This window comes from Microtus oregoni, unplaced genomic scaffold (assembly GCF_018167655.1).
Source record: "Microtus oregoni isolate MIOR12 unplaced genomic scaffold, Mior012 000026F_ref0000081, whole genome shotgun sequence".
Taxonomy (NCBI): domain Eukaryota; kingdom Metazoa; phylum Chordata; class Mammalia; order Rodentia; family Cricetidae; genus Microtus; species Microtus oregoni.
The window spans coordinates 5,555,218-5,627,306 of record NW_024543085.1 but is presented as its reverse complement, the minus strand read 5'-3'; the positions used below and the strand labels follow the sequence as shown (position 1 = coordinate 5,627,306).

General features: G+C 42.1%; 1 protein-coding gene across 2 annotated transcripts; it reads right to left on the bottom strand.

The window, feature by feature from the left end:
* Positions 1-25,401: 25,401 nt before the first annotated feature.
* On the bottom strand, positions 25,402-59,219 carry C1galt1 (core 1 synthase, glycoprotein-N-acetylgalactosamine 3-beta-galactosyltransferase 1). Of its 2 annotated transcripts, none has more exons than XM_041675509.1 (4): positions 59,025-59,219; positions 36,993-37,229; positions 33,417-34,084; positions 25,402-30,056 (listed from the first exon to the last, which is right to left on the bottom strand). In XM_041675509.1, exons 1-4 carry the CDS (start codon positions 59,029-59,031, stop codon positions 29,841-29,843), a joined length of 1,128 nt encoding a protein of 375 aa, XP_041531443.1. In that variant the 5' UTR covers positions 59,032-59,219; the 3' UTR covers positions 25,402-29,840. The 2 variants fall into 2 exon arrangements, with proteins under 2 accessions (XP_041531443.1, XP_041531444.1); XM_041675510.1 differs by lacking the exon at positions 59,025-59,219 and adding an exon at positions 58,636-58,995.
* Positions 59,220-72,089: the final 12,870 nt, after the last annotated feature.

Genomic DNA, 72,089 nt, shown 5'->3' with positions numbered 1-72,089 from the left:
GGGAGTGAAAAAGCAAAAGGCCATGTAGAAGTGGGGACAAGAGAGAGGCAGGCAGACAGACAGACAGACAGAGAGACAGGGGAGAAAGAAAAGGAAGAAGAGAGACAGAGGAGGAGCAAGAGGCAAAAGAGGAAAGGCAAAGCAAAAGGAGCGAGCTGTGCCTGATGCGCACTTTTAAAGGGTCACAGGTCACATAGCTGACTGTGGAAGGCCCCTGGGGACAGGAGATGATGAAGGGCAGACCACAGGAAACCCAGAGATTATGTGTTCATTCTCTGGGGGGGGGGGAGTTTAAATAGCCTGTGGGAGTGGTCTTTACCCTCCCTGGGGAGGGGTTACCATTTGGCGGGCTTTCTCAGAGATGGAGTTTGGACTGAGGCAACTCAAAGGGGAAGGGCTTATGCCATGGGCTGGGGTGAAGCTCCCAGCCAAACAATCCAGATGTTTTGTATAAAGGGGTGTTAGGGGGCTGAGGTGATGCTTCTGACCAAACATTCTAGACTTTTTGGATAAAGGGGTACACAAGTGCACACTATCAAATCGCTCTCACGCTACCTTAAAAATACTTTCACATCTGTGCAAAAACATCTGTCACAGTCATTCTGCTGATGTTTAAAACTTATGTTTCCACAAACCCAAAAATTTTTTGTAAATTCCAGGGATTTGAATTGAAGGATCCACCTTAAACAGATCAGATACACCCTATCAATTGCCTTGTCCTATTTTTTTTCCCCTAAACTTTGTCCTCTGCTCTGCCCATACCTTAAACAGGTGTAAAAGACACCAGACATTTCCAAACCATAAACATTAGACAGGAGCAAAGAGACCAGCTACCCTAGAATGTGACCAGAACCCAGCTTTCTCCGGTCCCCCCCACCCCGCCCTGCAAGACAACACCCACAAATAAGCAGGAAGCAGTCTTGAGAACCCACTGTCGCAATTCTTTTAACCTGTTGTGCCAAACCTCCTGCCTTTTTATTACAAAAAGAGATGGGAATGTAATGATCTATCCTGTCCCTTTAAGAGATAAGCCCTGCCCACTCCCTCCCCCATCCACCAAGGCAAGCAGATCTTCCTTCTGCTTCCAGCCTGAGTTCCTTCCTTATTGTCTCTCTCCCAAAGAGGTAGCTGCTGCTGTGGCTCTTCTCCTCTCTCCGACCCCCCCCTTTCTCTCTCCTTGTCCCCCTTCTCCTCCTTCTCCCCTTTCCTCTTCCCTTTCATAACCCACTAAATAAATATCCAACTTCACTCTACATGGCATGCCTATCTGTCTCTCACCCCAGTCCCCCACCATGTGGATCCCTGCCTGAGACCCGCTGGCCCTCGTGGCCTGTTGCTGTGCCCCTCAGGGAACTGCTGTATTTTATTTACACCATAACACTGTGTCTGGGTGTATCTGCATCTTTGGGGAAATTTGGAAAAGCTGAGATGCTGACTAAGTCCTGGGATAGTTAACTGTTTGACTTGCTGTCCAGGCTCTGTGAGATGCTCAGGTACTAGCAAAGTACAAGCCTAGTTGAAGCCGTCTATGAGGCTGGACTGGTTGGGGGTAGCCATTTTCAAGCTGTCTGGGATATAGATTTTGAGGGGAACTGGCAGGATGATGGGGGTGCAGAAGATAAAGTTAAGATGTTTAGGGGGAAATCCTGGTAATTGAGGAAGGAGAGTCCCCAAACCAGGGAAAGGTGGAGGAGATCCCACACTTAGGAACAGGCAGTAGGTGAGGAAACAGGCTGTGGATTGACTATATTTGGAGTCCATTTGACGACTTATTCAAGGTGTATCTGAGTCAACTTCCTGGAGCTTACAGATTTTTTTCTTGAGTTTACAAAAGGGATAAGTTTTTGGCACATTAGCAATCCTACTGTTTGTAATTTGTACTGAAGTCCACATTGTAGGAAAGGCAGTATACTCATGCCTTTGAGTCACAGGGGACCCAAAAATTATTCTGGTTAAAAGCATTAATACTCTCTCTTCTGTTCAGAAGACTAGATATACATAAATTAAACTTTTTTTTGCACAATGAAGTACTTTTAAGGTTATGCTTAGAAAACAACCAAAGGGGATTTTCGATCTTGAGCTTGTGACTATGATAACAGGAGTGATACTCTCTAACATCTAATAACATAAGGTTAGTAGCTTATCAGGATTAATATTGATTAATGCTCTGAACGTTTGGAGTCTTAAAACAACAGTAGAATAGCGAAGGAAAGAAATCTGAAGCATTTTTTCATTATTTTTATATACCGTAAATCACTGTTTCTTTGTGACCACTACTTGCATTTAAACACCTTAAGTCACTTCCTTTCCACAATTTAAGGCTTACTTAGTCCCTGTAGATGTTTTCAAATTTAAGTAAGCCTTATCACTGCAACTAATTATATTAGTACTTAGCCTGACTACAATTAAAGAATTTTATCATTTATAAGATGACTGACTGTTACCCTGTGTCCTTAACAGTCTACAATACATTAACAACTTTTGTAAGACTAGGATTTTATGGTCCATCCCTGTTTAAGGTGACTAACCATTAACTTGTGTTTAACTATCCATAACAGTTTATAAGTTAGTAGCTTTTATAAAAATAGGACTTCACATTTCATTTTCTATCCCTGTTAGGTTTATCCTTAAAAAAAATCACAAAGTTTTAATCAAAGTTCTTCTACTATCAAAATAAAACTTTTAAATCATAGACAATACATTCAGTAAAGAAACCAAAATACCAGTTCCAGGGGTGAAAGGGAAACAAGCTTATTCCAAACTAAGCCTATCTCTGGAGAAGGCAAGGAAAAGCAACCCAAATGCCCAACCATGGGGAAATAACCCTCTGGGGGAGGGGGGGAACCAGATATTCCATCATAGAATATATATCTTATTTATCAAAAACCTTATTTATCAAACATATATTGTCATTATTTAAATTCTATAGAATCTTGGTGTGGCACACTTGGCAGAGACATAAGTACTTAGGTACAGATCTCTAATGTCAGCTTTATTAATCCAAATAGATCTTTATGACTTTAAACTTTTTATTGCCATATAGAGTATTTTCTAAACCAGAGTTGAATCATATATATATATAGTATATTATAATAAATATAACCTTACATTTCTATCATCATACAGACGTCCATACCAATCTAAAATATTTGAGACTTCTTGTTTTCTTAGTCTAAAAGGAGATACAATCAACAGAGAACTCATTAGGACTAGGAAGTGTCATGTGATATGTACTTTTTAACCTCAGTAAAGATGATTGCTAGCCATGTGGCCCCCTACATCCTGATGAGGTCACTAGCCAAGATGGAAGAGAGCCATTTGGCTGATATTTAAAACATGTTTTCCTAAATTGTGGTTGAGTCTAAGTTAATTTCACATATATTCAGAGTTGAATCCAAGTTACATACATATATGTGCAGAGTTAAATCCAGGGTACAGTCATACATATATAGAGTTAAATCCAAGTCACATATGTATATACACACACATAACAGGAGTTAAATCACACACACACACACACACACACACACACACACACATATATATATAAATTAAATATTTATTATATTAATTAATATTATATATTAAATATATATACACCCATGTATAGAATTTTAATTATAAGTCTTTTGGTATAAGTTTAAAGCTAAATTTTGTTACAAATTATACAGATTTTAATCCAGATCCAATGAACAATTTACAAATCCTGAGATAAGAGTTTGCAGCATAATCTTAAAATCTTAAAAAAAATAAAATCTAAAAAAGTATTTTTTTTTCAAGACAGAATTTCCCTGTGTAATAGCCCTAGCTGTCCTGGAACTAGCTCTTGTAGACCAGGCCAGCCTCGAACTCACAGGGGTCCACCTGCCTCTGTCTCTGAGGGAATTAAAGTGTGCTCCACTACTGCTCAGAATAAAATAGTATTTTTTTGTGAAAGCAGAGTGCAAAGAAATCACAGCTATAAACGATTCTTAGGAGTAGGGAAGGAGAGCCTTACAGGTAAGGGACTTGGTGTGGCAGAGCAAGTTTAGGGGACTCTTTGCGGCAGTAGCAGTTGTGAGCGATTTATGAGAATTTGGGAAACAAGTTTGCTAATTTGGGCCTTTGATTGTACTGAGGCCAGGCAGTTGTAATGAAATCTGAGTCGGAGGTGGAAGAGAGAAGGGGTCGCACAGTGGAACACTGCGAGGGTGTTCCTATAAATCCCAGGGGAAGTTGAGAGGGAAACTGAGAGGATTATGGGCAGGAACTCAGAAGCAGTGTGGAGGGGCTGCAGTCTTACTGTAAAACTCAGAGCCGTGGCCTGGCGGTGGTGGCGCACGCCTTTAATCCCAGCACTCGGGAGGCAGAGACAGAGGCAGGCGGATCTCTGTGAGTTCGAGGCCAGCCTGGTCTACAAGAGCTAGTTCCAGGACAGGAACCAAAAAAAGCTATGGAGGGAGAAAGCAGGAGAGATGTCCACGTGGGTGCAGCGGGCTGCAGGAGCCAGACCAGACATACTTGTGTCCACGTGCAAAGTAACGCAGGAAGAACCAGACTGTAAAATTTGGAATTAGATTCACTCACAGACAAACGATCCATTCATACCTTCCCGAGGGTTAGAGCCGCAGATACTGCAGGGAAGAACCGTTGTGTGCTGAGCAAGAGGAAGCTGGCCTGGTGGCCTCTGACTCCCACGTTGCAGCGAACATAGAGAAAACTTTCACAGAGTTTAGACAACAAGAGCGGACAGAAGCAAGCAGGGCTTGGAGCAAAGAAAAAGAATAAAATGAAGAATTCTTTCTCCGTTCTCTGACCACCTGTCCAAGGTATACTGAGGCCAAAATTTGATTTGAAAGGAGTAGGCAGGATTCTCCAAAAGACATCCCAATGGGAGTGAGGAGGTGTCTGACACAGTTCCCAAGGATGAGGCAGAGAGATGTCCAGAACCTGAGGGCCTCAGGTATCCCTGGGACTTGGAGGAGGAGGACCAATAAAAGCAGGCGCAGGCTGTTCAGTGCATGGTCGCGCAAAAACAGAGGGCAAGGGTTAAGAGTCCATGTGAGACATTGTCGCCTGTCACCAGGACTTCAAGAAAAGCCAGAGAGTGAGGACTGTGTTCAAAAAATGAAGCCTCACATCCAGGGGCAGTGGTGGGTAGCCCCACCAGAGACCCAATTGCCAGTGTATGGATTGGAAGGCAAAGCTGTCGGTGAATGAGAAACAGAAAGCAGATGTGTTGTGAGTGGAGCAGGCAGGTAGGATTCCAGTGTGGCCAGACCAAACCCCAGGAGAGTCTATCAGAGCCACAGTATCAATGTAAAGATAAGAAAAGAAAAGAGAAGAGAAGAGAGAAAGAAAGAGGTGGATACCTTTCCGTGGGTCCTGCCAAGGTAGACCACTAAGTAAACACTCCATGAGAAAAAAAAAGAGCGCAAGAAGTTTGTTGGGGGAGGGGTGGAGGGGGGAGTGAAAGAGCAAAAGGCCATGTAGGAGTGGGGACATGAGAGAGGCAGGCAGACAGACAGACAGACAGACAGAGAGACAGGGGAGAAAGAAGAGGAAGAAGAGAGACAGAGGAGGAGCAAGAGGCAAGAGAGGGGAGAAAATGCAAAAGGAGAAAGCTGTGCCTGGCGGGTACTTTAAGGGTGCCCATGTCACTGTGGAAGGTCCCTGCGGACAGGAGATGATGTCACTGCCTTGGTGACAGAGGCAGACTGCTGGCCTGGAGGAAACTAGCAAAAGCTCTCTAGTTTTAAAGGCTTGTGTAGTTACTCTGAGCTCACATGACTAAGCCGGGAAGCTAAGGTTGCCTGTGCTTTATCGCCTAGCAGGACCACAGAAGTGCTGTGTGTTATGCTCAAAGGTTCTTCAGAGTACGATAAAGACATCTCTGGGGGTGATTTTAGATACCCTGCCTGTTATAACTCCACATGTTCTCTCCTGTTGAGTATCAGTTCCCTAGCGGCTTTCACGGATGCTATCGCCCTTCGGTGACACGTACTACCTGCCATGTCTTTTATTGCAGCTCCATGTCAGGACAATTTATATACCCTATTAAGGAAACACCAGGGTAAGGATGATGTCAAAGCATATATATCTTCCAGCTGCCCAGAACAGCTTTTCCCGAGTGCTCCGGCCGGCACTGTTTTTCCTGCTTTAATCACCACCCTGGAAAACAACCTGCTGACCACCTGAGTTTGATTCTAGGACCCTGGTGGGGGAAGGGAAGAACAGAGTCCTGCAAGCTGTCCTCAGATTTCCACCAGCATGTTATTCCATACGTATCACCACACCCCAATAAACGAATAAATGGTTTTTAAAAACTTGAGAAGACAAAAAAGCCATGAAACTATAGGTTTGATGCAGAACTGACAGGTGAACATTCATAGCATGTGGTGTGTGTGTGTGTGTGTGTGTGTGTGTGTGCTGGGACTTGAACCTAGAGCCTCACATGTGCTAGGGAGGCACTCTGCCCCTGGGATACATCTCCAGCCATCATAACCACTTTCTTACCGTGATTCCACAGTAGTACGTGGCCCAGTCTCTGCTCAAACTTGAGACACTCATCATTTGTCACCTGCCAGAGGTGTTGGCAGCTGGTGGCTCTTGCTGAGTACTCTTAAGGGAATCAGCCTTAGCCGAAGAGAGGCATTTTGCCCATGGTCTTGGTCCACTCTCTAATGACTGCTAAATGTTAGGACAAGAACAGACAGCCATGCCTCAAGCAGAACAAAAATTAACAACTGTTCATGCTGCATCCTATCTTTGAGTACCAGCTCAGGCCTTGGCTTCTTCACAACCCAATCCCTCTGCCCAATCCTGCTCTATTGACCTCTCTAGAGGCAGTGAACCCCTAGAGTACCAACCCCAACCTGTGTGGGTATTTCTCTCTGGCTGGCGACAGATCCTGACAGTCTCACCAACAGATCCAACCTTGAGGATAGATTGGGTGAAATCTATCACAGTCGTTGTGCCTTTGTCTTAAAGACACATGTGTGCTTTTGAGTAAATTTTGAGAGTGAATGGGGGAAATGACCCAGCAGTTTAAGATGTAGGGAAGATATTTGGATAGGGAAGATTGGAAAATCCCCATCATGGACTCCAGTTTCATTCCCAGAAGATAACTAAAAAGAAGTGATGGGAAGTTAAAAACTTACCAGAGGTCACACAGACATCAGACCCATTTTCTTCAGTGGTACATCAGCCATACCATGTTTGGGGTACAGGTGAGAGGAGGGTGTGCCGTCAATCATATGTAGGGATACCATCTATGGCATTTATAGAATAAGAAGGGAACCATTTCAAAACTCAACTTAATAACAATGTTCCACCATCTTTGAAACAATAATTCAAGGGAGCCTTTCTCTAAAATGCATCAACACACTCTGTATGGTCAGTGGGGGGTGGACAGGACTGTAACCTGGAAAGATAGTCTTGATGTTAGTCCTGGGATGTGTTGGGTCTCTGTGTTCTTACTCATGAAGATTGGCTCCTGATGTCATGTAATGCACTGCCCATAAAATTCCAACTGGTAATTTTGTTTTTGTTTTAAATTCATTTCCGAGCTCTAAACTTAAGACCAGGGGGTTGGATAGTGCACAGGAATGTTATAGCCCACTTTGACATTGAGGCTGAAAGCACATCAGGCAGGCATGTGGCTTTAATATACAAATTGAAACTGATACATTTACACCGTTTATGCTTGTGTTTCACACGTAGTATCCCATGCTCTGATGATTTATTTACATGAAGTTGTCCTGGTACATTAACTGTTTCAAGGCCTTCTCTGCTATACAGCGTTAAAAGAGTCAAGCTGAGTCCCGCTGTCTAGTCCAGATGTCAAGATTGGCTTTGCTGACTGGGGTCTATCTGGGAGAAAACTGGGTTCAAGTCTTTGTCCTTCTTATCAAGGGAGAAGCTGCAGTTTCTCTGCTCTGTGGCTTTTAGTGAATTGAGGTCAGTTAAGTATGCGGCTATAGCTCTGCAGGACACAGCTAGGGTGAGGAATGAAGGGCATTATCCTTCCGCAGCACTTGCGCTCTGAATTTAATTCTGGAGTCCACTGAAGTATAACTGCTGAGGGATTATGTGTAGGCTTAGCCTCCCTCCTAGACCATAAGGTTCAGCTCACCCCTGCTTGTCTAAACTGTGAGGGAGACGTTCCTGGATTGAATACTGACCAAGGTAAGTGAGTGCTCTCCACTTTGCAGGGGTGAGGGTAGGGCCTTGCTTCACTTCATCTGCTTCTCCAAGGGCCATTCTGTGCTGAGTTCCCTGTGATTTCACTACAGAATCGGTAAACAGAGGGCAGTGCAAATCTTGGGCCGTCAATCATTTCACACCGTGGCCACAGGTCATTGGGAAGTACACATTATGTCCTCTCAAAGGTAGGCCACTGGTTTATTTTTCCCAGTCAAAGGGCTCCTGAGAAGTACGATGTTCCTGCCAAAGGTAGCACTCAACCCACAGTAAGAGAAAAATGCAAAAGCGTAGCCAAAGAAATAACAGACCACAGATTGTAGCAATAAAAGATCCAGATAATGGCATCATTTACATGTATTCTATGATTGTGCTTAACATTTTTAAGGAAATAAAAATTAACATGAAGAACACTGGCAGAGACCAAAACATATTTTTAAGGTACCCAAATGGTATTTCTATGCCTCAAAATTATTATTATTATTATTTTGGTTTTTCGAGACATGGTTTCTCTGTAGCTTTGGAGCCTATCCTAGGACTAACTCTTGTAGCCCAGGCTGGCCTCAAACTCACAGAGATCCACCTGCCTCTGCCTCCTGAGTGCTGGGATTAAAGACATGCGCCACCACCACCTGGTTATGCTTCAAAATTTAAAAAACAAAACCAATAACTCAAAATGGGTTTAACCATAGATAAACATTGCCAGGAAAACTCCGTGACAAGTGACTGCACGGCTTTCCCCGGGGAAATGAGGGTTTTCCATCTTTGAATTGCTCTTTACCTGGCTCTAAGTGCTCGGGCTGGCGTGGTATATTTGAATTGTCTCCTTGACTTGGAGGAATCATTTCGGGGCAAGAAACTCCTGGAACTGGGACTTTTTCTCTTTCTCTATTCAACACCAGGAAGAACAAAATTCCAAAAGAAGGGGACAGTCATTTATATGAGCATAAGAATTACAACTGAAGGGCTGGAGAGATGGCTCAGTGGTTAAGAGCATTGCCTGCTCTTCCAAAGGTCCTGAGTTCAATTCCCGGCAACCACATGGTGGCTCACAACCATCTGTAATGAGGTCTGGTGCCCTCTTCTGGCCTGCAGACATACACACAGACAGAATATTGTATACATAATAAATAAATAAATATTTAAAAAAAAAGAATTACAACTGAAGAAGAGAGAGAAGCCGAGCAAAGGGTTGACAAGAAGGACGTTAAAGAAGCAACCCTGCGTATGTGAGTTGAGCGGCATTCGAATCCCTTCTTGCCCCAAGGGGTTTCTCCTGTCTGCTTCTCTGTATCGTCACCTCTCAAGTCAGTTAGTCTATCTAGTTCTTCCTGGGAGCCCCTCCTCTTGTTACTAAATGATACTGTTTATTTTCCAAGGGAATAATAACGAATATCAGTATAATCAGAATAATTCCACAAAAGACTCCACTGATGGTCTTTTCCACTTCTCTATTGGTCACACTTTCTCCAGTTTCAAGTGTGTTCAGAGCCAGCTCAAATGCTCACACAGTCAAATGTTCTCTATGGGCAAGGAAACTGGGTATCGCATACAATTCAAAGATGCTACTCTTTGCTTACCTTGATTCAAAGCTAGAATACTAAAACAGGGTAATCATCAGAAAATAAATGCAAGAAGAGAATGTCGAGTCAAGTTGCTGGCCTGGTCACATGTGGGAGAAAGTGGTAGAAAATGGGGGGCATCTATGTGGTACTTCCTGGTGATAGAACTCTGTCCTTCATCCACGCTGTTGACCTAAGTGAAGAGTGAGGTCTTAGGATGGTATCCACCCTGTTCCATTGGGTTCACATTACTGAGAGGTAGCTCTGAAATGTCAGAAGTCTCTAAGAGTTAACAACAGTCTGGAAGTTTCCAGGCACCAGGCAGTGGAAGAGGAGTGTGCAGAGCTCACAATGGCTCTGGAACCACCCAAGAAAGACAAGTCTTGTAGGAAGATGCTTTTAAAGTTGGTTTCATGGAATTGGGAAAAATATATGGTGGGATGGAGAGGTGAATGCAGAAAAGGGGACCTAGACAGAATGCCCTGATCAGAGCTGCCACCAAAACCATGAGGAAGTCACGGCCTGGGCTGCTACTGGCTTCTACTGACAAGGAAGCTTTTTTTTTTTTTTTTTTTTTTTTTTTTGCAGTGATACTAATGACTGCAGACTCATGGCTGAAAGGGAGACAGTAAAGGCTTCTGTGACCCCTCTCCCCCCTCCCCCCCAAAAAAGAAACAGTCTGGACAGGAATTACTGAAGAGAGTCATTAAAATTGTGATCAAGATGAAGTGTAGCTCTTCACAGTTGATGGCTTCTGTCAGTGGCCTTTGGGAGGGGGTGGGGAGGAGGTAAAGACTCGGTTTTCTTCAAGGGTCTGGCCACTGTGAGTTTGCCCATGCTCCAGTGAGTATATGGGCTATATGGGCAACACAAATTAGACGGTATATTGTTCTTTTTGAGGGGAGAGGGTGAGGCACAAGGGTGGGGGTGGGGTGGACCTTGGAGGAATGGGAAGTGAGTACAATCCCAGTACATTGTATAAAATTCCAAATAATTAATAAAAATATTCTGTTGGGGAAAAGAGAGTTAACTAAACACAGGGTCAGCTCGTAAAGTGACTGGAATTCATCACAACGGCCCTTGTGTCCTTTCCACAAAAAAACAGTGTTGACCTAGCTTGGCTTTTAAGGTATTAGGGGATCTGATGTATATATATTCTGTACCCCAGCCTCCTGGGTGTGATTTAGACCTATATTAAAGCTGGCAAGATAAAACAAATATTTGCTGACCTGTGGTACTTGGGTAGTTTGGGTGAATCTTGGGTCAAATTCCTGTTGAAAGTCTAAAGAGAAAGTAGCAATAATGCCTGTGACATCAACATGCCAGACCTGGGGTGGAGTTAACTTTAGTGCTTTAAAAAGAAAATGATTAGCATCCTGCCACACACTGCAGAGGCTGGGGGAAAGCTGTGCCACTTCAAAGGAAGCTCCTACTTTTTAAAAAACTACATTAAAAAATGATGACCTCTCGAGTGTTGCCAACAGCGCCGCCGGGCGAAGTCCCTGCTAACGGTTTCTGCAGGTTCCTCTGCCCTTCCCTTACCTCCTTTCATTCCAGCAGAAACAGGGGCGCTGAGTAATTCAGCATCAAGAATTTTAAATGCAAAGAAAGAAGAGGGCAAACTGACAGGTGATTCTCAAACAGTTCCAAGCAGGGCCCTGGAGGAATTAGAGAACACATTTAGAAAACACTCTGAGCGCCTGGGATCCGTAGACCATGGAATGAATGAGAATCCAAGTAAACCAATTTCTACTGCTTACCACAGAGCAGAATTTACATAATAAACTACTCATTTGCATGATTGTGAGCCAGTTGGCTGTGGGTGACGCCCTTTGTGACTGTACACTGAAATTTAAGAACCCCGCAGTTTTCCTGTTGTCCCACTCTGCGTCTTCACACACTTCCCAACACTAGGAAGACTGGATCTCCATGTTGTGGAACCGCACGCTCAGGTTAATTTTCTCGGCTTCATTCTGCATCATTCTCCCGAGTCACTCAGCATCTGGATGCCGTCTTTCTATGGGGCAGGGGTGTGGGAGGACTGTCCAAGCAAGCTGTCTGGGTCTAAGCATAAACCGCATGGACTCAAGGGCTAGTCTGGTAAAATGGTGATTTCCATGCAGAAACCACCAGTTACCAAGGAAACTGCTGCCACGTGTCTGCTTACACTCCTTTCCAGAGGGTAATTTCATTTCTCTTTGCAACTGATTTTCCCCTTCCACTTCTTAATTGGTGTGTGTGTGTGTGTGTGTGTGTGTGTGTGCACATGCACACGCACATGTGTGCGTGTGTCTGGACACACACACACACACACACACGTGGGATCATGTGCAAATAGACGCCAGAGAACCACCTCAGGTATCATCCTCAAGAACATTCTCCACCTCTTGTCTGTCTGTCCGTCTGTCTGTCTGTCTGTCATTGGCTTGCAGCACACTAATGAGAGGCTGGCTGACTGGCTACCTCCCTCCGCACTGAAATTACAAATATCCCCACCACACCCAGTGTTTTCAGTAAGTTCTAGGAGTCAGAGTCAAATCCTTATACTTGTAAGACAAACCCTTTGCTATACTTTATAAACACATGGTTGTTGGGGGACCCTTCCCACAAGGGGCAGTGGCGGGTCACCCTAGGCCTCGATGGGTCCCCTGGGGCCTCAACAGGTCCTCTTGGCAGGTGAGAAAGACAGATAAGCCATGCAGAGAGAGAGAGACAGAGTTTGGGTATAGAGTTTATTTAGTGGGTTATGGAGGGGAAAGGGAAGAGGTGAGAAGGGGAGAAAGATGAGGGGAGAAAGAAGGAAAGGAAGTAGTAGTTACCTCTTCAGAAGAGGGACAGGAAGAGAGAGAGCAGGCTGGAGAGGAGGCAGGGATCCACTTGCCTTGGCAGAAGGGGGGGAGCGGATTGGGAGCGGGTGGAGCTTGTCTCTTAAAGGGACAGGGTACCCAAGTGTCAGGAAAGGTCAGCAAAATAATAACACCTTTACTGACTGAACTATCTCCCAAAAGCTATCCATCTCCTAGAAGTTTAATATTTAAACACACACACACACACACGCACACACACACACACGCACACGCACACACACACGCACGCACACACACACGCACACACGCACGCACACACGCACACACACACACACACACACACACACACACACAATGTGAGATCAAGCCTGACTGATATAAACAGGGTGACACAGTAGAGGTTTGATCCCAAGATGTTTGAAACTCTCAGCTCAATGAAAGCAAAGAGGAATCAGGGCAAAGCTTAAGATGGCCTCATCTACCTTTGGCTGTTGCCTCATGCTTTAATACTATTGGTTCTTTGGGAGACTTTTTCTCATAGGGAACATAAATCCAAACTGCAGACCACAGTTTTCTGAAATAGCAAATGTTTTCACTGTCCCGAGGTGAGCTCACATCTTCAGCAGGAATGGGGGGTGAAGCTAGCTATCTTGAGGCTGGAATAAGAGGACATCTTTCCATGCTCTCAGCAGTCAGTTAACCCAAGATCTGAAGATGTGGTGCCTCAACTGTTTCTGTAGTGAGACAGTTAGGCCACTTCTGGTACCCTAGAAACAGCTGGCAAGGAAAGCCAACAGCCTGCCTGGTGCAGGATGCTTGATGACTCTCGTAAGGGAGTCTCTGGACTTTTTATTCACTCACTGGAATTGTTGGGAACATGTAACTATCCTGAGGTAGAAAGGGACTGAAACATAAATCTATTTAGCCTTAACAATAAAAACCCAGAATCAGATATTAGGGCGAAAGCTGAAAGAACAGAGAAGCAGAGGAGCCAACCACCAGAGACTTCTTACCTCTGTGCAATCTCAGACCAAATAGGTAAGATCCTGTCCCTGCGAATCTTCAGACGGAATGGGGGGAGGGATAGGGGGCAGGTCCTGGCTCTGCCAATCCTCAGACTGAAACAGGGAGATCATGTCGCTATAAATCCTCAGACCGAATGGGGGCAAGATCCTATCTCTATCCACCTTATATTTCTGTCTCGACCTCCCTAGTGCTGGGATTAAAGGTGTGAGCCTCCCATGTACTGGGATCAAATGCTTGAGATCCCAACCTCTGAGATCAAAGGTGTGAGCTACCTGTACCTGACTCTGTTTCTCTTTTAGACTGGTTCAATTTCATATTGCCAAGGGTGGCCTTGAACTCCTGATCTTCCTGCTTCCTCCTCCCAAATGCTGGGAATAAAGTTGTGTGCCACCACTGTCCGGCCTCTATGGCTAACTAGTGGCTAGCTCCACCCTTTGATCTCCAGTCAAACTTTATTTGTCAAAACACAAACAAAATATCACACAACATGGGACAAAGGTGGTTTTTCCCCAGAGGCACCCGCAGAAGATGGTATGCCATCTGTGCAGCTGTCCCTGGGAGGACAGCCTGAGAGATAGGGAGATGGCACCCTCTGTCGGGTCTAGAAGACACTATGCCGCAGCAGGCTTCCTGGTCTTCTGGTTCTTATGATCTCTCTGCCCACCCCACCGCCCTTTGCCATCTTCCTGAGCCTTGGGTGTAGGGGATGTATTGTAGATGTACTAGCTGGGGATGGGCAGCTTATACCCACTTGTTCTTTGCATTCTGACTAGCTGTGACTCTCTGTAGCAAAGAAGCCTCTCTGATGAGGGGTGCAGACTGCACTTACCTGTAGGTGTGTTTATAATACAGTCAGAAGTTACATTGATTTAGAAAAATACTAGCAATTTCTCCTCTAGGGTCCATGAGTTCTACAGCCTTGGGTAGTTATCTAGGTTTACAGTGCCAGACACAAATTTCCTCTGTGGAGTGACTCTAAATCCCATTAGACAAATGCCCATTACCCTCAATAAATGAGCACCATCGGGGATATCTTACATGGCAAGTCATTGTTGTGGATCATGGACTTAAACGCTGAGTGGGACTATTGATTGATTTTATTTATTTATTTATTTATTTTGTCTTGGCAGCTTGAATAGCACCCTCTGTTGCTATGGGAGTTAATCCTCAGGAAGGAGGTTTCCTCCAATCCCAATGTCTAGAGTAAGTGGTGACCTCATATACAGGGTCTTACCTTCTTTCCCCCTTCTGGTCTCTATTTTCTTAACATAATTGCAAGGGTTTTTGTCTGGTGGTGTGGTATGTGGAAGTTCAATGCACATTTTCTGGAGTAAAAAACCTGCTTGAGGGGTCATTGCATCTATAAGAAAAGTGTTTGTACTAGGTGGTTCCATAACTGTGGCAGAGAATAGAACAGGGACTGTATACCAGCCTCAAGACATTCCTTAGAGTGACAGGGTCTCTCATCATCTATTTCTATGCTCAAAAAATATAAGTCATATTATTTATCACACAAAATGGGAAATAAGACACAAAACCCTGTTCACACTGGGCACAACAAACCCTCTAAGTAATTTAAAAACCAGTCACATAGTTGTTTTTCTATGAGTGCCAGCAAGGGAAGCTCACAGTAGACCCAGTGCAGTGTGCCGAATGGCGATTGAGCAGAACTTCGGAAAGGACACGTGTCTGAGAATCGCAAGTCGGTTTTCCAGGCTGAGCAGAGGCGGCCAGGAAGGGCAGTCACCGCACAGCTTGTTCTGTGTAACTCCCAAGGGCTTGGGAGTCAGATGCCTCACACGGAACCCTCGAGGACTGCTTTCCAGTCCTTTTGCAATAAGCACTGTTTATTTTGGGCTGCTGTGAAAACATTACTGCAAACTCTAGAGCCTTAAAACGGCAGAAACTTATTTGTTCACAGTTCTGGAATTTGAATACATGAAACTAATGTGTTGGCATGGCCACATTCTCTCCGAAAGCTCTAGATAGAATTCCCGTCTCTTCTGGCATCTAGCGGCTCCTCGCATTCCTTGGCTTGTGGGATCTCATCTTCAGTCTTGACTCTCTGCCCAGATGACCTTCTCCTATCTCTTGAAGGACATCAGAATTAGTTCATCTTCAGATTCTTAGCTAATTATCTCAGTGAAAGTACTTCCAAATAAGAACACTATTGAACTACAACAGAGTTAAAGCCCAGGCTCCTTCAGCTTCAGTTTTGTTACTAACCAAATGGATCAATTAATTCCTTCACTATATAGTTTGATGATTACAGAGAAAAAAATTTAAGGACTCAGTCAAAACAGTGTTTGGAAACTATTCTGGTACCCACAATATGTTTACAGATGGAAGGGAAATACAGACTAAATATGTTTGGATTTTATCTCTTAGTTCTATGTACAGGTCAGGTTGTTCAGGAAAAATGAAAATGCCATTCAGTGTAAAGACACTGACCTATACACGCTGTTGCCATATATGGCATGAACTGTCATCTTGATAAGCTTAGTGTCTCCGGGACTGTTTCTGGATTTTCACAATAAGTAGTTTGTACCTCTTTAATCTATAGATAACAGCAGGGGGTTGATTGTTTTTGTTTTTAATACGAAGAAGGGCTCATCCATTGTCTTCTATCTCAGTGAAACACAAAGGAAGAACTAAGCCAGGACAGATGTGATTCAAGACAAGGAAATAATCCAGGGCTCCAAGGCTTAGAGGATTAACATCAGCTACCAAGCATTTCTGTCCTCAGGGCAGATGGAAGGAAGGCTGCCATGAGAAGGCTCTTGGTCCCTGGATGATCTGACCATCGCTGGCTTCATGGTGACCCTTCCCTCCCCTGCCCGCCGTCATCCTTCCTATCCTCATGACAAGACACACAAGGAACCTCTGCCAGCTGTCAGCGCTGAGAGCTCTCCTCTTCCTGGGTACCTGAGATGCTGCTCGAGGGTGTCTTGTGGCTGTTTCTCACCACTGGCAGCTACAGCACCAATGACTGAGGGACAGGAGATCCTTTCCTCCCTGAGACAATCTCTACTATCAAAGACATATGCCAGGTTTTTGAAAAAATTCAAAACTATAGCATTCCAGTCCTACTGCCATCCTATGCACGCAGAAGGGTGAACGTACACCTTTGTGCATGTCTTAGTGCTTTCGTTGGGCTACACTTTCCATCCTAAGTTCTCTCTTTTGCTCCATGACCTGTGTTACCTTCACATTTGCATTTTAATAGTTAACAGGCTGTATTTTTAGTTATTTGGGTAATTTTATGACCATATTTGGCATATTCTGTTCCTATTTCTTGAGGGATACATTTCACAAAATTTCTAACTTTTGAAAGCCCAGTGGAATTAAGACCTCCCTTGTAAGTTTTGTTTTTGATTTTTAGAAACCAAGATGTATAACCACATTCTGCTATCTTAATTTTGTATTGAAATAATGGGATAACCAGGACACACCCTTCTAGTCTTTGTCTATTCCTCTGGTTTTAAGACATGCCACCAGTTTTCATAGCCATGCTCCCTGACTTTTCTCACTTGCCTTTAAATTTGGGATCCAGGGGGCTGGAGAGATGGCTCAGGGGTTAAGAGCACTGCCTGCTCTTCCAAAGGTCCTGAGTTCAATTCCCAGCAACCACATGGTGGCTCACAACCATCTGTAATGGGGTCTGGTGCCCCCTTCTGGCGTGCAGGCATAAACACAGAATATTGTATACATAATAAATAAATAAATAAATATTAAAAAAAATAGATTTGGGATCCAGTTTACTTTGCCCAGGCACCATGAGAATGGGGTAGGTTTTGTTTTAGCACTGGGCATTGTTACAGAGAACCCTAAAATCAGTCTGCTATTTCTCCTTCTACCCCTTCCTGCCACAGAAGTGATGACTTTGTTATTACTTAGATCCCAGGCCACCCTCACTCTAGGTCAGTCTGCAGATTCTCAAGAACTCTATTTTAAATATATGCATAATATTAAAATAGTGTTAACTACACTTTTAGGCTGCTGGTCTATTGTTACATATGCAGAGTAGACTCTGAAACTAGTTTTAGATAGTAGAATTTAGAGTTCTGTTCCTTGAATTTTAATCCTTGAGCCTTAATGTTTTTGATAAGTAGCTGATCTCATCTCTTACTAAATGAATTTACTGCTTTCCCCCACCCCCGAAAAAAAAATTGTCAGGGAATATGTAAAGGGTAACAGTTTAATTTGGGTTATGGTGAATTTCCTGATTTGTACTTTTCTGTGTTTTGAGAACACTAACAAAAAAGAGAGAAGCATTTTAAACATTTTAAAAGAAAGGATTTCTTCATTCATTCTTCCATTGAAGGGCATCTAGGTTGTTTCCAGGTTCTGGCTATTACAAATAATACTGCTATGAACATAGTTGAACAAATGCTCTTGTCATATGATAGGGCATCTCTTGGGTATATTCCCAGGAGTGGTATTGCTGGGTCCAGGGGTAGGATGATCCCGAATTTCCTGAGAAACCAAAACACCGATTTCCAAAGTGGTTGCACAACATTGCATTCCCACCAGCAATGGATGAGGGTACCCCTTCCTCCACAGCCTCTCCAGCAAAGGCTATATTTGGAGTTTTTATTTTAGCCATTCTGACAGGTGTAAGATGATATCTCAAAGTTGTTTTGATTTGCATTTCCCTGATCGCTAAGGAGGTTGAGCATGACCTTAAGTGTCTTTTGGCCATTTGAACTTCTGTTGAGAATTCTCTGTTCAGTTCAGTGCCCCATTTTTTAATTGGGTTAATTAGCATTTTGAAGTCTAGTTTCCTGAGTTCTCTATATATTTTGGAGATCAGACCTTTGTCTGTTGCGGGGTTGGTGAAGATCTTCTCCCAGTCAGTAGGTTGCCTTTTTGTCTTAGTGACAGTGTCCTTTGCTTTACAGAAGCTTCTCAGTTTTAGTAGGTACCATTTATTCAATGTTGCCCTTAATGTCTGTGCTGTTGAGGTTACACATAGGAAGCGATCTCCTGTGCCCATCTGTTGTAGGGTACTTCCCACTTTCTCTTCTATCAGGTTCAATGTGTTCTGACTGATATTGAGGTCTTTAATCCATTTGGACTTGAGTTTTGTGCATGGTGATAGATATGGGTCTATTTTCATTCTTCTACAGGTTGACATCCAGTTATGCCAGCACTCGCTGTGGTAAAAAACAATGACTTCTCAAATTTTGCATGCAAATGGGTGGAAATAGAAAACACTATACTGAGTGAGGTAACCCAGACCCAAAAAGATGAACATGGGATGTACTCACTCTTAATTGGTTTCTAGCCATAAATAAGGGTCACGGAGTCTACAATTGGTGAACCTAAAGAAGCTAAATAAGAAGGTGAACCCAAGGAAAAACATATAGTTATCCTCTTGGCTATGGGAAGTAGACAAAATTGCCGGGGAGAAAATTGGGATCTTGGGGGTGGGGTGGGATGGGGGTAAGGGGAGATGGGGAGAAAAAAGGGAGAAGGGGAGGATGGGGGGAACTTGGGAAAAAGGATGATTGGGATAAAGGAAGGTTGGATAGGGGATCACGGAAGTACAATTCTTAGTTAAGGGAGCCACCTTAGGGTCGGCAAGAGACTTGAACCTAGAGTGGCTCCCAGGAGCCCTAGGCGATGTCCCCAGTTAGTTCCTTCCCCTTCCTGTTCTTTCTTAGATTACTTAGCATGTGGGTTTCTGCCAAGTTGTTGATAATATTTATACAAACATTCTCTTCTGCATTCTGTGGTCATCTTGAAAGGACTTATTTTATGCATGTCAGGATGTGAAATCTGGGTTAAAGAGATCACCCCAGAAGGACTTACAAACTATTCAGTAAGATCATTTGTGAGGGACAATATTGACAATATGGCTAAGCTCGACAGACCTGAGAGTGAGACCTGAGGTTCCAATCCTCTAATGTGTGAAGTAAGGCACATTTCTTCCCTGAGCACTAACACAGGCATTGGCTGCTCCTGTCGGTACACCAAGACCAGAAGATCTTCTCTGAGAACTCTAGCCCACCAGGACATATGCTGTACCAGGAGATGACTCTAGTTTTGGCAAGAGTGAAATTTTGATGGGATATTTTATTAGTAAAGTGTTTTTGATCATGTATCTTGACTTTCTAAGTACTAATGTACCAATATTATATCATAAATATAAATATGTACATATATAAAGTACAATAAAATAAAAATGGACAAAATTATTTCCATCCACCACTGGACTATTTGAAGAGCAGTACTATAGAATATGGCTGAGAAGGAAGAAATTACTTCTGACTGTGTTGGTCTAGGATGACTTTATGGAAGAGATCAGGTCCATTAAAGAAAATCCAGATAATATAGGTGGACCCTCATTGAATAGAACTTACCAGGAAAAAAATAAAACAAAACACTTAACTGACCAGTAGTTCTTTTTCTGCTGTTCCTTTATTAAACCTTACAGTATATAGTAGTGATTAATGACCTATTTCATTGATATGTTGAAATGTTGATCCTGCTACTTCTCATCCATACAGACTGGGATAAATTACTTCATCTACAAGCAGTTTATATCTGGTACTAGGATTATGATTAAAAAGTATCACCCAGTAGAATAATACAGTGTAAAGTAGCTAGCCAATACTCACTGCCCGGATGCATAATCCTAATGCGTATAACTACCTTTACAGTTTTTTATTTTATACCTCATAGAAAATGAGTTCTCTGAGACCAACAACAAAAGAAATCATTTGTCTGTTATACAGTTTGATGCTTTACTTGAAGTAGGCACTCAAATATTGGTTGAAATGTTTGATTAGGAGCTGAACTTGTGTGCAGAGTTAAATATTTAGGTATCAGTAAATTGTTGTAAGGAGGAGGGCCTTTATGCTTGTCCCGGCCACCTGGATAGCTTAGACCTGAAATAATCACACAGAAACGTATTAATTAAATCACTGCCTGATCTATTAGCTCTAGCTTCTTACTGGCTAACTCTTACATCTTAATTTAACCCATCTCCATTAATTGTGCATCACCATGAGGCCATGGCCTACCAGCAAAGTTTCAGCATGTCTATCTCTCGCGGCTCCATGGCATCTCCCTCTGACTCTGCCCTTCTTCCTCCCAGCATTCAGTTTAGTTTTTCTTGCCTACCTAAGTTCTGCCCTATCAACAGGCCAAAACAATTTCTTTATTCATTAACCAATAAAGCAACACATAGACAGAAGGCCCTCCCACACCAGTAAACAATGTAAGTGTCAATAAACAGTAAGGGAATTATATGGTAGGATCAGGCTGTGGAGGATCACAACATCTTCAAGTACTCTATGATTCAAGAGGTGGCAATGGATCTGGGCCTGGTGCCACAAGCTTGTAATTCCAGCAATTAGGATGAGCACAAATTTAAACTCTGCCTAGACTACAGTGTGAATATTTAAAAATACAGATTATATATTAATATCCATATAATATTCATAATATGCATACATTACACACACACATATTTGAGATGAGGTCTCCCTAAGTTATATCCTGGTCAACTTAGGGAGACCCAATCTCAAATTTTAAAGAGACGGTTTGGGGATAGAGTTCAATGGCAGAACTATAGGTGGCAGGTTGGAGGCTCAATTTCTACTGCAAAAACATGAGATAATACAGCAATGAAATTGTGTGAGAGAAGATTATTTTAATACTAAAGATGGATACCATACTTGTTTACAAAGGTGTTTCTCTCCCAACTGAGGTAGATTACAGTGCATGTGTAGTTTTTTTTTTCCTTTATACCAAGAGATGTTTCACTTTGGGAAATAAATATTCTCTCCTTTTTTAGTTATTATTTGCCAGTTTCCACAAATCTTTAAGATTAAACTTAACTTGCTTCATGATGTCAGAGGTCCAGGCATTTCAGAAAGATGACAAGGTGCTAATTAAAAGAAATGTATCTGAACCAATGAAACCAATACTTAGGTCCTTGAAACCACTGACTATAAGGTGAACTGGATTTTATATCTGCTTTTTTTGGGTCATTGCACACATTCCTTCCCAATGCCTCCTGTCTATACTCCTCAGTCTGCCTTAGACTAAATCAGGTACAAGGCCCTCAGTAAGAACCAGGAGACAACCGTGGTCTTCTTGCTACCCTCCCATCATGTCTGACGGAGCTAGCCATGCTTCCTTACAGCTGGGAAATAGCTGCTTCTCAAACTAACAGGACTTGAAGTTTTGGATGTCAGAGAGTGCTGGCAGTGCCGAGACATCTGTTACACAACACCAATCATTATGTTCCATTGTGATGTGAACGTCACCTCCAGCAAACGGAGAATATTCTGCCTCATTGTTTCAAACAAGTGGGCAAGCATGTCTGATGTGTTCCTTAGAGCGCCTTTAAGGAGCACCAGTCAACATCTGAAGTGCCCGTTTGGCCAAAGAAGATGGTATCAACCGTAGTTTTGAATTAAGTTTATCTTACTGGGTAGTAAGAACTTAAGTATACACATATACACATATTCACTAAGTGGGTTTTAGAAACATTTCTGTGGGGAAGAGAAAACCCTATAGATCATGTTATCATGTATTCTCAGTCTTATTTCAGTGACAGATAGCAAAGTTGCTTAATTACATTTCTCATTTAACTACCTAATCAGATATAATTTCAGAACTGATTTTCAAAATATTCCTGCTGATAAGAAATGGGAAGAAGTTATAATGTTAGTAATGAGAAGACAACTGGGGTGCCAGTGGGGATGTGTGTGGTGGGGTGAGGTTTGAAGAAGCAGAAATCAAAAGGTAAAGGGCAGGGAAATTCAACTAGACAAACAGGTTTCTAAAAGTAACTCTGTAAGCCAGAAGTCATCTCTGGTCAATTATTCTAAACACATACTTTCACCTCACTGAGAAAGCTGTTTAAATTCAGCGGGGAAGAAGCCAGAGTTTTAATATTTTAAAGAGAAACGGAATTATTAAAATAACCATAACCATACTTGCAGTGATCTGAATGAGGATGGCCTCCGTAGCTCCTATGTCCGAATACTTGGTTCCCAGTTGTGGAACTTCTAGTGAAGGATTAGGAAGGTGCGGCCTTGTTGGAGGAGGTGTGGAACTGGAGGTGGGTTCCGAGATTTCAAGACTCCTGTAGATTCCTAGAGCTCGTTCTCTCTGCCTCATTGTTGTGGAAGAAGATGTGAGTGTTCAGCTGTTCCTGTCACTATGTTTTTGCTCTGCCATCATGGACTCTTTAACCAGCTCTAGAAGTTTGACAAGAATGACACCCCATTGGCTCATGTCTCAATATTTGGGCCCCAGTTAGTGAGACTGTTTGGGAGGGACTAGGAGGTGTGGTCTTGTTGGCAGAGATGTGTCACGGGGTTGGGCTCTGAGGTTTCAAAAGATGTCTACATTCCCAGTGTGCTCTCTGCTTCCTTAAGATGCGAGGACCCAGGGGTTCCTGCAACCATGCCTTTGTTCCACCATCCAGGACTCTAACCCGCTGAGACTACAAGCCCAATTACATACTTTCTTTCTAGGTTGCCTTGGCCACAGCAATAGAGAAATTACTCACTTATTTTTCAGTAAGATATATTCAGTAGTTTTATATTTTTTCTAGTACTATAAGGTTCTACTTCTGGGAAATCTAACAGCAAATCTGTATGTATTCATATAAATACTTAAAATGACAAAATTAGTATCATAATTTTTATTTCATTTAAATAACATTTTTTAAAAAATGTATTTTACATACTGACTGCAGTTTCCCCTCCCTCTTTTCCTCCTGGCTCCCCACCCTGCTTCCCATCCATGCTCCTTTCCTTCCACTCCTCCTCTCTCTCCATTCAGACAGGGGCAGGCCTTCCACAAGCTTGAACAACAACGATGGCACATCCAGTTGAAGCAGAACAGAGCTCCTCCCACTGCATCAAGGCTGGGCAAGGTAATCCAGCCTGGGGAGGAGGTTTCCAAAAGCCAGCTAAGCACAGGAACAGGCCCTGATCTCACTGCTAGGAGCCTTACGAGGAGACCATGCAACACAACTGCCACACAACCCTTTCTCCAGGAGCTCAGCCCAGTACTCGGATATCTGCATCTGCTTCCATCAGTTACTGGATAGAGTATCTCTGGTGACGTCATCAAACTCATTACAGTAGAGGGCCAGTTCAGGCCCTCTCTCCCCTATTGCCAGGAGTTTTATCAGGGGTCATCCTTGTGGATTCCTGGGCGTTTCCTTGGTGCCAGATTTCTCCCTAACCCTGAAATGGCTCCCCCATTAATGTCTCTTTTGTTACTCTCCTCCTCCATTCCACCCAACACACCTCCTGTACCCCGGAAACTGCTCCCTCACATTCCCATCCCTCCATCCTCCCCTCCTGCCCCCAGTTTCCCTCGGAGATCTCTTCTATTTTCCCTTCCCAGGGAAATCCACGCATCCCTCTTTGGGCCCTCCTTGTTATCTAGTTTCTCTGGAGCTGTGGGTTGTAGGTTGGTTATTCTATACTTTACTCCTAATATCCACCTATGAGTGAGTATAAACCATGAGTTTGTCTTTCTGGGTCTGCTTTACCAAAGCAGAATTTTTTCTAGTTCCATTCACTTGCCTGCAAATTTCATGAGGTCATTGTTTTTAAGAGCTAAGTAATACTCCATTATGTAATATACCACATTTTCCTTATCCATGCTTTGGCTGAAGGGCATCTAGGTTGTTTGCAGAGTCTGGCTATTATGAATAATGCTGTTACGAACATAGTTGAGCAAGTGTTCTTGTGGTGTAATTGAACATCCTTTGGGTATATGCCCAACATTGGTATAGCTGGATCTTGAGGTAGATTGATTCCCAGTTTTCTGAGAAACTGCCATATTGATTTCCGAAGTGGCTGTACAAGTTTGCACTCCCAGTCGAGTGTTCCCTTTACTCCACACTCTCCAGCAGAACATTTTAGCATCTGAGTAAATCATCACAACCACAGTATGAGGTCCACAGCTGCTACCATATATGCCGGTATGGATGAGGAGCATATGGGGAGCAGGTTGTAATAGCCGAGTCACACTGGTTAGACTCAAGGGCCCCATGGACATCTAGACCACTTGCCTAGAAAGAATACTAAGTCAATCTTGATTTGTATCCTAAATATTGCAGACCAACTGAATACTAGTACACCCGAGTACCAGATTAATTCAGACTACAAACACCCAGTATTCTGGCCTACCCTCACACCTCAGTGAGCTTGCATGTGTCCAAAGCATGTTCAAACAAAGATGGTGGCCAATTTTTATATACCAAGAACAATGAATTTCATAGGCGACTGAGAACTTCACAAAGTGTCTGTCATTCATGTTGGAGTTACTTCCTCAGAGCTCTTTGAAAAACCATACAGAAACTGCTTTTTAAAATCTGTCTTTGTTCTCCTAATATCATTCCCCTCTACTGACTTATTTCCTAGCTCGAGAATGAGAACTGGAGAACAGGAACCTGTGTTCTGCTTGCCACTGTATTTCCAGCTGATGCCTGGTGTAAATATTTACTGAATAAATGAATTCCCCAGTTTCCATGAAAGATAAAAATAATTAACAAACAGGAAAGTGATCTTTGTCCTCTCCTGTCCTGCTGGCTCTCAGCTCTCCCCTTTCCCCCTCTCCACTTTCCTTCTCTCCAGGAATGGAGCGAGTAGACATTCTAATTTTAAAGGTCCGTTATTCTAAGTCACGTGTGGAACACTTTGATGCTTTACATAATATATATTCTAGAACAATTATGCAAGCTTATACACACAGAAAAGCTTTGATAGAAGAATCCCCCAAACTATCCATAAATAATATCACCCCTTATATCAGTTAAAAAAAAACCACACAGATGGAGCAAATTTGAACATGGTCATTTATTTTATGCAGTTGTGTGAATCCATTGTTTAAAAATTCTCAAAAGGCACTTTAAAAAACATTTAAAAATACATTTTTCTGACTAATGGTGATTACTTAAAATAAGCAAGTCACCAGACATTTTTAAACCCTTCATTGACACTATTACTTTAAATACTTTTTAAATTCCAAAACACAAACATTCAATGTATAATACAACACACTGCTCAGCAGTGAGGTTAGTTTCCCTCTAATATTACACTTCACGTCGATCACCCACTTATAGCGCCCTGCAAAGTTACTCACGCTTAACAAATGTAACCAAAAAACTCAGGAGGGAAGGGAGTTTAAACGAAGCACATTCAACTCTAATGCTGCTTTTAAGTCGCTTCTCTAAAGAGACTATGAAGTTCTCATTTCAATCACTGTTAAGATTTCAATACAGCTTGATTTATAACTGTAAGTCATCTTTAATCAACAGAGGTGTGGAAATATACCACACAGCTTGTCTATCACATTTCCCATGTATGTTTCTAGCAGGCCTAATGCAAATCAAGTGAAATGAAGTCAATGTATTTCTTTTTTTCTTTTAGAAGAAGTAAATATCTTTACTTCCTTTAATTAATGATGTAGAATTGTTTGAGGTTGTACACGGTCAATTAGGGCAAGTAGCCTGCGACCCAGCAGACTACTGTTGTATTTTTAGTCTCATGGGAAACCTTAATGTAGGAATAAAACCATCACAGATGATAGGCGTTCTGGTCACCCAAGTCAGCCACAAGGAGACAGCACTATAGGGAGCTAAAAGTGGAGGTTAAGCATAAAGGAAATATCAAATACAGAATAATGACCTCGTGAACCGAGAATGCAAGGGAACAGGTAGGAAGGAGCTAACAAACCAGTGAGGATGTCTTTCAAGTACAACAGGGTCTCCATCTGGCAATGCAGCCTGACAGGATAAGAGGGTAAAACAATGCAAACTCAAGAAACAACTATGAAAATAACCAATCAGCAAGCCCAATCACCACAACTCAAAACAGTATGAACTGGTCCGTCGTTTGTCATTCTTTGTAGTAGCAAACTGATCTCTGAAATCCAGATACGTTCAAACCGCCCAAGAGAGTTCAAAGTGGGATAAAAGCCTGCTTTGTGTCTATGGATTCCCACTAGAAAAACAAGCATATGACTAATAGAGAACATGAGACTTTATTAAATCTTATGCCTCGAAACCACACTGAAATCAATTATTCACATGGCAGCGATCTTAATCTAAATGATGGCAAATAAACCATTATCCCCTAAAATCTTGTTTAATGTGCTCTACCATATACTTGGGAGAAAAATTTTGCTTCATTAGATCATAGGATAGGCGAACGCGGTCTTTGAAAATGACAAAACTTAAGCTGATGGTATGAATTGGCAGAAAATTCTTGGCATATTATAAAGTAGCATTTTCAATTTCTACTGCAAATTTTTAGCAACTAGTGGACATTTTCCATATTAATTTACAGATGTATTAATGAATCCATATGTACATATTAGTGCTTACTGACCCCTTTCTGCTTAGTGCGAAATGACTAAACTTGGAGAATTGCAGCTTTTGAGGGTCCTGATAAGAGTCACTATAGGAAAATCAGGAATTTTGCCGAAACCAATGATGCACGGGCCCTTTAAACTCTCTAGCATTTTACCTTTAATATAGTATGGTCCTGGACTACACTGATTTAGACATGTTTTAGTCTTTGAAAAATGCCTCTGTCCTGGGCAGAAATCCTGAGTGTTCCAAAGACTATTTGCACCAAAATCATGTAGGTAAACAGGTAATGGTTCTCAACATGGGATTAGTAAGACTAACTTCAGGAGTTCTTTAAATGGAACTGCTACCCACTATCCTGGAGTTTCTGACTTAGGTGGTCTGGGCAGGGTGGGAGAGCCACAACAGGCCACCAGCAGTGCTAATTTAGTAACTCTCATTAGAAGGTATCTGGTTATGAATGTATACTCCAGGGCCTCATGCTCAAAATCAACACTTGAGATCTCCATCTCAAACTCCAGGTAAGGGTGTGAGAATCACAATTTATGAATCACTATACCAATTATGTTGTTTGACCACTTGGACTATTATTGGCTAAAAGTACCAGATGTTATATAGTATTCATATGTCTCTCTGTGTGTATACATATCTCATTATTACATACATACATGTGTGTATATGTATGCAGGTGCATATGTATATACATATATGTGCATGTACATAATGTACATGTATGTGTTTATATATATAAAACTAAGCCTAGAGCTGACATAAACCCCACACAGGTCTGGATCATAAATCCCGGCCTTCTTACTATCACTGTGAGTGGAAACAGATGAATTCCTTGAGCCTTAGTTCCCTCATCTACAACATGGCCTAACACCCATCTTGAAGTTAACACAGAATAGCGCAGTATCTGGCACACAGCAGGCACCAGATGGATACTATATGTTATGTAAATATTTCCTTCAAATCTGATTTGATCATCTCATTTACCTAAGTCAAATTATTTATACTCCAAGGTAACAGAGTAAAAGCTTATACTTAAAACCATGCCCTATTCTGGGCCAGATAAGGTTCTAACGACCTTATGCCTATTCATTTCTATAATTCTCATTAATATCCTGTGAGGTAGGTAGTATCATTCTCCCTAATTTTTAGATGAGGAAATCGAGGCACAGAAAGATTAAGTAAACTGTTCAAGGTTACACAAACAGGGATGGAGGAGGAACTTAGGCCAGGCTTCTTGACTCCGCAGCCCAGGCTTCACCGGCTTCACGGCAGCATTCACTTCCTATGAGCAACTGTTAGTAAAGAGGAGTAACACACATGGAACACAGGTAAAGAGCTGCTCAGAGAACAGAGGAGAGAGCCTCGGGTATCGGCAGACGGCACTACCATGACAACAACTCAAACCAAGTTAGTTTGTAAAGTTGGTTTGATTTTCATCATGTGGACAGTGATCCATAACTAGCCAACGATATAGCCACCCCTTCAAATAGATCATCTATAGAGGTTATGGTTTTGGCACAATAAATATAAAGTATATTTATTATTTAGCCAGATTACAGAGTCAGTGGTGTAATAATCATGCAAAATTAGCACAAGAAATGTAAATTATTCAAAATTAAAAATAATCTAGTGGAAAAATCTGTAAAATATTCTGTTCTACACTCAGTATTGCTAATGACATAAAGAGAAGTTCTCTACCCCTCAGAAGTGCTCTGGAGTTAGGACGGTCCACACTGCTTCTGACGCGCTTTCGAATGGGGCTCTGCTGTTAGGACCTCGGCACGGCAATCATCTCCAAGTGAGAATTCAGCATGACACAAGTTGTCATTTACAAATAAAATAGACGACAGTTTAGTTTGTCTGTGTTCTTTACTTGCTAGTGTTTTTAATTAATTCTGGCCAAAAGCCACATTCAAAATTTTTGCCAGTGTTAACAGGCACATCAGACATAAAATTAATTTTAAAAGTGCTTTAAGCAAGTTATGAAAGGCACAACAAATTCCATCTCCACAGGATGAAAATAAAAGGAACAATAATTTATAGTTGGAAAGACTCTGAAATAATCGATTTACAATGCCATTAATAATTCCCGAGAGTGGTACCAATACAAGAAAAGCTTGTCCAAACAGCATTAAATCTAATTAAGTTACCCACAATTAATAATGGGTGAATTTTGGAACGGAATATCATTAAATGCATGTTTTATAGAATGCTGTCAATGCTTTGAGTAAATAAGCATGACTAGTGAAAATGGTATTCAAGGGTCAGACACTTAGAAAGGAGACAACGGGGACTGGGTACAAGGTTGATGCTATACAGAACTAAGTATATACTGTAGTCAAGGCTCAGAATAATTGGAAAATGTGGTTTATTAGTGAACTTCAGGGGGCATTCTTATTCTATTTCTTCTTGAGGAAACACTGCCAATTATAAGTCATACAATCACAGCAAAGTTTTCAGGCGGCAATTGGGAGGCTGGTTTGTAACATACACGTGAGCAGAGTGTATATTGAGCGACAGTATTTCTTTCTAGTTTTAAGGCAGATCTGTTCAGCATTGTGTTCTCACGGTGCGGCGTAGTAGGTGATCACAAACGGAACCCCTCCAGCTCTAGTGACAACAACACACACTGTCAGGAACAGAGGACAGAGCCTTTCTAGCTCTTCTGTTACCATTTAAAACACAAATTCTTCATATATATTTATATTTATATATTACTGTATCAAAACACATTTTAACAGACTTCACAGCTCTTTAAATGCTTCAGATTATAGTCATCCATTGGAAAAAATTCTATATGGAATATTCACTTCCGATCAGTCCTCACTGGGATTTCAGGATTCTTTCAGAAAGGAAGAAGTCCTTCAGTGCAATGTAGACCATTTGACCTCAGTCCACTCACGGTCTTCTTTCAAGGTTGTTTAATTTTACTTTTGTATCTTCGTTTTTGTTTGCTTGATTAATTTCTTTTAGTGTATCCCCAGGTAAGGCAGGCTGATATCTGTATAAGTAGCCATATGGACGAAGATGATAAACGAGGTATTCTAATTCATACATAGTTGTCGAATCGACATAGTGAAAAGAAACTGCAATATCAGAACAGCAACCAGGACCCTAAAACACCAGAAGCAGACAGTGTTAGCAAGGGCACAGTAGCACACATTCACACATTCACACCAGTTACAATCTGAAACATCAAAGCTTGAGGGAGAAGGCAGGGGTGCCTAACCCATCAGATGGTATAAGATGCCAATAGTTCTCTCCCTTCCCAAGAATTTAAAACCAAATAAACCTGGAACTATCACAACACTTTCAACTAAAACTGTGTTTTCTTATTTTTCGTGCTTAACCATTTAAATTCTTGATTTCTTCAAATTAAAGGGGGAGCTGTATAAAGAATAAGGCTTTATTTGTCTGGCATTTTTAGTGACTGGCTCAAATACTGTTCTTAAGCATTATAAATAAAATACAGTAAGCAAAAATGAAAATCTACGTACTAAAGAAAAAACAAAGTAGCCCCTTGTGGGGGACTACAAGTTACTTGAAGACTGCATGACTTTCAGGGGAGTAAAATCATCAGCTATACCAATGTTACAACAGGCAGATGCAAAGCCGCTTTTAAGTTCTCAAAGGGCTAAGGGTATAACACAGTAGTAGAGCACGAGCCTCGTAGCTGTGAAGGCTTAGGTTCAGCACTGAAAACAAACTGTCTACATTTTCATATATGCTAGTTAAAAAGCCCAGTAAGAAGTTCCAAATATACTAAATATTTAAATGGAGAGATGGTTCAGTGTGAAGAGCACTTGTTGCTCTTGCAGAGGACCCAGGTTCAGTTCCCAGCACCTACACACATGGTAGTAGCTCACTTAACCCATAACTTCACTTCTGACCTTCTGGGGCACAGGGAACACACACACATGCAAAACAGTCACACATAAAATAAAATAAATCTAAAGCAAACACAAGCTACACCAATCTGAGGAAAACTATGAATTTAACCAAGGACTCTAAAAACGTCTTGGCATTTTCATTAAATTAATGAGTTATCTGCAAAGAAAGGGACATCACAGTTGCCAAAACACTTTCAGAAGCAAAGAGAGGGAGAGTAATGCACACTGAATGGTTTAAAAACTTCTTAAAGTAAAAGGTTCAAACCAATACGGCCAAATCCCAAAAATGGCAACAGCACTACAGTCAGATCCCGACCCTCCCATAGGTGATGCTATGGTAGACGGTGAAGCTGCACTGGACGAGGCTAAGAAATGATCCTATGATTCGGAGAAATCGGGAGCTCTTCATCTCAACTGTGTGCTGTTTCAGACAGACTAAAGTTAGTGTAAAAAAAGAAATACCTGAAATAAAGAGTAAACTACATTTTGTCATTTCTGAACTACATAATTCTGACCCACCGATCAAACATCTTAAGCTGCTACCTAAACAACTCTGTAGGCAGGTGCACAGGTGTAGCAGCGGCACAGCTCTGAAACCACAGCACTCCGGATCTGAGGACCGCTGCAAGTTCAAGGCCGGCCTCCTGTCTCACAAGACAGAATAAAGACCAAAGCAAAACAACCCAAAACTCCAACACAGCAATAAAATTTGTATTCTTAGTGATTATTACAGAGAAAAATATGTGTATTAACAAACTCTTTAAAAACAGTAATTCACACTGCAAAGGGAAAAATTATTAAAACATTTGGTTCCATTCTGTGTGTTTTAGAACCTTCTGATAAGTTTTATAAGATTTATACAATTTCAATAGTTGCATTTGTCTTAGAATCTTCAACCTAATAGAATACATTTTTCTAAAGATAACATTTTGCCACTTAAAAGCCACTACGATTCAAGTAGAAGATACTTTATTTTGTTCCTATAAAGAACACTGTTAAATAGGCCCTCTTTTTACTCTTAGAAAGAAGGAAGGATATTCTACTGTTACAATATGACAAGCATTGTGTGCTTTTGCTGCTGCTATACATGTATGGACTATCTGACACTCTTTATGAAACACTGTATGTATCTGGGTATATCTGTTACATTATTCTAATAGTGAATTTGAATATATTTTTAAATGGGAAGAGGTTCAGAACTTAAGATAAAACATCAAGTTTCCTTATAGCAAAAAGAAAATGTACACCATTTGGAAATACTGTCTTGGAGTGGTACCCTGAAGTGTACTATTAATATGCTAGGGCCAGAAAAAGGAAGCATAAAGAATCACTGACTTGCTTCAGGCATTACTAATCAATAAGTCTGAAAAGCAAGGTTTTATAATCCTAGACTCATTAAGTAATTCACTGTACTGGTGCTTATAATGGGCATATAGGGTTTCTCCTATCAGCAGCAAAATTAATTATAGAACATTAATATATTAAATTGTCACAAAGAACTCAGATGAAGAGAGATATATCAATGTTAATACATATCATGTGTAAAAGTGGAAATTTGTAAGAAGATGTAAGTGCTATAATTTGATTTTAAATCTACAAAACAATGCTGACTTATTGATGCATGTACCAACATGTAGGGAAATATGAACGCCCACATGATAAAAACTAACATTTCATTCCTGGCAGTGTGTAGCTCAGGGAAAGAGATAAGAGAACTAGACTGGAAGGGTGCACTGGCCTGCACTGTCTATAAGACTGTTGTGATGAAATATCTGAGACAAGTGTGGCAACAAGATTTCTACTGGGCAAAGTTGGATGTGTACATTGAGACAGTTCTCAAAGAGGACAATGTAACTCAGGCACAGCTGTGAGAAACGCACACTAAGATACAAACTAGAGCCATACTTACCATTAAAAACTGTCATAGGCTATAATACACGGTAATTACAGGTAAATGACAGACAGATCACACCATTTTACAAATGAAAAAACTGAGGCCCAAAGATTAGCCAAATCTTGTACATCACGATCATTCAACTATGAAGTGAAGAACAGGATCTTCACCCTGGTAACTATAAGGCTCCTTATTTAGATTTTTACACGGCTTGCTGGCCTTACCCGTTTGGTTCCAGGTTACCTCCGTACGGTTGCCCAGCCCATTTCAGGTCACACTGTGTCCTTGATTAACTTTAGTGCTGTGGTTCTCCAGTTCTTCATGTTGTAGTGACCCCCAACCATAAAATTATTTTCATTGCTACTTTATAACTGTAATTTTCCTGCTGTTATGAATATAATATAAATATTTTTGGAGATAGAGGCTTGCCAAAGGAGTCACAATCCACAGGTTGAGAACCACCTGCCATCATCTAAAGTCACATCTTTCTAAGTGTGCCTATTCTGTAGCTCTTTGGGTAGAACGTAGGAAAACTGGAACTTGATGTACTGACTTCTCTAAGCTAGTGGCTGACATACAAAGGTATCAATAGATGTCTACTAAATGACTGGCTGGGACCTCTACTCTCATCTGCTTTGCTATACTGCCAGTGTATACATTAAAACAAGTAATACGAATTTCTAGACTTACCTCTACAGGAGGATAATAGTTGTAGTTCCAGTACCAAAATGTTTTCGGTAGATAACCTTTGATCAAGTGGTGTTCTGGTACAAACGGGTGGAAAGTTTCTTTTCCAGTGGTGTCTCTGGAATCTCCAGCTTCTACGTTTATAATTTCCATGCACCTTCCCAGGGCTAAGTCTTCAATGGAGGAACTATGTGTACATTTCTCTGTTTTAAATGCATCTACAAATCTTCTCAAGGCTTCTTTGCTTAGTACATATCCTGCTCCTCCACTCATGTATCCCTGCTTCACATAGGGCTTAAACCTTCTCCCAAAGTAAATGGGTTGTTCAGGGTTATACTTTGACAGAAGCCATCTCAGATTGTCCAGTATGACATATGTGTCATCATCTGCTTTCATAAACCAATCAGCATCTTCTAAATAATGGTCATACACATACTGAAAAGCTTTAATTGTTTTCCAGTAGAGCTGCTCTCTGCCTTCTTTGGTTTTCAATCCCACAGTAGGGAAGTCTTGATTTTCCTCTGAACTCATAAATAATACTTTATTACAACGCTGGGCCCATGTAGCTTTGACATGTTTGGCCTTTTTCTCTAGATTTTGAGGGCTTGTCATAACCCAACAAAGAATTTTAACTTTCTGATAGAGGTTCTCAGCAATGTCCGTGTTCTCATCTATCAAACAAACATTTTTAAGAGTTACATTTATACAGACATAAAATCCTAATAAATCATACCCAAGAAACTTTTCATAAATTATTTCCAAGGCTCTATTTACCCATCTGTTATTAATGACCTTGAGAAAATACAACCTAAAATACACCCTCTGGGAAGCTGGTTGGAAGTGCAGTAGTGTAGCATGCTCTACCGCAAACCCAGCAATCTATATTCAAAAAACCATCTCACATACTCTTGCTACTTAACACTACAAAGAAAGTAACAGAGCATTCTTGGGAATTTCTCATTGCTGTGAATGGGTTTCTAAAAGACAGAAGAATAAAGAACAAAACAAACAAAGCTATGCTGCTGAAGTCACTTCATTTGAAGGTCATGAGTCAATTGTTACGAATTTCAATAAGTACCCTAAGGTGTTCTTGAAAGCATGGGAGTTAATGTAGGGTTGAGATTGCTCAGATAATACTAAGTGCGCTTCATTCCAAAATGCAAACCCAGCAGTTGGAAACAGAACAGAGCAATGGGCAGAGGTCTGAGTTCTGAAATTATCTAAAACAGTGTCTCTGTAAGCTATCGTTTGCAAAGACATAGGTGGCTCACATCACAATATACAGCTGAATACCATAACCATCAAATGAGGTTTGATAAAAATGCCTACTGCCCACAGTAGTGTGCTTAGGAACTTAAACTGACCCATAACCTAGGTGTAAACCATTCTCAAGCTGTCAGCCCACAATATGAGCATCACTGGTCTAGAGGAAGGGTTCAATTAGAAGATCTAGACTAGGGCTTCTTAAAAACATATTTTTCTTCTTTGAAAGTTGTATACATTTATACAGTATATATTGGTCACCCACCACTATATCTTTCCAACTCCCCAGTGTTCCACCCCTTCTTCCGCCAACTTCATGTCCTCTTTTTATTTTTATTATTATTAATAACTCAAGTTTAATTAGTACCATGCATATGTACATAAGTGTGTGGCCATAGAGTGAGGCTTTTAAAATGAGATGTGGTAAAGTAGCAATATTTATTTCCAATTGTTAGAGGCCTATAAACATGGTAAAATTAATCATTAGAAAACTCTTAGCTTTGGAACATGTACAATGCAAGCCCTCCACCTCTATTTTTAGATCTAGACAAAATGAGTTTGCGAATCCCTGCTTTACTCCTGACTTCAACACTTGTTTAGTTACAGACAGGTGCATCTATAAGCCAAACTTGATAAGAACGCATCAGTCAATCCTAAGAAGTCTCACCTGTAGAAGATTAACAATGAGGTAGTGTTAGCTAACTGACTAGAAGAGAACAGAAGGAAAGGCGAGGTGGCCATGAAAGAATGCTCGTGCCATGGAATACAGGAACTCAGTCCAGGAGCAGGTGACTGCAGTCTGCAGTTAGAAAGCTTCCACTGCCCATGGAACTAAGAAATCAATCTCTTAGTCACACAGACACACCAAAATGGACAGCAAAAATGGTGCATACAGGACGAGATTTATCCCTGCAACTGGGAGCTGGCAGACCCTTTCACCTCTTCATTTATTAGTTTCTTTGTACACAACAGCTATATCCCAGAACAGAAGTGGAAATATGAATGAGAAACATTTCTTGCCGGAACAGAATTCACAGCTTAGCAGGGAACTTCACAAGCAAACCAGTAATTGTTGCATAGTAGGAAATGCAGTGGTAGAAAGATTTTTTTTTTAATAAGATACATTTAAGTGTATGGGTGTTTTTGCCTGTATGCATGTCTCTAACCACATGGCATGAAGTGCCCAAGGAGGCCAGAAGAGGGTATCTGATCCTTCTGGAAATGGAGGGCCCCTATTGTAAGCCTCAGTTTGGGTGCTGGAAATCAAACCCAGGTCCTATGGAAAAACAACTAATACTCGTAACCACTGAGCCATCTCTCCATCCAGTTGACAGATGTATGTTTAAAGCGTCCTGAGTGCTGAGGGAAAAGAAAGTGTGGGGACTATGAAATGAGAGCAGGGATCTAAGGATGTGGGCAAAGCAGAAGGAGAAATGAAGTGGCTCCAGAACAGACATGCAGAACAAGGGTCTTCAGGAAAAGCTCACTAAAGGAAAGGACAAGAAGAGGCAGAGGGAAACTTAATCAAATATTGATGTGTGCAGGTAGCTGGAAGCCGGTCTTGGAGAAAACTTACTTGGACTAAGAGCAAGAGATTTTGGAAATGGCAATGTAGAACTGCTAGTTCAGTAATAACCAGAACCAAGTGAGATGAATAAGGACTGTCCCACAGTTTCACAGTTCCCAGCTCACAGCAACAGTGCTAGATAAAGGAGAAAACATGGAAATGCTGTTCTGGAAGTGGGGAGGACTAGGAATTCAATTTATACAGTTTTGAGAGGCTGAAGATAAACTCAGTAAAGAAACAGCAGAAATGAACGTTCCAAGAACTAGTGACATCAAACAGACAGAGCTAAAGGACAGAGACACAGAGAAGGGATATACAGAAGACCCGTCTGAGAAAAGTTTGGTTTCAGGGATAAGAACCAGGATAAATGAAGCCACTGTAACATCTACTCACTATCCTTACTTCTATACCTCTTCGACCCTCAAAAAGAAAAATGATTATTTAACCACTGACTAATGTGTAAAATATATACATCTTATGTGTTTCTCTAGGGTAACAAACCCCAAACAGTTTATATAAGAAAAATTCTCAAAACTTCTATCATGGTTTATGAACCATATCCATTTAAAATGATTAACTTCTTAAATAAATCTTGGGTTTTTCTCCCAAGACAAATGAATCAAAAATCACCTTAATATCTAACACATAGGGTTCATTTCAATCAATAGTTGTAGGCAGCAATACAATGAGATTTATGTAACTTCCCGGCACATTCAATAGTCAAATACTTCTTACAACACATACTTTACCTTTATGTTGGCTAGAGTCTGCATTGAAGTCCACTTGTCCCTTGAGGTGACTGTGTCCATTATCATCTAAATGTCCAGCATGAGGGTCATTATGAAGCATACTAGGCTGGGTGTCACCTTCCTCTCCCAACAAAATACTGAATAGTTGAGAACATAAAAAAAATCCTATTGCTGATCCACAGAGGAAGATTAAAAAATTCAGCCAAGATTTAGAGGCCATTTCCCGAGAGTGTATTTCTGTAAAAGAATAATAATAACAATTAATAAGAAATAATAATTTAAAAATTAGCATCCTGTTATAAAAGTGTAAAGCGATCTACATTATCAAGAAAAAAAAATCCTGAGGTTTAGTTTTCATGAGCAGTTGATACCTATGACTCTATCTGTGTGGCTTTCATGGTCCTGTGTGAACAATTCTAAGCTCTGTTGGCATAGAGCTGGGATCTCCTCTCACCAGATCCACCATGAGCCAAGCTTGTTTGCAGGATCACTTTCACGCTCGGCTGTCAAGTCTAGCGCCTTCACTTTTGTAGCCATCACCATTTAGTCTACTCTTCAATGTGGAGTAAGCAAACCCTGGGAAGAGCTAGAAATAAAATGCTCCAGGGTTTGTGAGCTACATACCATCTCTTTCCTTTTGTTCTTTAAAAAAACTGAAGAGCCAGGTCTCCTGAGTTGGAGAGCCTGGACAGGAGCGCCTGCTCCCTCTGAGAAGCCAGGGCGGCCTTCGGGGAGAGAAGGCTGAGGGGACCAGCAGCACTTCTGAAAGAAGACTGGAGAACAACTGGTGGTCTTGAAGAAACACCACCAAGATGAGATCAAGCACCATGAAAGAGAGTGAGCATTTGCAAAAACAAGTAAGATGAGAAATCTAAAACATTAAAATAATTAAATGCATGCGGTCCTCCATAGGATGGCCTGTATGATTGCCCACTTCTACAGAAATACATAATTCTGAGTAATTAATACTTGGTCTGTGTGCTACTAACAGATAATCAATTACCAGCAGTTTAAAAAGTGTAAAAGTCATCCAGCCTGGGATGACGAGGGAAGGGCTGGAGTTAGAGACAGCAAAATTTTGGGACACAGGAAATGAAGTTTTATCTAATTGCATTCATGTCCATTCCTCCATTCCAAGCAGAGCTGATAGTTGCAACAGAAGCAACAGGCACAACAAAGCTTTTCGTAGCCCTGACCAGAAGTTGGCGGCTCCTGCTGCAAATCTTTGTCTCACAAGCACTGCTGGATGCAGACTCTGACTGTTAACACATTGGCTCACGAAGTCCTGCATAGCATCTGAACGTCATCAGATTTAGCACAGTGCCTAGAACATCAGGGGCTCAAAGAATACTCACTCAACTACTTCACAACCAAGTTACTGCAACAGTTTGTTAATAACCAATGAGGGTAGCCTTAAGTATAGAATTTCCCCTTTTCCAAGAAAACAATTAAAAATGCTAAGCATTTACCATATGCTAAGTACTCCACACATAACTTCAGTTTTTATTCTCACAAAATTTAAAAAGTCAACCTTGGGAAACAGTTTAACAGTTAAGAGCCCTTTGCTGCAAAATCATGAAGATGAGAGTTTGGATCCTACGACCCAGGTCTAGAGACAGAAAATACTGATGGGGAAACTGCAGCAAGTCATCCAGATGATCCAGCTGCGGAGACCGCCGAGGGGCCACATCACATAACATTTTCAGTGTCGATGAAACAGCCTCATACACTGGAAAAGATGTCACAGATAGAGAGGAGATGACAATGCTGGCTTCAAAGTGTCGCAGATTCTCTTTAGGATTATACCAAATTTACTCTCCCTGCGTTGTGTGACCTGCTTCTCAGGAAAAAGACTCCTTTTCAGAAGACTACCATCCACTACCTCTGCAGCCAGCCACCAGGACCTGATGGAGGTGTATTGTAGTAGGAGGCTGCTTGTTCATTCCCAGCTGCCCAGAACCAAAATAATCACAGAAACCATATTATTTGCAATACTATTTGGCCAATAGCTTAAGCGTATTTCTAGCTAACTCTTATATCTTTGGTTAACCCATTTCCACTACTTTATATTTTACCATGAGGCTCATGGTCTACCAGCTAGGGAAGGTTCCAGATGGTGGCTTCTGTCTTTCTCCTCTGGCAGCTACGTGGCATCTTGCTGACTCCACCTCTCTCTCTCTCTCTCTCTCTCTCTCTCTCTCTCTCTCTCTCTCTCTCTCTCTCTCCTGAAGCCTGTGAATCAATGAGGAGCTTCAAATCTTATTTAAGAGTGCATCTGCTTTAAACAGCAGATAGATCTGGCCTAAGGAAACTGAAAACTACTTGGAAAGGATTAGGGATTCGACAATCTTGATGCAAACTGGAACATCTGCAATTTGTGGAAGGCATCTTACAAACAACTGATTTAAACCCTCTAGTAATTCCAAGGAATTCCAGACTGGCAGAGGCAACAACTATAGGTATGGTGGGATGGCAAGAGAACTAGAAATGTGGACAGAGGGTGCGGAAATTTCAGGCCAGAAGTGCAAGTGAAGTCCGGATGTGTGACCGATTAGAATTTCATCATGAAACTTCAATAACTGAGGAGTTAATTCTTACAAAAGGGTAGTTTCCAGAGACGGAAATCAACCCTGAAGACAGTGAAGACCGCTCAAATGACCACAAAGGACTCAGAACACTCATAAAGACAGCTGAGAAACCATGGCAGAGTTTTGAGAGAATTCAGTACAATTCTGAGGGAAGTCCAATAATCACCAATTCCTATCCCACAGCTTCCATGTGACAGAATGATCTCTCACAAGGGGAAGTGTCACTGATGTGGCAATCTTCACATCATTTTGCTTTCAGAAATGGTCACATCACCCTCTCCCCGGCCTTCAGTGAGCAGTCATCCTGAGTCCTCCTTCCCCTCGAGTGTGACTCACTCTTGGCGACGTGGATGTCTTCTAGCAATAAAGTGTTTTATGTTTAATCACTGCTTATACTTTTAAAAGACAATGTTCCTGCTCAATTACAGTACTATGTAAATGTAACATATCCTGAAAAAGCAAAAATGTTTTGATTCACTTTATGTTGTGCTGTCTGCTTTATTGCGTAAGTCTGAAATGGAACTTACAATATCGCTGCGGCATGCTTGTCCATGTGTCTCTTCTGCTGTGCTGAGTTTTCAGTCCCCCACCAGGAGTGAGGGAGTAATTTTACTGTGAGACAAATTCCTCTGGAGTCCACAACAAAGTCCCTAACACCGTACTGTCTTTAGGTCCTTCAAGTACTTCATATGTCACATCTTGCAGAAGTTTCATCTTAGCATTAGAATTTCGCTCTAGATTAATATATCTGTGAGGTACATTTACATATTCATAATATACTTTTCTCTTCATACCACATTAAACTGATTACACATCCCCATGTTTCTCTCATACTTTCCTGTTGAAATTGAGGTGGCTCTTACATGGTGGTCCTTTACAAAGGCTCCGTGTTAAAACTTATTTGGATTTGTGGCCTACCTGGTAGAAGTAAGACTAAGGAAAGCAGCTAAGAGATCTGAGAACAGGCCAGATCTCTCTGCTTCCTAACTTGCGGAGATGTAACAAGCTCCCTCCGCCATGGGAGCCAAGCTGCCAACCCTTCTCCGCCATGAAACTGTGGGCTAAACTAAGCCCTTCCTCCTACTAGACTGTATTATAATTAAAAAAAAAAACAACTGACATCTACTTCATTTATTGATTTCAATGCTAATGTAAATCCTGCATATCAAATTCTCTATACTTCTCTCTGGAAACACAGACATCTTCTTATAAGACAAAATGCCATCATCAAATGTCCATCAAGGCTAACAATAACACTCTTACTCATAAAACCCTCAGTCAGCAATCAAATTCCCCTTGCTGTCTTCTACAATCAAGGTGTCTAGCTCTAATGTTATAGGCTGCATGCATGTGTGTATGTTCAAGTGGGAATGTATGTACACGTTCACATGAGTGGACTTCAGAGATGCTGCCTGGTGTCTCTTATAGTGGTATATTATTTGTGTTTTAATAAAGAAAGCTCACCTGAAGATCAGTGCAAAGCAGTCTCACTAGGCCAGTCATACAGGCCAGGCAGTGACGGCACACACTTTTAATCCTAGCAGCTGCACTAGTTGGCCACAGAGCCTGGAGGTGGTGGTGCACACCTTTAACCCCAGCACTAGAGAGAAATATAAAACAGGAGGAGACAGGTCTCACTTTCGGTTTCAATCTGAGCATTCGTGGAGGCAAGATCTCCCAATTTCAGTCTGAGGTAGAGGTTAGAGCCAGTGACTGGCTGCTCTGCTTTTCTGACCTTCAAGTTGAACTCTAATAAATATCTTTCTCTGGGTTTTTATTATCTGTGCTGCAGTCTCTATCCTAGATTTTGATCTAGCCACCGAACCTAGGGCTTACTGATTCAACAACATTACCTGGTTATTGAGCCCAGAGATCCAATTCTGCCTCTCCCATGCTAGGACACAGGTGTAAATCATGCCTGGCTTTTTGGCTAGGAATCCAAACTGCTGACACAAGCACTTTTTCAATGGAGCCATCACCCTAGCCCTTCATAAATGTCTTTTACAACAGGTTTGTTCAAATCAGAACTGCATTGGTATTCATGGACAATTTAAAAAAAATAGGGTATTTTATGTAACAATATTTGTGGTAGTTTGAATGTAATTGGCCCCATAATCTCATAGGGAGTGGCACTATTATGAGGTGTGCTTTCTTAGAGTAGGCATAGCCTTGTTGAAGGAAGTGTGTCACTGTGGGGGCAAGCTCTGAAGTGTCCTATGCTCAGGATACCACCCAGTGAGTCAGCTGACTTCCTGTTGCCTGCAAGAATGTAGCACTCTCTGCTCCAGCACCATGTCTCTGCTTGCATGCCACCATGCTCCCTGCATGATAATGTTTTCCTTGTAAGAGTTACCATGTTCATGGTGTCTCTTCACAACAATAAAAACCCTAACTAATAGAGAAGTTGGTGCCAAGGACTGAAGTATTGCTGTGATAGGCCTGACCATGTTTTTGATTGGAGGAATTTGAACTTTGGTACTTTGGGTTAGGAAAGCAAAGCCAAAACTCCGGAGTGCTTTAAGTACTTTTTAATGGGACATGCTAGTAGGAGCATGGAAGACAGAGGAGCTAAGAGTTATTTGAACTGTTGGGGACTCACTCAAGAGATTTCAGAGGAGAATTTTAGTATGCTGCCTAAAGATTCTTCTTGTGATATTTTGGTGAAGAAAGTGGTTGCCTTTTGCTCTTGTCTGAAGAGTCTACTTGAGACTAAAGTGAACAGTTTTGGATTAATTGTATTAGCAGAAGAAATCTAAAAACAGCCTAATATAGACTCTCTTGTCTATATGAAGACTCTCTTGTCTAATGAAGACTTATAATGAAAAGGAGTAAACTGTGCATGGTAAATTACAAAAAGTAAACTTTGAGGAGAAAAAGCATACCAGGAAGTGGAATGAAGGTAAATCCTGTGTTCAAGGAGATAGATGGATTGAGAAATGGAACAAAGGGAGTAGTAGCCTCAGGGCAAGGTCCCACCCAGCTAAGTTTCCAATTTGTGAAAAGGAATTAAAGAAAAACTTAGAGCCAGGTGTGGTGGGGCACACCTTTAATCCCAGGACTGGGAAGCAGAAGTTGGCCAGATCTCTGAGTTTGTGGCCAGATTGGTCTACAGCCAAGCTTGGGCAGAAAGCTGGTGAAGATGTGATTGAATGAGGGAGCCATGTCCCAACCCCAGTAAGCAGCACAATTTGGCAGCTTTGGCCATGTGGTTCTGGCTTTAGAGTTAAGGATAGAAGAAATGGGTTATGGAATTTGCCTCCATGCCTAAAGAAAGCCACTGAAGCCAGGCTTGTGTCAAGGGTGTCTCTGATGGAGGCCTACTAAACAAGCCATTGCATGAAGCTGTGAAGTTGAAGCCTGGTTTGTCTTGGGAAACCCAAGATGTTAGAGATGCAGATAAGGAGCTGCAGAATTTGGAGCTTACGCAGCTGAGTTTTGGTCTTACTTTTGTCCAGTATTTTCTTGCTATGTTCCCTTCCCTGTGTTTTGGGATGGTAATATATATCCTGTGCCATTATATGTTGGAAGTATGTGATCTGCTTTTTGATTTTGATTTTTACAGGGGGATTACAGGTAAGAGATTGCTATGTGTCTCAGAAGAGACTCTGAAACAAGTTTGAGACTGATATAGACTGTGGGGACTTTTGAAGTTAGACTGAATGCATTTTTTTTTTTTTTGCTTTATTATATGGCTATAAGTCTTTGGGGTCCAGGGAGTGGAATGTGGTGGTTTGAAAGAATATAGCCACTCAAGGGTGTGGCCCTATTAGTAAGTGTAGCCTTGTTGGAGGAAGTATGTCACTGTGGGGGCAGGCTTTGAAGTCTCTTTGGACTCAAGGTTCCCTCAATATGACTTTCAGTTGACTTCCTGTTGACTACAAGGTATAGGACTTTCAGCTATTCCAGTACCACATCTGCCTGCACGCTACCATGCTCTCTGTCATGTTGTGATAATGGACTGAACCTTTGAAACTGTAAGTGAGCCACCACAATTAAATGTTTTTCTTATAAGAGTGGTTGTGGTCATGGTGTCTTTTCACAGCAATAGGAATCCCTAACTAAGACAATGTTAAATATCAAACCATAGTGAAACACATATTTATCTAAAAAGGCAATTACCGCAATTGACCCAGGATATAAAATCTAAATATCATAAAGCAATAAAATACATTGCCAAAGTCAGATGCCAAAAGGACCAATTTTTGAATAAAATATTTTGATTTTTCAAAGTCTTCTATACTATTTAAGTATTCATTCTAGAAAAATCATATAGCAAATTCTTTCTTTAAAAGTTTGACATCATGATTTATTAACAGGAAAAAAACCTAAACTATACTGTACAGAAAAGTACAGTTCAACCTCCAAAATATCACAGTAGCAAAGAGAGTATGGCGCACACCGGTTATCTTAAGATACAGAGAGTGTGGCGCACATCGGTTATCTTAAGTTACGCTTCCTAGATGCAAAATCGAAGATGAGGCACTCAAGTCAAAATAATTTATTGAAAATAATGGAAAATTTAAAATTAGAGAGATATGACTTTATCTTTCTGAGGGGTTTCAAAATACTAGGTCAAGAGGATATGAGAGACCAAATTTAATTAACCTATACCCAAATAAACTTTAAGAAAATCCAAAAAACATGTTCCCCAAATAAACTTGGGTGTTATCCAGTGTGCTCCATTCTGTAGTTTAACTGGTGAGATCTAAAGCTGCATCTGAGGGACGCATGCCACGCTTACAGACACCCACTAGGGTCATCTCACATCTCTTCCTTTCTTAAGAATTCCTGTTTGCTTGGAACAGGGTCTTAAGCAGGGCAACTTGGTATGCAGTGTAGTTTTAGAGGAATCCTATCTCCACTTTCTAAGTGCTGAGATTACTTCTTTCTTTCTCTTCTTTCCTCCTTTAAGGAGAACTGCGCTATTTATTCTCTTTAAATGACCCAATCCCTTTTCTTACAAGACACTGCTTCTCTGTGAGCATGAAACTTCTGGCAAAAAGCTGATGCAACTCCTCTATCTGGGATCTTGTCTTTAACACTTGTCTGAAATTTCTATGCCTTAGGAACACATTTCAATCTGTGTCTTCTTATTTGCTACTTGGAACAACCCAAATAAACTCTCTTCACCATTCTGGACCCCAGTTTCTCCTAAGAGCCAACCAAAATATTCTCTGGAAAAACTTTGAAAGAAGACAGACAAGGGAGGAAGCTAAACAAAAGATCCTAAGTGAGGTCACAAGGAGGGCCATTTAACTCAATCCGTCAAGGCAGAACTGGCTGATCCTTGCTTGAAGTCAGCCTTAGGAAGAAAATGTTCTAGCAACTTCTACAGCATTTACCCTGGCAATGCAGCTTCAGACATAGTTGGGCAGCCACATCCCACAGAGAACAGGGAACTAGATGTTGAGACTGAGCACCAGCACCAGGACAAAGTGACCCTGACTAGCCTTAGGAAAGAGAGCTGTGGTGTCATCTGCTATCATGGTTTTGAGGTAGGGAAAGCTAAAAACTAACTAGTTGTTAGAACTATGAAATTCCAATAGGGTTGCCCAATGATGCACTCACATTAGATCAATTTACGATTGAGGAACTGTAAGTTATGAAGTCAGCTAAGAATTATCAGACCTTTCAGGGAAAGCACTACATAACTAACAAATCTAAGAACATGCCAAGTCTATAGTTCACGGTAGGAGCAAGCCAGTAAGCAACAGCCCTCCATGGTCTCTGCATCAGCTCCTGCCAACAGGTTCCTACCCTGTTCAAGTTCCTGCCCTGACTGCCTTCAACATAAACTGTGATACAAAAGGAAGTGAAATAAACCCTTTCCTCCCCAAATTGCTTTGGGTCATGTTGTATCACAGCAACAGAAACGTTAACTGGATGCTAAACTAGCAAACCCTAAGACAGATACTCAACTTATTATGCAGTTATCGCCCAAAAACCTCACTGTTAAAACTATTTGAGTACAGAGAAAATTTATTTAATAACCTGATATCATAAAATCATAAAAATTGAAAACACATTGAACGATTTAAAACTCTGATGTAGGGATGGTTCCAGTGGGCAAGTGCTTGCTGCATAAACCAGACTACCCAAGATTAATCCTAGAACTCACAATGGAAGGGAGAACTAACTACTGAAATACGTTCTCTGGACCTCCACACATGTACTGCAGAAAGTACATACCCATACCCACACATCACATACCATAGGGATTTTCTTAAATTCCTGCATTATCATTAAACAGAATCCTGACGTGCACTGACTCCCTGTGGGATTAGATTCTGATAAGATCAACGTAAAGACAAACAGTTAAAGGCCACGTGTTCTATCAGGAGGATAGAATCCTGGCGAATTGTTTCCTGTCAGTAAAAACTTCCAGAAAGCAAAATAAAGCCTCTTGTCTGCCACAGTTGTTAACAATGAGCCTTTTCTCAGGACAGTAGTAAGTCTGTTCTTCAATTTCAGCCAAAAGGAAGCAAACTACAGTGCTTCAGTACTCTGAAACACTGCCTGGCTTGGGTGACCACAAGGGGCACACCTATCTAGCCATAACTTCATAGCTCTATTCTTTACCATGTCATCATGACGATTGGAATTCCCACTCCATTTCTCAACTTAAATTGAAAATTTTAACTTTTTTTTTTTTTCACTTTTAATGGGCATATTGCGGTTTCTCTTTAGCATGCCCACATGGCCCCTGTTACCATTCTAACAGTTTGGAGCCATTATTTAATAAAAACAAAGGTTGACAGTGGAGCTTATAACCAGCATGTGCAGCATAAACCCCTGAGAAGTCTAAGCCGGCTAAGCCTTTCTAATGCCCAGGAGAAAATCAAACTGCTAACCCTGGCAGACAAGTTCCAGCTCTAGTGCATCTCTCTGCCTTCCTGCTTATCTGTACTGCTTATAAAGCCTTTTTTCTCTCTCTCATATATTACATCCCGACTGTGGTTTCTCCTCCCTCTCCTCCTCTCCTCCAGATCCACTCCTCCTCCATGTCTCTTCAGAAAAGAGCAGGCCTCCCAGGGATATCAACCTGAACACGTTAAGCCCATTCTTAAAGTTTGCCATGAACTTTTGTAAGAATGACTCTGACTCTTGCATTTTTCTGCCCTGAATAACCTATCACATTTTATCTTATGGACAGATTAGCTTTGGTATTTTGACATCCATGGCTCAATCATCACAAGTAAATTAACTACTTGTAATTAACATGCAGCCCTTCCCTGTTCCTCCACTTACATCTCTACGACACTCATGCATTATCAGAAGGCTATGCACCTCTCTACCAATAAACTATGAGGTTCCTATATTTGTTATTTTTATGGTCACTGTGGCCAAATGCTTCATATAAACAGCAGAAAGGAGGAAAATTTTATCTTGATTCCCACTTTCAACAGATTCAGTCCATAGTTGCTTGGCCCAGTGTACTTGAGCCATCGAGTACACCACATCAGTAAGAACAAGTGGCAGAGTCTCTTCTTCAATTTCAGCCAACAGGAACCACTGGCCGTGATTGAACACACTGGAAGCCTCCCAGGAATAGCTAATATTCTCGAAACCCCATCAGTTCTGTGCCACCAGCGGCCTGAAACCCAATCCAGGGCACGGCCTTGAAGACTTAGTAGATTATTTTGGAATGGTTTCTCTTTTTCCCTATCTCTATCTTCATGAGAACAAAGCACCCTTTATTGGCATTAATTACCAAGATGTCTACCTTCTGAGACTAATAAATTGCCGTATCTATAGATACTTCTTCCCTTGCCACAGTCACAGTATCTACTGAGACACTAAACTTGAGAGCCTAGGTTAACTTTACCAATTATGATGAACGTATCAGTGTCCTTAGATGTTCCCCTACTAAATTAAATATTAGTTCAAGATAAAGGTGTAAGTTATTACCACCATTATTGATGCCATAGTACTGCACCAGAGGCACACACCAGTGCAAGTGTATAAAAAAGTAAATAATAAAAATAATAGGTATACGTATATTTGTAAAAAAAAATAAGTTAACTGATAATCTGACCGACTGAAGAGTTGGAAACACTTAAAAAAGTCATTTAAAGGTGGCTATTTGTGAAGTGAATCACACTTTTATATACAGATTATAAGTAATTATGCAGAAAATCATTGTAATAGAAAGCAAGAAAAGCTGTAGGCAACAAAGAATAACTATCATGTTAAAAGTACAAGGTTCACATAAAGGGAGCTACAATTCCACTCAAGGGTGATGAATTGAAAGATGAGACACATTTTTGACATATGAACAATCAATAGATTCTGGGGAAAGGGTAGGCTAGTATTAGGAAAGTTTTCACCCAGACATTATATGGTATTATGTTAACTATTTTAGAACTCTAAGAAAAACTATCAACGGCTCAAAATTTCCTACGGAAGACTTGGAAAGTAAGGTAAATTGTAAGCGATTTCAGTTCATTTCACCTCTTAGAAGTAACTACCATCTTTCCCTCTACTAGGCCTGCTTGGTAGGTAGCTGTTTGTAGAGTACATATTTGTGGGGCAGTTGTTTGAAGGTTATGGGGACAAAGGTGGGCAAAAAAAATCTGTCTTCTGAATCCTATAAACTGCTGACTGCTGCTTCTGGTCACAGATCTAGACACAGATGGGCAGTCACTACTGATATACCCATCTGCCCTTGTAAGCCCGTCCCCTCTGGGTAAAGTGACTTCTAGGGGATTTGAAAGGCTGATACCTTTCCCATCCCTTTTTATTTTCTTCTCCTCCACCTCCTTTTAGGAACTAGACATGAAGAACTAAGACACCCACAGGAGCAACTGCATGCACAAGGGCAATTACAATGCCAGAATGGAAAACCTCAGAAATACCTTGTTTATACTGATTCTTACCAGAGACGGACTACAGCAATCTAAACCAAAACACCAAACACCAGCAAAAGCGACAATCTGATTTCATGATCACATTATTAATTGGAAACATGTTTTCTTTTTCAAATAACACAAGGAACACAAGGGAGAAAATATGAATCATGTATAGCAATGAGGAAGCGAAACCCAACAACTGTTGCTAAGACAGACCTGACGGTCACCTACTAGACAATAACTCTGAAGAAACAGAAAACCTAAAAAGGAAACCAAATAAAAAATCTGAAGCTTAAAAGCATTGAGCATTATTAACTAAATTTAAAAATCTACTATTAGAAAAGGGAGGGAGGGAGGGAGGGAGGGAGGGAAGGAGGAAGGGAGGGACAAACACAAATTTGAGCAGGCAGGAAAAGAAACAAACAGCAAGCCTGAGGACAGAACAATTGAAAGGCCCAAGGACTAACAAAGAGGAATGTAAGGTCTGTGGACAGCATGAGGGAAGGAGTCCAGCAGAGGCACGGAGCAGGAGGGGAAAGACTATTCAGAGAAACAACCACTAGCAACCCCCAGATTCAATACAAGATTTCAATATTAGCACCCAACAGACTGATCAGACTTCAGGGAGGATGATCGCAAAGATTTAAACCAACATACATTTAAATCAAACCTTAGGCCGGAGACAATCTTGAAAGCACGAAGAAGTGATTCATGGCCTACAAGTGACTGTCAGAAGATTATCATATTTCTCATCAGAAACTTTGGAGGACAGAAGGTAGTAGGCTGATATATTTAAAGTGTTAAGAAGAAAAAAAAAATCAACCACGAATCCTACATCTGACAAAATTTTCCCTTCAAAGTGAAAGGGAACTTAAGACATTCTTGTGTAAACAACACCCAAAGCAATTCATTAGTAGAGACCTGCTCTGCAGGAAATGCAGACTCCTGTAAAAGTACAGCAGACCATAAAAAATAAAAATTAAACACACTGGTAAACAGAAAACCTCTTACCATTATAACTTAGGTTTTTAGCTCTACACTTGGTTCCCATATAATTTAACAGATAGTTTTGACACACAATGCATAAAGATGTAACTGTGTAGAATCAACAGTGAACTGGAGGAGTTAAAAAAGAAAGACATTTCTGTATACTATTGAGGTTAAATGGGTATGGACCCTAAAGCAGAGTTCCCTTGATACCCAAAGAAAACAGCTTAAACAACATACTCAAAGAAAATGAGATAGAAATGCAGTAAAGGGGGGGCTAGGAAACAACTGGGAGGAGTCCCTCCTGGTTTGTAACTACTTTAAATGAAAATGGATTAAGCTCTAACCGAGAGGCAGACACAGGCAGTATGGATAAACATGATCCAATAAACTTCCCATACAGATAGTAATCAAGAGGACAGAAGATAAGACAATTATATGTGTCCAAAACAGACCACTAAAACATATGAAGGAAAAAATAAGCACAAATATATTTCAAGATCATGAACCATAAGTCTTAACACTGTTAAAATACAGTGTTGATGTAGAGTCAGTATAATTAACAAAATGCTCTATAAATTCAATGAAATCTTTAATAAAATCCCAACAATATTTTCAAAATAGAAAAATTATAATTTATAAAAATTAAAATTTATATGGAATCAAGAGGCCCTAAAAAGTAAAAACAATAATGAACTTATTAGCAGCAAAAACAAACAACATAAAACCTTTTGTATCTAAAGACTTTATCAAGTTAAAAAAAAAATCAAGGCACAAAATGAGTAAAACCCAAATCATATAAATAATTTGGGATTTATGGGGCTTATGTTATGTGATGAACTAAAACTCAGCTACAACAAAATCTGTTCAACTCAAAATGGACATGGGGCTTGAATAGTTCTCCAAAAGATACACAATCAATAAGCAAGTAAAACAATTCCTTATATGTCTATCATTAATGAAATGCCAGTTCGTACTCATAATGAAGGCCACTACCAACAATCACAAGACAAGTGTTGGCAAGCCAATCCAAGAAACTGGAATCTCTGTGTATGGCAGCAGAAATGTAAAACAGAACTGCAGCTGTGGACAGCAGTTCAGCACAGCGGGTCCTCAAAAACTAACACTAATTATCACTGGGTGTGGCGGTGTTTGACTTTACTGCCAACACTTTGGAGGAAGAGGCAGGCAGATCTCTGAGAGCTCAGGTCAGTCTGGTCTTACACAGTGAGCTCCAGGCCAGCCTGAGTAACAAAGTAAGACTAGGTCTCAAAAAGGAGGGGGGGTAATTATCACATGATCCAATAATTCCACTTTGGAATACATACCCTAAAGGCCTTCAGAGCAGAATCCCACAGGTATTTTTTCCCCCACAGCAGTATTAAAAATAACTAAAATGAAGTTGGGTGGTGGCGGCACACCTTTAATCCCAGCACTTGTGAGGTGGATCTCTGTGAGTTCAAGGCCAGCCTGCTCTACAAAGGACGGTTCCAGGACAGCCAGGGCTGTTACAGAGAAACAACTGTCTCGAAAAACACAAAACAAACAAACAAGCAAACAAAAAACCACACACACACACACACACAAACACACACACAAAAACCTAAACCGGGACGCAGGGTGGGGGCGACTCACACCATCTACTAACTGATAAAAGGTTTAGTAAATATGCAAGGGACAATTGATCAATCTTACAAAATGAGAATTCCAATGTTACAAACAGATAAAAGGAGGGCATTCTGTTAAGTGAAACAAAGCAATCATAAGAAGACAGTGTACTTTCAGGAAAACTCAGTCCCAGGGCAGAACTTGGGTTGCCAGGGGTGGGGGTTGAATGGGACTCAGGGTCTGAATGGTATCGAGTTTCAGCTTCACAGAATACAGAGTTCTAGAAAAGGACAACGATAATGGGTTCATCACAGTGTAAATGAAACAGCGGAATTGTACAATTAAAAATGATTAGGATTAGCATTTTAGGTGTATTTTATCACAATAAAAAAAAGTTAAAGATGTCAGTTTCCTACAGATCAATCTGTGTATGCAATGGGATCCAGCCAAAACATAAAGAGTTTTAAAAGTTAAAGAACTCTAAAAAATGTTGTAAAACTTTGGGAAAATGAGAGCACAAATATTTAATATTTATTTATTTATTTATTTATTTATTTATGTATTTATTTTTAAGAAGCCCTGGCTGTCCTGGAACCCAAACTGTAGTCTCACCAGCCTGGAACTCAGAGATCTGCCTGTCTGTCTCACAAGTGCTGGAATTAAAGACCTGCGCCACCAAGGCGAGCCAAGGAATGGGGAATTTTTGAACGGTGAATGGGTGGCGGAAATACACAATGCATACTGCATTTTAAAATAGGCTTACACTGAGGCATGGTGGCACACACAAATAATCTCAGCACTTGGAAGGTGAAGGCAAAGGGATTTAGGACTTAAAGGCCAGCCTAGGGCCACCCTGTCTCAAACACACATCCGCATATGTTCTTTCTCACGACTAAACAAACCAGAGCTGAACAGAAAGATTTAACAATTAGATGTTGAGACTGGCAGGTCAATCACCATGTCTGTAAAAGCATATCAAGTAACAACAGAGTTGCTGTACAACTCTAGACTGCCAGAAAGCACAGCGCTTGAAATGCCCTCAGTGAGACTGACCCTCCAATTTGTGCATGGCTGACCCATGATTCTGCATCTGAAGCAACCTCAATTTCCAACGCGGGGCCTCAGGGAAGGGTGGACACACAGAACATCCCGCAGCTATCTTACCTCCATGGACTCCACACACCATGTCAAATCTTTACTAACCTTTTCCACTCCCAGTCTCGATGTGTCTGTAAAACTACTAAGCCTTGTGACACTAGAATTCTGCCTCAACACCGCCCTCCTCCAAAGCCTATCCATCCAGCACTGGCCTTCCTCAGTGAGATCTACTCTTTGGCAGCTGTGACTGCTGACGAATCACTTCCTCCTGTCCACCCTAGACACACACCTGGTAGTCTTTACCAGAAGGGTTTCATCAGGTTGAAGTGGTGTGGAAAAACGAACAAAACAAAACAAGTACACGTGGAAATGGAATACATAATCCACACAGCATCTGACGTCAAGGGAGGGACGGCTTATACAAGGCATAGTATGAAAATAATTAGTCCTTGGGAAAAGACAAAAGCAACCAGCTGGGGCCTTTTCTAATAATTAATAATGCCAAATGCTTCTAAGATTTCAATATTTTAAAAACAGACTGGGAGAAAACATCTTTCTGCACATTTATCCAGTGAACTGAGAGCTTCTTCAGCTCAGAAGCTGGGCCTATAGAAAACCAGTTTACTCAGTGGGCAAGTCCTGGGGGCAAAGCGGCTGGCTCAAAGGCTGTTTCTTTATAACACTTTAACATGAGTGCACAACATAAAGTCAGATGATTAACAACATAAAAATACAAAAGACTCAGGAAAATACAGAGTTAGTCAAGGCTGCTCAATTTCACCAATGATTAAGGAAAGGTCAAAATGGAGAGGGTCTTTCTAAGCTAGCATACTGGCAGAATTTCTACAGTTTGTTAACAATACAGTACTTACTAACTGGAACTACACACTCTTACACATACTTTTACTGTCTTTTCAAAGAATATTAGGCAATTATCTCAGAAGTGTAACTGAATATACCTTGAACAATCACTTCAAGATCAGAAATTCAAAGCCTTTATAGATATTCGTGAGTCATATGCTCATATGTTGGTTCACACAGTATTAAACTCCGCAACTGGGGCTGGAGAGATGGTTCAGAGGTTAAGAGCACTGGCTCTTCTTCCAAAGGTCCTGAGTTCAATTCCCAGCAACCACATGGTGGCTCACAACCATCTGATCTGGTGCCCTCTTCTGGCCTTCAGGGATACTTGCAGGCCGAACACTGAATACATAATAAACTAATAAATAATAAATAAAAATTTAAAAATAAATAAATAAACTCCGCAACTGTTAAAAACAATGACCTACATGTGTTGATGAGGAAAATATTTGCACCTGTGGCTATTATTGTCATTGGTAATACAGTACATAGAGTATGATACGAGACAAACAAAGAATGAAGGGGCGACCTTTCAAAGGACAGGCGGAGCATTAGATTTTATTTTTGACTCTACCCTGGCTCTCCCCCAAAGTCTGTAGGAAACCTTGTCCGCCTATTATCTCTCCCACCTCCCACAAAAATAGCAGCATGTTGGTTCACACCTGTAATCCCAGCATTTGGAAGGTAGAGGTAGAAGGACCAGAAGTTCAAGGCTGTCCAGCCCCACAAGGCCTGGTCTCAGAAAAGACAAAGCCAACACAATGCCTGTAACTCCTGGTCCCTTAATGTCACCCCTCAGCAGCACTAACTTTACAGTAGAGAAATCCCCCCCCTCTCCACTCCATCAGGATCATGCATTTTCCCCAATACGACCTCATTTTAACTGCAGAAAAGGCATTTTGTAAAACAAAGTACTAAAGCCAACATAGTACAATTTCATTGTATTTTTTAAATAGTTAATACACACACACACACACACACACACACTTCTGTCTATGTAAAACAAAGCAGCTCCCCTCCACACACCTGTGTCGGCTCCGGCCCTGTTTGAGTTCCTGTCCTGACGTCCTTCAGTGATGAACAGCAATGCTCAAGTGTAAGCCAAATAAACCCTTTCCTCCCCAACTTGCTTTTTGGTATGGTGTTTCGTCACAGAAACAGAAACCCTAACTAAGAGAGTCATTTATCTAGAGAGTGAAAATGAAAAGTTATTAATCGCCCATTAAACTTCTTGATCATTTTCAGAATTCTCTAAGATTCACAATCATATGGACTCAAATACCCACTTCCACCTTGACCACAGGCAACAAGACCAAAGCCAAAAAAACAAAACAAAACAAAACAAAAAAAACAAACAAAAGTAGATCACTTCGTCACTTAATCTGTTCACCTTACCTTAAATACTGGTAATTATCTTAGCTATCCCGCAACCTATCCCTCTTTCACTCAGAACCTGATTATTAAAACTAGAAATTGGGGGGTGGGGGGGTTACGTGTAGTGAGGGTGTTGGGGGTCAAGCCCTGGCCTTACATGCCGAGCAGTCAGCGGTACCAGAGACACCACAGGCACACTCTTTAGGCTCCACTTCCTCTCATCCACGTCCAAGCACCAAGTGTTGCCAACGTTACTTTGTCTTTCTAACATCTCTCCTGTGATCCACTGTCTCCTTTCACTCCGCTCTCATGGAAGCTCCTGATGAGCCTGTCTCCCCATACATGCTACTCTTTCTGCTACTCGTCCCTACCTCACGCAAACAGTGGCCCTGCCGCCCCATGAATCATCACGGACTTCTACAGCCACAAGTGTGCAATGAACCATCTTTAATTAGCATGATGTATAAACCTCTGCTTGATGACTCTGTCCACATTTCCACTTCATCTCTCCACTAATCCATTCAATGAGCTTGATGTTAACAGATTCTTAACCACCCCACTAGCTCCACTATTCCTCCGGTATTAGCTGACTAAAATGCCCTCGTCCTTCCATTCCCCATATTCTCACCTCAGCGATTGCAAGTCACGGTTTCTGAATCCGGGTACTAAGGAGTAGCGTGAGCTAGCCAGTGGCGCTGCTGTGTCCTATTCGTGCATAAGATGTTCAGCGGCTTCCCCTCCTGTTTACTAGATGCCAACAGCATTTCTACTAGTAGTGACAACCATAGTGCCTAAGATGTTCAGCGGCTTCCCCTCCTGTTTACTAGATGCCAACAGCATTTCTACTAGTAGTGACAGCCATAGTGCCTAAGATGTTCAGCGGCTTCCCCTCCTGTTTACTAGATGCCAATAGCATTTCTACTAGTAGTGACAGCCATAGTGCGTAAGATGTTCAGCGGCTTCCCCTCCTGTTTACTAGATGCCAACAGCATTTCTACTAGTAGTGACAACCAAAAGCCTATCTGGACAAGAACCAGCGTTCTCCTGAGGAGGAAATCAACCTCAACCAAGAACCACTCCACTAGGAAAGCACAAGGGCTCAGTGAGGACCTGGGTTCAATCCTCCAGAAGCCATGTGAAAAAGCAAGGTGCAAGCCAGGCCTGGGGAAGCAATGCCACCCCTCCCTCCACAGGGACTGGCTGACCAGCTCTTCTCACAGAATTGAGAGAGAACAACTGAGAAAGACCCGACTCTGACCCGCGCTGGCACGAGCATGCACTTACACACGCCCCTGCACTAACCTGGTGAAGCAGTTGCTCATATATACATAAGACACTTCAGAAAGAATATAGCAAAACTAGCTGCAACACTGATCATCTTTAGGGAGCAGGGTTCCTAAGGTAACCAGAGGAGGAGAAAGCTTACTCTTCACATTCACTCTGTCTGGTAACTCTTCCGGTTAGCTTCAGGCTCGACTGCCTCCACCCTGGGCTGAATTTCGTCTTTCAATTATTCCAACAGCCTTCTAGCCAACACTTCTCTTCCTCCCTTCTTTCTTCAGTCCATTTCTGCTTGCATGCCACAGTGATCCTATCAGGCGAAATCAGACTCCATCGCCCGTTTCCTCAAAAGCCTCTACCACCTGCCTAACTTCATTTTAAAAAGCCAAAACCTTAAAATGAGCTTTATCCAATCCTGCCCAATTCTGTTTCCCCAGTGTGTTGTAGCTTTGGACTCCTTGCTTTGTTCCTTAACCACGTGTTGCAGGGTCTTCACGCTTGCTGTCCTTGCTTACACCACCCTCTCTCTCTCAGCTACTTGAGCTCTTTCCTGCTTGGGGGGTCTTCCCCGGGCACATCTTTCACTCACCTTGTTTCTATCTAGAAACAGGGCGTCTGACTGGTTAGCCTATCTGGAAGCCTAGTTACAAGTTTCCAAGTCAAGAAATCTGCAGTGAACTTTGAAAATTTGCCTTTTGAACAAGTTCCTATGAGCTTGATGCTATGAGCCTAGGCACCCCATGTTTATAACCAATGCTGCAGGGCCACATGGGGACAATGCCCTGTGGTAACAGAGACACAGGCTGGAGTGATATAGCAGAACATCAAGGACAACCTAAGACACAAAAGCCTAGAGAAGGCAGCAGATTCTCTAGAGACAGCATAGCCTTGCGAACATTTTAAACGGCTCAGTGTATGGTGCTTTGTTTTGGTAGCCTCAGAACACTACAGCAAACAAGAATGCAAATGGCTACATGGAGCTGGCTATAATTTCAATGCTGTGGTTAAAATGTGCTTCAGTATTCAGCTTTCATTGTAAAATAATCTGGTTCCCAAATTCAGACTCTCCCAATATTGCCTCCCTAGGCCCTGAACGCACCCCACAGTGCAGGGGCAAGGAATTTCTTCCAAGTTTCTCCCTGGCTTCTGCCACCTTCTAATGGGATTCCCTGGTTCATAAAGAACAGCTTCCTTTTTCTACACATAACAGACACTGGCATGGAGAAGGGTATCCTAGCCCTGCCCCCGACCCTGGGGGAGGGCAATTGAATTAGGTGCAAAAGCTTGAGTATACTTTGACATTTGTTTCTTGCTAGATTCATAGATAAAATTATTAACTTTACATTTTATGGAGCAAGTCTTTCCTTTCTTCATTTGAAAGAATAAAAGCGATGTATTATGACATCTATAATCCATAAGTATATTTATCTCATCTTGTATGTTAATTTTTTTTTTTTTTGGTTTTTTTCAGATAGGGTTTCTCTATGTAACAGTCCTGCCTGTCCTCAAACTCGCTTTGTAGACCATGCTGGCCTTGAACTCACTGAGATCCGGCCTATCTCTGCCTCCCAAGTGCTGGAACTAAAGGCTTGCGTCACCATCACCTGGCTAAATTTTTAATTTTTAAAAAGACCTTATTCCCACCAGATTTAGCATTAAAAATGTCTATCTTTCTTTTAACTTTGATAAGATTCTCAACTAAGTGTTTTACTAAAATCTCAATATTCTAAAAATATTGTACTGAAAAACCAAAACTTTTGAGTGTAATAGGTAAATAACAGCCATTAAGGTAACAATTCCTATTTACATTTTATTTATAAATCCACACAAAAAAATTCCAAACAATAATTTCACCACAAGATCTGTCTTTACATTACCATGAATTACAAAGCCAAGCTGCATAACACAATTTTCATTTCAGCAACCTCAACACAGAAAGAGTATACAGCCAACATATTCACCATGCAGCACCTCTATCTACAAACGATCAACCAAACATTAACTCGTTCTATGTACTCTGAAAGAAACTGCTTCTAAAATTCTAAAATTTTCTTAATATTAAATTCATTCACAATTATAGGCTACATGATTGGGGGAATAAAACTTTAAGTGGCCAATAACCACAAAGTATTTGTAAAATGCTGAGTCCTCAGTAAGAGAAACAGGAAAACATAAATTTCAAGTAAATCTGAGACAGTCAATAGTTCTCCACTAGTCCTGAATTTAAGTGACTCATTCTTGCCTTCCTAAATTGCTCTTTTACTTAACATATGGTGAACAAAGTTAACTGAAAATTAACTTGAAAATTTACATTCATTAAATTTACAGCAAGGTGGCAGAAAATAGAAGTTAAGATATACGTGCTCAGGATGCACAATCGTGTATAACGCTCATCTGACGTGTATCTGCTAAGAGCCTGGAAAACTGTCCTCTACTTTCTAAAAACTCAGAGCTCCACTTCCAAACTTAACCAGAACCAAACAACTTGTAATGTGCACAGCCCTTTTTCTTGGCATCCAGGCAGAGCTATCTATGGTCTATGCTCAACTCCCAGTAAATTACCATATTTCTGTTCCTTGCACGATGCCTAATTACTCAGTTTGATGCATAAAAGTTCTCACTGCGTAACTTTTTAATTCAGAATACGGTTTTAGTCTTTATAACCTAAAGTCAATATCGTGGCATCCACAATGAATAAAAAAAAAAAAAACTAGACTAGGAAATTTTTTTTTCCAGAATGTAAGGGACCTTAAAGGAATATTCCAGCCGCTTGTTTTTTTGTTTTTTTAAACACTGAGAGTAGAAGGGAGATAAAAAATTTTCTAAAAAAATCCCCAATTCTCAATCCCGAGTTACAGTCAACTCGTGCTTGAGACTATGCAAATTCAAAGCAGTTCCTTTAACTAGCCACCCTCTAGAAATCCCAGCAGACTTTGTTACCAGAGGGGGAGGAAAAGAAATTTAAATCCTTGTGCGCGCCGCAAGCCCCCAACACACCTGGCTAGTTTAACTCAGCCGCAGGGAAACTTCCAACCGTGCCGAGGCAGCCACAGACAAAGCTGAGCGGCCGTCCGGCCGGCGGGCGACAGGCGCTGGCGCTCGGGACCCGAGCGGCCGGGAGGTGCTCGCACCTGAGTGCAGGGCTGGCGGCCGCTGGGCGCGCGGAGGCCGGGGCGGGGCGGGGCGGCGGGCAGGACCGCTAGGCACTGGCCCGCCCCGAGCACCTCCCGCCGGACCCGCCGGGCAGAGGAGAGCGCAAGGGCGGCCGCTCGCCCGCCCGCCCGCCGAGACACCTGTTTGGCCGCGCTCCCGTCCCCCTCAGTCGCCCCGCCGCGGGCAGCCGAGCCCCGGGACCCGCAGCCCTCGGGCGCCTCCGCCCGCCCTACCTGACATCAGCCGCGGCTCCCTCTCGCCCCTCCCGGAGGCGGGGAGGAAGACGACGACGCGACCCTCGACCTTCGCTGCCCCGGCCGGCCGCAGCACGGGCACGGGCCGCTAGCCAGGGCCGCCCGCGGCCGCCCAGATCAGCCCCCGGCGGCGGCGGCGGCCGAGGCGGGCCCGGCGCGCGCTCCCGCCGCTCGCTCCCGCCGCTCGCCCCGCCCCGCCCCGCCCCTCCCCGCCGCGCGGCCTGACCGCGGCCCGCCCACGGCGCAGTCACCACCCAGGGGTCTGCGAGGGCTGACGTCGCGCGGCCGCCTCACCAGCCCCAGGGAAGGGCGGGGCCCTGGCGGCGTGGGCGGGGACACGGCGACGTGCGGACGCGGGGATTGGCTGGCCGGCGCTCGCCCCGCCCTCCTGCTGAGGGGGCTGGGAAGTCCCGGCTTCCTAGCGGCGAGGGTTTGGGTTTGGCCCCGGTCTAGGGAGGTCGGCTGCGAGGTCGTGCGCTCGCGTCCTCTCTCGGGGGGAGCGACGTTAGCTGGGGGGACAGTAGAGTAGAGGGGACTTAGGGACTGTCATCTGCGGAACAAACCCTAACGCCGCGCTGACCTCTAGCCCATCAGCCCCTTCAGTCTTTTTTCCCTTGTCCTCCCCCAGTATCTCTCTGCCCTAAGAAGTGTGGCATAAGGAAGTATGCAGGAGGGGGCTATGTGACCAGACGTAAGCCCCAGAAGAGCAGAGAGATCCCCGGTAACGATAACGGAAAGCCTCCCGGAAGAACGCCAGTGTGGTGCTTTACATCTGTCCGGCAATGGGCAAGTTCTTTAGAGCTTTGCAAAGCTCCTCTGCCCTTCATTGACAAAGGTGCTGTGAACCAGGAAGCTGTCTCTGCGACAAAGGAAGTGGGCTGCCACCTGTTGAGGCAGCAGGGAGTGGAAGTTAAGATCCACCGACTTTGCTGGCCCTAATCAATACCGACACAGCCAGGCCCCGGGATGGAAAGGTTGGGCCCGGTTTGGTAGATGCTCAACTTAGGCAGTTCAGAGCACACCACGACAGAGCTAATAAAAGTGAGGGTTTTGAAATAAGACACTCAACATTATCTGAGTCCATTTTCTGCCTCTAATACTAACGATGCTGAGTCAGAAAGACCGGTATATTTTGGCTGATTGTAGACAAAGATCAAAGAACTTACGCGTGGTGACATTTTTCACTTGTCAAGTTCTGAACGGAGGCAGCAGGATATTACGACAGGAACAGAGAGCTTAAAAGAGACCTAGCCAAACTGGCTTTTACAGCAATCTCTGGTAACCCATTAAATCATTAGTCACGTGAGTGGATTGAACCATTCCTTAGGGCAGAGTCCTAATCAGCGCGTGTTTACTTAGCCTCACCTGGGGATTAAATTTAAACTTTTGTCTTGGAAAGGCGAAGCCACCACATTCATACCATAGCAGGCTGGGTTCTAGGTAATGGCCCATTCATTATGTAATTTTTGGAGGTTACTGAACGGTGTGTTTGGTAGGAATAATAATATGTATTTGGCCATTGCTATTCATTTACCTCCAATTTACTTGGATTCAGCTTTCGTGCCATTTGCTAAACCAAAAAAAAAAAAACAAAAAAAAACAAAGGAAGTTTAAAACTTGAAGTAGTTAATTATTTTAATCAAGTGAGGGCAGAGCAATAGATAGACAGGCCCAGGCCAGAAGAGAAGGGCAGGGTGTGTGTCTTGTCATTCTGGTAAGTAAACCTTCTCTGATCCACGGTCTTCCAGTTTGTCTCCCAGACACCCTTAGCACGATCCCTCTCTTTTCTTGCTCCTGCTCAGCCCTAACCCTCCCTTCACACAGTTTCCAAAAGAGCATTATACTAGTCATAAAAGGAAAAGATCCACCCAGAAGTCAAAGTGCTCTACATATAAAACAAACCTCAGGATTCTCTGTGTCCCTAATTTTGTTGAACGTTATCATCACTAAAGAATGACATCATTTTAGCAAAGATCAGACCACCCACCCAGGGTAAGTTCCAAGTTTAGTTTATAGTCTTATCTAGCAAAATTACAGACAAAAGGGGATGTAAATAGGAACGATATTAGTCAAATGACCACTCCCTTCCTTAGTTTCTTTTGAAAAGAGCTACTGTTTTATGAAAAACAAAATATGCACATTCAAGCAGATTCAAAACATGCAAACCAATTCAAATAAAAATGCAATGCAGATAAACTGTGATTATTTCATAATCTAGAGATAATAATTTTGAGGATTCTGATGTTCTTTTTGTTATTTCTCTAAAACTAAAAAAAAAGGAAGGAAGGAAGAAAGAACCCAAAGGCACATACTAGCTCAGAAACCGCACGTGTGGCACATGGCTCTTTTCTCATACAGTGATGCATGCATCCCAAGTCCTTCCCATTCAAACAAGTCTTTGATGATCTTACCCCTGTACAACCATGCAGTTATCTCCTTGGGAGTATCCATAGAAACAATGTTCACAGCAGCTAATTTTCTCAGTTTTATTAACTAGGAAAAAATGACTACTTTTGAAAATATACTTTATATTTGGGGTGCCAAACTGACTGGACTCCCTCCTTTAAAACAGATAACTCCCAGCTAGTATTGTCGTCTCGCTGGCATTTAATGTCTCAGAAAAATGCACCAAAGCTCTTGGGAGCAGAATCTTGTGTCAGAGCTCCTTGGAGGAGGACAGGTTGGTATGAGTTGTCTCACCTTGTGACCTTGTGACCTTTCTAGCAGAGGCATGGTATGCAGGACAGCAATGTATCCAGCTGGATTTGTTGACTTCCTCAGACCCATAAGTTATGGCTGGCTGTGTCCATTAGTGGATGCGGGCGTCTCTAGAGCACAAGAAAAGCTTCATGGAAGAAGTGCCCTTTCAGCATTCTGGCCGACACTGACCGCCTTTCTCACAGCAGGGATGTAGTGAGAGCAGCTTCGGTGGCTGCTGTGATTGGATTAAAGAACACCTAGGAGATGACTGGAACACACTCCTGGGTCTCATTTCCTCAGGCCATTAGATACTGATGGTTCTGATCCCTTGATAGATCGGTAATGTTAAGGCATCATGGTGAGGCACGTGAGGCCATGCAACCTTGGACTGAACTCTCTAAAGTCATAGACCAAAGCAGTATTTCCTCCTTTACACTGCTGATGCCGTGTATTAGGTCACGGTGACCAGAAAAGTAAGTGTTGCAGATAGCACAAAGGTGGATCATGTATTAATAAAAGCTGCGAACACTATGATTAGTGCAGGACGTGGAAGAAGGTACTGGGCTCATGCTTGCTTTGAAGAGCCACCTTTCCAGCTCTGGCCTGGATCCTTGTGGACTCCTGTTGCAGGTTTTGTAAGTTGGGTTTGTGTTAATAAACACTGAATGTAATTCCTGATTGATATAATAAGATAGGTCATCATTCATCACTGTATAGAGACTTTAGCACAGAGTTGTGAGATGAAAATAGAGACATACTATGCAGACAAACGATAGTAAGACATTCTCTGCAGATTTGCTTTAATTTCACCCCAATATTAGATATACGCTAACCTGGCCTGGTATGAGAGCACACACACTTAATCCCAGCACTCAGGAGGCAAAGGCAGGTGGATCTCTGTGAATCTGAGGCCAGCCTGATCTACATAGTAAGACCTTCTTTAAAAAGAAAAATCACACACAAAAAAAACAGATAAATAGATTAACAAATGATTTTACAATATTTAAGTTGATGTTTTAAGTTACTTATCTCCACTCAAATGGAAACTGGAAACTACACCCACAAATTCTATAATGCTTCTTTCACTGGCGCACTCAGTGGCTTGTGTTGATAACAACAGAGAGGGTGAAATAGCATGGCCTGACTACTCTGAGAGTTTGTACAGTGTATTCACGCTTTCTTCTTGTTCCCTTCCTTGAATCACTTGCTGGGGAAAGAAACTATCACATCATGGCATCATAGGATCAAAACTTCTGTGGCAACTTTACTGAGAGGCCGCCTCAATAAGTAATTAAGGCTTCCAGTCAGCCACCATGCAAATAATCTTCAAAGCATATCCGCCAATCCCAGTCAATCCTCAGATGACTGAATAGATGGATTCCTAGCCAACATCTTCCTTCCTTCCTTCCTTCCTTCCTTCCTTCCTTCCTTTCTTCTTTCCTTTCTCCCTCCCTCTCTCTCCCTCCCTCCCTCCCTGTGTTCCATTTTCTTTCTTTCTTCTTTCTTTCTTTCTTTCTACATTTAGTGGTTTTTTTGGAGACTGGGTTTCTCTGTACCTTTAGAGCCTGTCCTAGAACTAGCTCTTGTAGACCAGGCTGACCCCATATTCACAGAGATCCATCTGCCTCTGCCTTCTGAGTGCTGGGATTAAAGGTGTGTGCCACCACTGCCTGGCTCCTAGCCAACATCTTAACTGTAACCACCAAAGGGACTTTGAGCAAGAATCATTCAACTAAATTGCTCCCCAATTTCTTTCTACCCCCCTGAGGCTGGGATAATCCATGTTTAAATAATTGTCTTACCTCACTAAATTGAGATGACTTGTTACAGAGCAATAGGTACATAAGAGCTGGGTATAGTAGAGTCTAGAACATTCCCGGCATAAGCAAGTGTGTAATCATTTGTTGTTTGAATGACTGACTATGGTAGACTGTTGAATGATCTGCCATAATGTAATGAGTCACATACAGTGCTGATATTATTTTTGAACTTTGACATCAATATTATATAAAGTTTTTTTACAAAGAACTCATAGAAATCAATTGAGAACAGAATATATCTCATAGAATAGCTCCCATAGAATCTCGATGAGATCTGATATTGACAGTCTTAAATATAGACTTTATATTACATGGCAAATAGAATACACAGTCCCTGAAACTTAGATTCTATGCCTGATTACCCGAGTAATCTAACCCTTCTAAATCTCGATTCCCCTAGCTTTTAACTGGGGGCAATAATCTCGGTCTGTGTCAAGAGACAGCACATGACATTTTAAGTGGCTGTGTAACTGGACAGTAACAGCCTTCTTCTCATTAGGATGCAGTGAGGAGGGACTGTAAAGATGGCTCAGCAGTTAAGAGCAAGCCCTCACATATGCTCTTCCAGAGGACCAGAGCTGTGTCCCCAGCACCCACATCTGACAGGTCACAACTGTCAGTAACTCCCGTTCTTCCCGCCTCCTCGGCCACCAAGTGCGTATACTACACATACAGACAAGCAAACAAACACATGAAATAAATAAATCTTTTTTAAAAAGTTAGATTGATGAAGTTTGCTTTAAAAAATAATCATTAAATATTATGTGTATGCATATCATGGAGATTTTTTCCTAAAGAGGAAACATCTTGCTTGCTGATTCATATATATTTGTAAAATATCAGCTTTATTCATAGCAAACAGGTTGAATTTAATTGTGTGGCAGGATGGTAGCTTATTCTGTGACAGATCTCATTTTATTAGCCTGTTGAAAATTTATTGTGCTTTAAAGAGAATACATAATTATAACTAGCTGCTTTTGCTTTTCAAGAGTTAATTTGTAACTGGGTCCTGTGTCTGCCCCTCTTTGCAGCACAGTGGTGCTTAAATATTCCTCCTCACAAACAAACATTTAACCAATAGTAGTCTGAAGTTGCAGTCAACAACAAGAAAAGAAGTAGTAGACTATATTTTCTTCTCCTTCAGGGAGAAGGACTGTGAGGCACAGGGGTAGCGCTGATGCAGTTACTGAGAGTCCTCAGTTCTGGGGTGCTGTAACAATATATACCAGGGACCTGAAAACCGACCCCGAACAGTTCACATTCCCCCAGGAGTCCCATGCAGGGGAAAGGGAAAGCCAAAGCTCCGGTGCCGGAGAGAGAACCTCCCTCCAGAGAGCTGTCCCAAGGCTCTGAGGGCACAGCTCAGAGGTGAATGAGTGGATGCCAACGCCCTGGCTTCTGTTCACGGTTCTGTGTGACTGGAACTGTCTCAGGAAAGGTGGAGAGAATTTACCAACTTTTCCTTTCCCTGGCTCTGGCCAAACAATAACTTGTAACACAAGGGCCTGCTGCTTGTTGGGGTTTCTATCCTGCCCAGTTCCCACAGCCCGTAAGCCCCCAAAGAAAATCACACACAGGTCTACACAAGTTATAAACTGATTGGCCCATTAGCTCAGGCTTCTTATTAGCTCTTGTAGCTTTTACAAACCCATTATTCTTATCTATGTTAACAACATGGCTCAGAACCTTTTTCAGCAGGGCAGGTCACATCCTGCTTCTTCGGTGGTCTGAACAGAACTGGCAAGGGAGCTTCCTTTTTCCCAGAATACTCCTGTTCTCATTTCCCCACCTCTACTTCCTATCTGGCTACTGGCAATCAGCACTTACTTGAAACGTAATTGACAAAATACAGAACTGTCCCCCACCAATAACTCAATCTGTTTTCCTTCTCAGAGTTCTATTTTCTATTTCCTTTTGAAACACAAAAAGTTAAGGCGGTGGGGTTTCAGACCTAAGTGCCTGGTATCAGCGTGGGTAAGAAGTTTCTGCATCAGATTGAGGAAGCTTGGCCTTCATGTACAGTGCAAGCACTGCTCTTGCAATTCCCAAGTCTCCCTGGCTTCGTCCTGCAGTTGTCCCCCCTTATCCATGAGGAATAGGTTTCAAACCCTTCACTGCTTAACAGAAGGGGCACCCAGTGCCAAGCCCTATACTATGTTTCTTCCACACAGAAATAGCTATGATAAATTTTAATTTATAAAGTAGACATAGTAAAAGATAAACAATAGCTAATAAAGTAGAATAATTATAATAGTACCCTATTAAAAGCTGGTCTCCCTTCTACAATCCTATGGTACCTTAGAAACCCCAGTATATAATTCGCTTTTCTTGTTAAGAACTTTTAAACCTTTCATTTAAAGAAAGTACATTCTGGCTTCTCTTTGCTGTAGCCATAGTGTTAGCATCACCATCCTCTCACTTTGAGGCCACTATTAAATAATAATAAGAGGGTTCCTTGAGTGTGAGCAGTGTATGCCGTGGTGAGCTGAAGAGGGTTCCTTGAGTGTGAGCAGTGTGTGCAATGGTGAGCTGAAGAGGGTTCCTTGAGTGTGAGCAGTGTGTGCCGTGGTGAGCTGAAGAGGGTTCCTTCAGCGTGAGCAGTGTGTGCAATGGTGAGCTGAAGAGGGTTCCTTGAGTGTGAGCAGTGTGTGCCGTGGTGAGCTGAAGAGGGTTCCTTCAGCGTGAGCAGTGTGTGCAATGGTGAGCTGAAGAGGGTTCCTTGAGTGTGAGCAGTGTGTGCCGTGGTGAGCTGAAGAGGGTTCCTTCAGCGTGAGCAGTGTGTGCGGTGGTGAGCTGAAGAGGGTTCCTTGAGTGTGAGCAGTGTGTGCCATGGTGAGCTGAAGAGGGTTCCTTGAATGTGAGCAGTGTGTGCAATGGTGAGCTGAAGAGGGTTCCTTGAATGTGAGCAGTGTGTGCAATGGTGAGCTGAAGAGGGTTCCTTCAGCGTGAGCCGTGTGTGCCGTGGTGAGCCGACAGAGGAGATAGTTGTGACGTGTGTACTGAGTGAGTGGTGTGCACAGTGATGGTGCGCTAGACAACGGGGTTAGTCCTTGCCCGAATGGAGTGGGATGGCCTGCGATTTCATCATGTGAATTAGAACTACGCTTTTGAGTGAGGTAACCCTGACACAGAAAGACAATTATCACATGTACCCACTCATAGGTGGTTTTTAAACATAAAGCAAAGAAAGCCAGCCTACAAATCACAATCCCAGAGAACTTAGACAACAATGAGTACACTAACATAGACATACATAGGTCTAATGTACATGGGAAGTAGAAAAAGACAAGATCTCCTGAGTAAATTGGAAGCAGGGGGACCTTGGGGGAGGGTTGAAGGGGAGGGGAGGAGAGAAAAATGTAGATCTCAATAAAAATCAATAAAAAAAAAAGACACTGGGAAAGGAAGGCTGGTGCACTTTCTGAATTGACCGACGGAGGAAGGGCGAACCGTGAAGAGCAGAGCAGGGCAAGAGATAAAGTCTAGGAAATACTTTTAACCTCAAGGGAAGTGGACTCAGCATGACTCACATATTAGCGTGAAAACAGGCTGCAAGGCATGTACCAGGAACTGGTCTCATCTCGACAGTGCTGCTCATCGGGTCAGGTTCCCGGACTTTGTGTTCTCGAACTTCCTGGTGTGATAGCCACAGTATTCCTCTGGTGGCTCGCCAAAAGCTGAACGTTGTTGATAGTGGAATAGCTGAAGCTTGTCTGGAAGCCCTGAAGGAGTCAGTCATTTATAAATATTCACACTGTTACTGAAACATAAGTCTCACAAATTTTAATGCCTAGCATGGGAAAATTATTTTTCTCTTAATTTGTGTTTTTAGATATAAGAGGGAGTTTATAAAGTGGGTCACTTTTTATCACATGTATCTGATTGCACCTATCTATGGATATTAGTGTGGTGGTAGGCATGTGTCCATGCCACATAGTGGGGGTCAGAGGACAGCCTGCAGGAATTGCTTCTCTCCTTTCACCACGTCTCCTGCTCGGCAGGAGGCCCTTTCACCCCCAGAGCCAGTTACCCGGCCCTGCACAGGTATCTTTTAGGGCTTCTCCGCCTCCAGTTCAGGAGTATCCCCGTTGCTCGGCTCTTCTTCTCTAAATCTTACGTCTAAGTTGGGTCCCACGATCATGCTGTAAAGAAGACTTTCTTCCTACTTGCATTTCTCTTGCAAGCATATATTTCAAAATTTGTTTGTTCTTGTTAAATTAATATGCCTAGATAATTTCCCACTGTTCCACACATATTTGCCAGGCTCAGTGAGTGATTCCCACTTATAGTCAGAGCACTTGGAAGGCTAAAGCAGGAAGACAGAGAATTGGAAGCCAGCCTGGATTATACATGAATATCCTCTGTCAAAAATATGAATAAGTTAAAAAAAAGCTACACAAATTTTTCATAAAAATGAAAATATATGTAATCACTTCGTTTAGGTAAGGTGTAGGTATTTAATCTTAATGCATGAGAGATGAGCAGTGGAAACCAAACTGTTGATCTAAGGAGCAACACGAGGCTTGGGAAGAGCCTGGAAGCTGGAAGGCAGCCAAACAGCAGAGGAGGGAGCTCCAGGTCCTTGTCCTGTAGGAACATCAGAAACCCGCAACTGTTAAAGCAATTTCGTGAGAGCCATGGAAAGAAGTCGAGACTTACAGCATCCAGCTAGGCACTAACACGAGGAAGGGGCACTTGACAGCGTGTTTTGCTATCCCTCCTCCTGCTCTCCTGCATGCTCTGCGGCAGTGAGTCTTCAGGCAATAGTGGCGAAGTTGCAGCCCTGCAATGCCGCTAAAACCACACGAGGAGTCAAAGTCTTAAAGCCGTACCAACCCAGCTGTCTCTTCATCTCTCCCTCTTCTTACAGCAGCACCAGCTCTGTCAGTCTAGATCTTCCCCCAGGACCTCATTCAGCCTTTGCTGCTTCCCAGCTGCTGTTGATAGCATTTACCAGGTTCCAGGAGGAATAAAACAGACTTGGTTCTCAAATTCGAGAGTCTGTCTGGATCTGCCTGCTGCACTGTGAGCTGAATGAGTAGCCCCATCCCAAATCCAAGCGCTACAGTCCTAACGGCCAGTGTGGCCGGACAGAGAGCCTGCAGGGAAGCAGCAAAGGCTGAATGAGGTCCTGGGGGAAGATCTAGACTGACAGAGCTGGTGCTGCTGTAAGAAGAGGGAGAGAAGAAGAGACAGTGTTCTCCCCTGCCTCTCCCCACCACTTCCTTCTTCTTCCCAACCTTAGGCCCTCCCTCCTCCCTCCCTCCCTCTCTCCCTATAGAGAAGACTATGTGAGGCTATTGTGAGAAGCTATCTATAAACCAGGCAGAGAGCACTGAACAGGACCTCTGGGTTCTATAACTCTACAAAAACAAATTTCTGTTCCTTAAGTCACCTAGTCCCTGATATTTTGTTACAATAACCTAATGGATTAATGCAGTAATAGAGAATACTGGATAAACTCTATCAAATTTAGACAATGAAATACTTCATGATTTAAATCTGAAATATCTCCGCAGACATTTGAGTGCTCAGTCTCCAGCTTATATGGCTGTTTTGAAAGCTGTGTGACCATTGGGAGCTGGGGCCTACTGATACAAGTAAATTCCAAGGGGTGGGCCTTTGACTGTTATGGCCACTCTGGTTTTGACCATTCTACATTTTCTGTGTTTTATGGTCTATGGCCTTGTGAGAAGTCCCCACTATATAATCTCATTCCCACAGATGGAATTCTGTCATTCTGTGTTACCCCCCCCACACACACACACACAGTAGATTAAAATTTCTCTGGAGCCAGGAGCCTCCTGTGTTTCCTTCTTTGATGGAGGAAGGTCATTGGCCAATAAAGAAACTGCTTGGCCCTGTGGGTGGAGTAAACAGAACAAAATGCTGGGAGGAAGAGGAAGTGAGGTCAGAGTCTCGACAGCTCTGCTCTCCGGAGCAGACGCCTCAGCAGAGACGCCATGCCCTGCTCCCTGGCAGACACACGTGATGAAGCTCGGACCCAGGATGGACTAGGCTAGAATCTCCCCGGTAAGCGCACCTTGGGGTGCTACACACAGATGATTAGGAATGGGCTAAATTAATATGTGAGAATTAGCCTAGAAGAGAATGGGCCAAGCAGTGATTAAAAGAATACAGTTTGTGTGTTGTTATTTCGGAGCATAAGCTAGCCATGTGGGCGGCCAGGTGTGGGGGACGCAGCCCTGCCGCCCCATATTACTACATTTGGCGCCCAGACGTGTGAACAACTAAACCCACTTAAAAAACCTGAGAAGGCTTAAAAATAAGGGAAAGAGAGTTTAACACAGATTTTTGCTGTTTGTTGGTGGCGTGCTGTAGAGAGATTTCCTGATTCAGCAACAGTAGCAGAAAAAAGGCTGTGTCATTTTAAAGCGCGACTTCCTGGGGCTGTGCCGCCATTGTGATCTCTGTCTGGCTCCTGCGGGAGACAGAGCTTTTGAATAGAGCATTTGGAGTAAAGTGCTACAATTTGTTTGATGGCAACTAGACTCGCTGTGTTCTCGGGTCTGCTCTGCTTGTTAGAGGCAAGCATGCGCTTTCATCTAAGAGAGGCTTCCTGACTCAGCTTTAGCTGCAAAGCCTGCAGCTCATTAAGAGGTCCTGCCACGAAACACTTAAACGGTGTTGAAGAAAAGCTGAACGCATGCTTTTCAGTTTTCAGCCGTAGCAGAAAAAAAGCTGCGCCGTTTAAAAATGTCGGCTATCTGGGCTGTCCTGCCAGGACAAACTGACTCTTTTACGCAGGCGGTCCCTGCGGTTTGCAAACACAGGCTGCTGAAGCTCGCTTGCAGGCTACAGCCAGTACCTCAGTCATGAGGCTGGAAAGCTAAGGAATGGGCTGGATCCAGCCGACAAAGCCACGCCTTTAATCCTACCCATATTGCTTGGTAAATTAAAGACTCGTGTGGCCAGGAAAAGAGATATATACAGTAAAGAGAGAATCAAAGACAAAGAAAATTTCTAAATGGTTTACTGTGTGTTAAAAATATATACAGACTAAAAGTTAAAGTTCTTAAAGTAAAAAACATAAAAAAAGGAAGAGAGTTGTTGTGTGTGGTAGCACACGCCTTTAATCCCAGTGCCTAGAAGGCAGAGACAAACAGATCTCTGTGAGTTCAAGGTGTAGTAGCGTACACCTTTAATCCCGAATGCCTGGGAGGCAGAGACAGGCGGATCTCTGAGAGTTCAAAGACAGCCTGGTTTACAGAGTTACTTCAGGTCAAAGATACAGAGAACCTATCTCAAAAAGCAAAAAGTTAAAAGTAAAAATAAACAAAATAGAGGTTAAAATAAAACGAACAAAGATGGAAAATACACAGAGAATCTTGATACTGTATGCTATTATGCTCTCTTTGAATTGTTTGAATGCTGAGGAAGGAGCAACAGCTACTAAAAGATATTTATTTATAAATACTGCTGAACTAATCCAACATAGATATTTTCAATTTGGATCTAAGGATATGATACTTTGGAAAGGAGTTTCTTATTTTGTTTTCACAGAGGATGAGACGCTGTTCATTTCTTCTATTCCGATTTGGTATGATGGACCACGCCCTCCTGAAGGGTTGTGTGAAGGCCTTCAGAAAATTGCTTCGCTCAACTGCCAACTGAGATAAAACTAGCACACAGGTTATACTATGAAAGACCTAATTAACGATGCCCCCATTCAGCAGGAAGCAGTTTGCAGAGAAAAAACTGCGCCCATGTTCCCAAATATGGTTTATAAACGTCCTTTTACATTTAAAGGGGGATATGATATAGATATGAATAATTTGCATTAGTATAGATTTTGCTTTATTGATAGAGATTTAAGGTCAATTTTGTTATATGTATCAGTGTTTCTGATTTTGATTAAGGTATTGTTGATTGTGTAGTTCATTTAAATATGTACTGTATAATTAAGAAATATAGGTTGTTAATGGATAATCATTGATAATAGTAAAGGTTGTAGTCATGTTAGTTAGATTTTCTAGATATATAGAGATATATTTTAGATAGACATTCTTCATGTCTTTCAAAGATTACAGAATAGGACATTTAATGTTTTAATAACTGAGGACTTTTCATGACAATGAGACACTCTGCTCCTGGCAGCACCAATCTACTTCAAGAGGAAGATGGGCATCGAAGAGGATCCTTATGGAGTTTGATAGCCATTTGGGCAAAAAACTGCTCTTGCCTGGACTATTGCATAAACTGGACACAGAGAACCCGCAGAGAGAGGACTACTGAACTTGCCTAAGGCGAGATGATCTTTCGGGGTTCCTGATTCATGAAAGAGTCTGCAAGACATTCTGCAGGACACAACAGATAGTGACTGAACTGACTTTGAATTTTCCTGCTTTATGGAAATGTCTGCTGGATACCATGGGCCTGAAGGCTGAAGATGGATGCCCCAACGGTACAGAGGAACTTTGGGTGACTGTCCAGGCAGCGAGATGTCTCTGTCATTTCTAGAGTTTTAAAAGTTGCTTTTTTCTTGTTTGCTTAGGTAGTATTG

Excerpts from the sequence above, each read along its gene's own strand:
- C1galt1 (XM_041675509.1), bottom strand. Across the intron at positions 34,085-36,992 it reads AGACTCTAGCCAACATAAAG|ATGAGAACACGGACATTGCT; the intron begins GTAAAGTATGTG and ends TTTGTTTGATAG. Across the intron at positions 30,057-33,416 it reads ACTATTATCCTCCTGTAGAG|GGTCCTGGTTGCTGTTCTGA; the intron begins GTAAGTCTAGAA and ends CTGGTGTTTTAG.